Source organism: Carassius auratus, chromosome 2, assembly GCF_003368295.1.
Source record: "Carassius auratus strain Wakin chromosome 2, ASM336829v1, whole genome shotgun sequence".
NCBI classification, from domain to species: Eukaryota; Metazoa; Chordata; class Actinopteri; order Cypriniformes; family Cyprinidae; genus Carassius; species Carassius auratus.
The window spans coordinates 23,566,162-23,638,250 of record NC_039244.1 but is presented as its reverse complement, the minus strand read 5'-3'; the positions used below and the strand labels follow the sequence as shown (position 1 = coordinate 23,638,250).

The window sequence follows — 72,089 nt, the reverse complement described above, 5'->3', positions numbered from 1 at the left end:
CAGCTGATGGCAGATGGTTTTGAACGCTCATCCTCTCTCTGTGACAGCATGTTTTCAGAGTTCATTTCTAGAAAAGGCCCTGCAAGAGTACTGTAATGCACCCAAGAGCCACACACACTGCTGGCTTCTGCAGCTAGCAGGTGCTGTCACTGCTATAATGCAAATCATTTGTTTTGGTGAGTTTTTCTGCTCATCAGCATAAAAAACAGACATACTGAATGGAAGGATAAAACAGGTGCAGATAGGTGTTGTTGTGCCCCACTACAGCATAAATGCAGTTGGGGGAAAAACTAACAAGTTAGACTGGAGACTAAAATTATATTTTTGACAAGCTATCAATGCATAAGTCTCACTTGAGCTCTGCTGCTGTAAACAGCTGCAAACATTCAGCTGTTATGAAGCAGTTATGGAATATTACAGATCACTGACACTGGATGCAAAGCTGTTTTGGGCTAAATGTGAAGATGTTTTCATTGTTTATATGCAAAAATAATATTTAGATAAGCATCTTTATTTACCCAGTTCCCATAAATAAAAACATTCCATTGTGAATTGTGTTTTATTATGTTTTATTATTCACTCGTCATCTAATGCACTGCCATTTAAACGTATTTGGTATATATATATACCAAAATATGTCATCAAATAAATGTATGTGTGTGTGTATATATATATATATATATATATATATATATATATATATATATATATATATATATACACACATACATTTATTTGATTAAAAATGCCGTATATTTGCATAAACAGTACATTTCTGAACTTTTGTTAAAATGTAAAGTATTTTTTTATATTTTAATATATTAAAAAATATTTTATTCTTTAATAACTTATTACTGTGAGGCAAGCTGATTTTTCAGCATCCATTACCCCAGTCTTTGGTGTCACACGATACTTCAGAGATGATTATAAAATGCCACCTCTGAGCCGCATTGATGTCACTTCAGAAGTGCCTCTCTGCCACCTTTGCAATTTGAATTGGGCAAAAGGAAAAGTTTATTTTCAAAATGTCAAATAGTCATAAAATGCCACCCATAAATGCTCCATGAATGACAATAATTAGCAAATGAACAGTCGCTTTGATAAATTAGGAACAGGCATATATGTTTATGTGTGTGTGGAAGCATGAATAACATGTGTCAGTGTATAATTAGTATGCCAGAAGACTGTTTGCAGTTGATCAAATTTTGCAGTTCAGTGCACACTGCAGATAAATTCTGAGCTATCCGGATGAACTTTATCAACCTTCAGCTCTGCCTTTCAGATCAGCACTTTCTTCAGCCCAGATATTCTCTAATTATCATCCACTTACAGTATTTCAATAAATAATTAAAGCATAAGTCATCAATCAAGACTGAAACGTTGATAATAAGAAAGGACAAAAATCCAATACGCACCAAGCCTCGCAACTCAATTTCATAAATAAGTTTTGGCTCATAATATTCACATAAATCACGTCGCAAATATTACAGAAGGAGCTGCGAGTGATGAGAATTTTTGTTAATCATTGCGGATGCTGATAATTCGAAGTATAAAAATGACACCGTCACCCTCAAAAGCCTGTAAGGCCTCGTGTTCATTGCCTGTAGGAGCTGACTCGCATTTCACTGGCAGTAAAACTAAAGGAAATGCCCGGCTTTTGGAGAGATTGATAGTTATTGATTTAGCCAGAGGCGAACAAACTTGCTCTTGTGGTTCCTGCTCTATAGCAGCTGCATTAGCGTTGCACATTTTCGGCAAGTGCAGACTGCCTGCAGTGCTTGGCAGCCTGGCAGAGAAGCTTTATAAGACTGTGATCCTAAAATTCCACAGAGGAAGAACACAATGCAGCTGTTTTATGGATTATGGACACACACGTGCACACGTGCATAAAATATGCAACTTTTGTCCAGTGATGATTGTTGTTTTCTTCTGTCAGTACCTTGGGTGGGTCTTTCCAGATAAGAGCGATTGTTGGTAGCTACCGTTGCTGGCGGGATTTCGCAATGAGCAGATGCCCTGCTAGGCTCCATATACAGGAACATTCTGATAAGATGAGTGAAATTTAAGCCCTCAAGCCTCCGAAAACCAGCGCCTGTGGCCTGTGCAGAAAAAGTTCTGCAGAAATTACTTTTCCTCCCCGCTGGCTTTATGAGGTTTACCAAACTCATCTGTGCTCGAAACAGGAGGCTGAACGTGATGTCCTAGCCACATTCAAACGAGAGGTTTCACATTCGCTTTAACCACTTGACAGAGTAATTGAGGGCTACACTTTGATGCAAATGGGTCTATTACGGTGACATGATGACCTTGTCATGCACTTGCCATATTAATGAATGGAAACATGTGACGGCTGTCAAAGAAGAGCAAAGAAAATGTAATTTCACATCAACATTAACATGAATATACTTCTATTTAAAGGAATAGTTCAGGCAAAAAAAAGAGAGAAAGAAATCCATATGCTGTTAATTTTACAATCAAACACAAAATTGAGAATTTCTGAAGAATCTTCATTTGGGATTTCCATACAATGGCAGCATTAACAGAAAAATCTCTATAAAAGAATTGTAGAATTAGCCAGTCATAAAAAATTGCATTCTTTTGAAGCCATATAATAGGTTTGTGTGAGAAAGAAATAGTTTGGTTATCAAAATATCTATCTTTTGTGTTCTGCAGAAGAAAAGAAGGAAGAAATGCATACAGCTTTGGAACAATGGGAGCAAATGATAGAAATGTCTTCATTTATTAATTGATTAAGTCTTCATTGATTCAGTGATTACAGTAATGGCATAAATTTCAGTCATTTTCACATTCAAATCTGTCCCAAGGCTTTGGAAGACTAGAATTTAATGCACATTGCATAGACTACTTTTATTGTGTTTTAATAGTGTTTTTGGATTCCTTTTTGCAGCTTGATAGCTATGAAAGCTTTTTTTCCCCACCACAGGATAAAAATAAATAAAAATGAAAAGATAATTATGCATTTTAAATCTCACAATTTAGACATTTCTCAATAATTCTGAGTTTATATCTCACACTTATTTTTTTCTCACAGTTGTAAAAAAAAAAAAAGAAATCAGCATGAAGACCCTTAACAATTCTCCATTTATGTTTCACAGAAAACAGCATACGGGTTTGCACATGATGTTGGTGTGAACTGTTCCTTTAAATATTTTGGTCTTCCATACTGTGGAGCTTGTTTGTGGTTGTGGCTGGAAATGTTTGTAACTGCATAAATTTTGCTCTCCCAAGAATTCTAATGCATGCTCCCTAATCAGAGTTTGCCTTATATATTCGGGGCCTTGTCGTTTAGATGATCGCATTACAATGCCGCAACACTCACTATGTTTAACATGTAATCTGTGTTGCCACACTGGGCAAATCTCCCTGAACTTTCTTACTTACTGGAGGGTAAAAATGCATCAGCATTGCATTGGTAAATGTGTGATTTATGTGGTAACAATCAGAAAATGCAATCAGAAGAGTCCGGAGTCATCAGTCACAACTATGTTTTTCTCTTCTCAGGCTGTGTATGGAGACGGTGCCGCCTTCGCAGTGCATTGACATGCAAACCAGATCCCACCAGAGACATGGAGAGAAGTATCAAACCGAGGACTGACTGATGGATGACTAAGATTTGCTTAAAGGTTACCATCTCTTCTTTTCTTTCTTTCTATCGCTCTTTCTCTTTCCTGTCATTCTCATTCAATCCTCCTGATTAATCTCTTGATTATATGCCACAAAATTACTTGGCACATGACACACACATATAACTGAGCTTTACTGATGAAGTATGTCCGCTTACATCAGTCTAGCTCTCATTAACAGTGCTTAGAATTTAGTAGCCATTTTTAAAATTGACTAGTTTTATTATTGGTTCACTCACACTCTCAACCAATGCTAAAAACAGCTAATCTTGTCCATTGGAGGTGGCCAGTTAACATAAAACTATACAATCACTTTGTTCTGCTTTTAATGCTATATAACGAATCTCGATTGTAAGGATTGTCATGGGCCAGTGGGAAAGATTCTGTAATTCACTGTGCTTTGGTTTACTGTAACAAATCTGTCTATAAGAATCAGCATTGGCCACACATCTATTCATTCCATTTGACCTTTTTAGATGTTGTGACTGCTTATAGTTTCAATTCATCAGAGAAGTAACATTATTTAGCTGATTGACATTGCTAGACAGGGTTCTGTTGAAATGGAGACAGCTTTGAATTGTGAAGGCAAAGGAAAATGGTAAACATCAGTTTAAATGGGCTGAAAATGAGAAACAAATCAATACTGCTTTATACCAAAAGCTTTTGGTTTGCAGCAAAATTTGATAGGTTAGGAGCATTTTTCTCAACAATTGCCAGCAAATTGCTCATTTTGTCAGATTTTTTTGTGCAATTATGTTTAATTTGGCTTTACCATTATGGTATCCGAATTGAACAATTTAAGCCTTTGCTCATATCCACCTCTATAATTTCTATATGAATTCATAACTGTGTAATTTATGGCTTTTTACATTTGTATTGTTGTGCAAAATCCTTAATGCAACGTACATAAAGGATTTTTCAAGATATGAAAAGTTATTGTGGAGCTCTGTACACTGATAGATAAAAAATAAATAAAGCTAAAGTGCTTTTTTCAACTATTTTGGGTTCCCCAAAGAACCTTTCAGTGAGCAGTTCTAAAAAGAATGATTATTTTCTTAGTGTAAAGAACATTTTAATAATCTAACGACCATTTTTTCCACTATAAAGAATCTTTTGTGGATATGGATATTAAGTTCTTCATGGAACCATCAGCGCCAGTACACTCTTAAAAATAAATGTTCCGAAAGATGTTACGTATTTCATAGAAGAACTGATAATAAATGACATTTTTTGCACGAATGTTAAAGGTTCTTTATGGAACTATCAATGCTAGTAAAGAACCTGTATTTACACATCAATATTAAATAGTTTATAGTGAACCGAGAAAATCAAGCCTCTTTATGATAATTTTTGTCTCATGATCAAAAAGTGGCCCTTTCATACACTGCATTACAGTAAATAAACACTTTTCTATTTGTGATTACTGAAGTTTCATTCAAAAACTTTTCAAACAACAAGCTCTAAAACTCTTTATAAGGAGAGCAAACAACAGTGTGCTGCTCTTGTGAAGCTCACGACTATTAAACGAGTCAGACACTCTTAACGAAACACAAGCCGGCAGTTCACATCTCCATTCCCTTTGAAGCCATTCAAATATAGAATCAGGATGACAGTCCTAAAGATGGATGACATGGTTCATTGCGACTCCGAGAGTAAACCAACTTCATTATTTGAGAATATTCCGCACTCTCAGATCCTTTTCCTTTTCTACCCTGATGAAAATAAGAGAAGAAAGACGAAACAAAGATGGAAAGAAAAGTAATTGCAAGTCACTCAGAAAGGTCTCACCTAAGATTTTTGTTTTCCAAGTCCACATGGAGAAACTGAAGTGTTAGATTTCATCTTTAGAGGCATTTTTTTGTTGAATGTTTGCATTTTCATTCTGTTCTCTTGTTTTAACAGTACATATGAAGTGTGACCATCTTCAATAGCATTAACAGACTTTGAAATGTGATCATCTTTGGGATGTTTTAACAATGTTTCAGCATGGAGGCTAAATTCACTTCCTCCCATTGACATCTTATTACGGCGATCCATTTAAGCCCCAGTGACAAGGTCAAACCGAGACGCTCTCACTCATCACATACTAATTGAGAGTGGCGAGACGATGGATTTTTTAGATATTGACCACAACAACGACTTCAATATCCTCAAATGAGACAATCTATTATAAGATCTCTGACCCTTATTAAATTTCTGACCTCAAATATTTCCAGGCTTAAAGGCCAAAATTAAAAAAGCTGCGTGGTAATTTGGTGACCGTGTTATATTTCTTTTTCGAAAATGAACAAAGAGCAACTTATTTCAGTTGTCAAGAGATCATTTTCCTGCTTTACAGTCCTATTTCGAGTGACTTGTAAATTAATTTGAAGCTGAAATGAAGAGGCCTGGGGACGACCATAGAGAGAATGATATGTTAAACTCCTGCTGCTTATTTTGTTTGTGGTGAAGTTCTGTCAAAGCGGTTTGCATAGGCAATCTCACGGGTCAGTGCACGCTCTAAATTAAGTTACACATCCTAATTGCTGCCTGTAGAAATCAGAGCCGAAATATGGATGTAATGTAATTAATATATATCCTTTGTTTGACTGGCCTCACTCTGGAGGAATTTAGTTTGTGCGCTAACCTGCTGGTATTTTTAGAAGCCTTCGACATGTTGGTTTGCATTTGGATTCCCCATTGAGTTCAGGCTCAGACAAGTGAAATGTTTCAACTGTGCACAATGTATTGCTATTATTCTCGGGTTTATCTAAATACTGTTTATTTTGTGTCTTCCCTTTTCTGTAGTAGGTGCAAGCAAACCTCTTATTAACTCCTAAACACCGTAGCATTAAGTACAGAGCTGTCAGAGAGAACAGTGCGAGACTGGAACAGTTTGGAAGAGGAGAGAACCAGCTAAAGAAGGATAATTATAGAATCTCGTGGCCCAGTGCCAGAGAAAACATGTTTGTCTTGTGTGCCCCTTTGAGAGGAAGGGATCCTGAATGTTTGGAATAGGATGGAGAACTGTGGGTTTTTAAACGCTCCTGCCTTATCATGTCGGGAAAGATCAAAACCTCAGGACAGATGGACAGCCTTTTCCTCACCCCAACATTTCTCTGCATATCAAACACAGGAAGAGTTGAAGAAGAGAAAATGTCAAGGGGCCAGAGTCTCGTTTGAAACTTAACTTCTGTAATTATCAAGGCTAATTTAAGATGCTATTTTACAGCGCTTGCCAGAATGTAAAATCAGTGTTTAGTGAGGCAAGTGAAATGTTAAACTAAAACGATACATTCCCAAGAAATGGTCACAACAGAATTTTTTTTTTTATAAAGATTAATAAATACAAATAAACTAATTTTATGTTACGCCTGATTGCTGCCTCTTCTCCATTACTACTGCCACTAAAGGTTAATAACTGACGTAAGTGCCTCAAAACATTAGGCATTCTTATTACTTTATATATAAAGTTATATATATATATATATATACGAATAGTTCAGATGCAAAAGCCTCTAAATGCCATTTTAAAATTTAATCTAAAATTAGGATTTTTTTCAGGCTCCTATATTTTATGTTCAGTTATTTCACTTTAATAGCCTGGAAAAGGACCTGCACATTGCCATTAAGTAAAATGACTCAACCTAAGCATAGGAGCTTGATAAAAATCCTAATTTTAGGTGAAAATTTCAGATGGCACTTAGAGGCTTTTGCATCTGAACTCTTCATATATATATTATATATATATATATATATATATATATATATATAAAATGTATGTATATGTGCTAAATTAATTGCTTTAGTTAAGTGTGTGCCAAATACATACTAATGTAATAAAAATACGTTAAATGGTATTTTACATGGCTCTGTGTAATACTTGATTCTGATTGGTCAGTCGTGGCATTCTGCGTTGTGTAATCCCTCGATAACAGCCGGTAAAAGCAAATAACACAGGCTCATCCGGGTAACGGCAGTTGTACTCTTGCTTGAACAATTTTTTTTCTTGGTGGAAGCTTTGCGTTTGTTTAACTAATAAAATATTAAAACTTGATTCAAAATGTTGTACAATTATTTAATTATGTCATCCTGGTATCGTGGACTCACTCTCGTTTCATACAAAAGCAGCTGCTGCCATTTTGCTACGATTGTTTTGTACGCTGTAATAGATTATAAGATAACTAACAAACTGGTAAGATTTTAAAACATTTCCGTCTTAAATTTTATTGCCTTAATTATTTATGTGGTGAAATGTTGGTAATAAGTTGATTGACTGCACCATTTCCTTAAATGTATGTCTAGTTGAGCTTGCACAAGCGGGATATGTACCTCTAGCCGGTTGTTTAGATGTAAATGTATGCAGATTGTACATGTAAAACCTAAAAAAGTTTGGGACAGGTAGCAATAACAGGCCGGAAAAGTTAATGTACATATAAGGAACAGCGGGAGGACCAATTTGCAAATTATTAGGTCAATTGGCAACATGATTGGGTATAAAAAGAGCCTCTCAGAGTGGTAGTGTCTCTCAGAAGTCAAGATGGGCAGAGGATCACCAATTCCCCTAATGCTGCAGCGGAAAATAGGGGAGCAATATCAGAAAGAAGTTTCTTAGAGAAAAATTGCAAAGAGTTTGAAGTTATCATCATCTACAGTGCATAATATCATCCAAAGATTCAGAGAATCTGGAACAATCTCTGTTCGTAAGGGTCAAGGCCGGAAAATCATACTGGATGCCCGTAATCTTCGGGCCCTTAGACGGCACTGCATCACATATAGGAATGCTACTGTAAAGGAAATCACAACATGGGCTCAGGAATACTTCCAGAAAACATTTTCGGTGAACACAATCCACCATGCCATTCACTGTTGCCGGCCAAAACTCTATAGGTAAAAAAATAAGCCATATCTAAACATGATCCAGAAGCGCAGGTGTTTTCTCTGGGCCAAGGCTCATTTAAAATGGACTGTGCCAAGTGGAAAACTGTTTTTTCTGTTGTTCTTCAAAAAAGTTATTTTTGGAAAACTGGGAATGCCATGTCATTCCGGACTAAAGAGAACAAGGACAACCCAAGTTGTTCATCATCGTTCAGTTCAGAAGCCTGCATCTCTGATGGTATGGGGTTAGATGAGTGCGTTTGGCATGGGCAGCTTACACATCTGGAAAGGCACCATTAATGCGGAAAGGTATATCCAAGTTCTAGAACAACATATGCTCCCATCCAGACGTCGTCTCTTTCACGGTAGACCTTGCATTTTCCAACATGACAATGCCAGACCACATGCTGCATCAATTACAACATCATGGCTGCGTAGAAGAAGGATCCGGGGTACTGAAATGGCCAGCCTGCAGTCAAGATCTTTTACCCATAGAAAACATTTGGCGCATCATAAAGAGGAAGATGTGACAAAGAATACCTAAGACAGTTGAGCAACTAGAAGCCTGTATTAGACAAGATTGGGACAACATTCCTATTCCTAAACTTGAGCAACGTGTCTCCTCAGTCTCCAGACGTTTGCAGACTGTTATAAAAAGAAGAGGAGATGCCACACAGTGGTAAATATAGCCTTGTCCCAACTTTTTTGAGATGTGTTGATGCCATTAAATTTAAAATCAACTTATTTCTCCCTTAAAATGATACATTTTCTCAGTTTAAACATTTGATATGTCATCTATGTTGTATTCTGAATAAAACATTTACATTTGAAATTTCAACATCATTGCATTCTTTTTTATTCACAATTGTTTTACATTACGTGATGAAAATGACAACATGAATAATACTAAAAGTAGGTTAAGATTAATTTTAAAAGTAAAAGTGCCCACCCCCCAGTTACTGTGGTCTAGAACCACCACTGATCTGATTGCCTATTTATCAATATGAATCGAGATCAAGCCTGAATCAAATTGCAATGTGGATGTTGTGTAATATTTCTCAATTCCCAGCCTAACTTGAGATGCAGACCTGAGAAACACAGTCATGAGCAAAATAAGGCTGCATTTAAATTCACTTTTATCACTCTCTTGCTTCTTTATTAAAGAGTTTCTCTTTTAAGACTATTATAATTTTTTTTCCTGTGGGCTGCTTTCTTCCAGGGCCATTATACATATTTTGTTATATATATTTAAGGAAAACATTAATGGTCTCTAACTTTGTTAATTTGCTGACTCACTATCAAGTGAATATCTGTTTGGAGTCTGTGTGGATTTATGCCCTGAATCTGGGCAGGCGTGTTAGCTGTCTGTCCTTTTAGAAAGGCTGCAGCGACCAGAGACATTTAGGGAGGTGAAATACTGGTGCATTTCAAAGAGAACAGAATAATGCAAATAGAGTGTGTATATCTGTCAACGTACCTTGCTTAAAAAAAAAAAAAAAAGAAAATTGCTGAAATTTCAATGCTGGTCTGGTTTCTGTGATCTCATTTGTAATCAGGGGTATATGCCATAATATATATATATATATATATATATATATATCTACTCATATTCACAATATCAAAGTATGCATATCTTATAAAAACATAAAGTTATCCCAAAAACTATTTTAAGTCACACTTCATACACCTTTTATTTAGTTAAAGGGATAGTTCAACCAAAAATGAAAATGTTTATCTGTTTACCCCCAGGGCATCCAAGATGTAGGTGACTGTTTCTTCAGTAAAACAAAAACTGAGATTTTTAACTGAAACCGTTGCAGTTTCATAATGTAAGTGGATAGGAATCACTGCTAAAATATACAATAATAATAATAAAAAAAACATACACAAACAAAACCTAATTAAACCATGTGGCTTGTGACAATACAATGATGTGTACAGACACTAAACAATCAGTGTGTGCAAGAAACTGAACAGTATTTATATTGTTTTTTTTTTTTTTACTTCTGATTCATGCAATGTGCAAACTGTTCAAACTCTCCTAAGTGATTCCTCCTGAGCCATTCTCAAGCAGGCATGGGGAGGCTTCTTCTTCTTCTTCTACATCTTGAATGCCCTAGGGGTAAGCAGATACGCATTAAATTTTCGTTTTCAGGTGAACTATACCTTCTTTTCTTTTACTATAAACAAAGAAACACTATATTAAATCTGGGACATTTCATGTAGTTCAACATGAAAACAAGTCCACTGTTTAAATGTTTATATTTAAGAGATGACTTGATATTTGTCATGAATTTAATACATTTCTGAGTGGCTTAAGTGTTCAGATACTTCTATACAGAAAATCTGGGTCCAAAACACTTTTTTTTTCAATACATCTATATTTTTTTTTGCCTAAACTAAATTCAAAAGGAGATGAAATCTGATTAAGATAAATTGTTTGCTGATAATAAGTGTTTTTTATAATGTATTGTTCTTTTTAGATTTCTAAATTAGTTTAAACAAAGTCTCATTGCCTTTCTTTGTCTTGTTTGTGTGCGATTAGAAAACACTAAATCATCTTTCTTTCATTCTCTCTCACTCATCATTAATGCATGATTTGCATGACAGACTCTTTAATCTGTTGGCTTGTTGGGACGCAGTTTTGATTTCCCTCTCGCTGTGTTTTATGTCTATTATATTCACATGCTAGGATTGACTGAAATTGAGAAACAATTAGTTCCTAGTTAATTCCTGGGCATGAAGATGCTCCATCTCTGCCCCTTCCCTATGTTCCTGAAGACCATCTCAGATCAAGATAGGTCACGAACTAAGCGACGGCTGACTGATATTTCTTTTTGTGAAATTCATTTGCTCCTAACTCCATTCAGAAGTGGGATGAATTTTTGAAAACTGTGACATATACTTGCATTATACTGTACATGTTGAGTCTATATGTATGTACTCAGATGCATAGTGTTTCTTTACAAAGTATCATGGACAATACTGGTCTGGCATGCATAATACAGTGTTTTTAGTCAGTTTGCATATCCATGTAAACGGAGACAGTTTAAGCAACTTTGTCATCTGTACGCCAAACATACCTGTCAAGTTTTGAATTTGAAAATAAGGGAAATTTTCCGGCGCCCACCGCAAGCAGTCCCACCACCCCAACAAAGCTCCAGTATCCCTTACAAGGCTTATTTTCATATTTTCTGTTAATTTAACATTGCTCGTCGTTACATTTACATTTTATTTTCATTCCACACATTCTTTTCATTTCATATTGTTTTTCTTTTACAGTTTTTCTTTTTATTTCACATAAATTTTCTTTTACTCTTTTAGTGAGTTGTTGTACAAATTTGTTGCAGACTTTGCATTCTTTAAAAAAGTAAATTCGCTGTCCCATTTATCCTGGTATTTACACATGGGTTTTAGTTCTTTGGCAGGTGTGCCTTCACTCTCTATCGTAGCATCCATCATCCGTCTCGGTTTTTTCTTTTGTTGTTGTTGTTTTTCCCGCGTTATAACTCATGTCACCTGACCTCACACACCCCTCGCGACAGGCTACTACAGGTGGCAGTTATCGCGAGACTAGTGACAGAGCTCAGATTGGGAATGTTTTTATTATTATTATTTTATTAATAACGCAGGTTAAAATAAAAAAAATTAAATACGGGAGATTTACGGGAAAATACTAATACGGGAGGACGGCGGGAAAGAAGGGTAAAATACGTGACTTTCCCGGCCAAAACGGGATACTTGACAGGTATGACGCCAAACTGTTTTTAGTACATTGTTGTCATGTAAACATACACTTAAATGTCAGTGTACCATCAGAATGTTTCAGAGGTTGATATTTCAAAATAAAAAAACAATTCCAGTCTCTTCCGTATACACTAAGCTATCATATGGTTTCAGAAGACTTGCAATATAGTGCAGGAGTCATGTAAACCTCTTTTTTTTTTTTTTTTTTTTTTGCAACCCCTCATTCAGTTTTATTAGTTTAAAAAAAAAAAAAGTTGCCAGATTATTTTTCAAGAAAAAGAAACAAAAATATCAGACAGTATTTCAAAATGAGGGTGAGTAAATAATGTGAGAATTTTCATATACGGGTGAACTGTCTCTTTAAGAAAATAAATGATTTGTTAGTAATTGGAAACCAGCTGGTACTACCATCCGTTAATCAGGCTATGGTGCATGAGATAGCAATGGAAAAAGGTTTTCCTTCTGTCTCTGTTGTTTAGTTTTCTTACTGTTTAGCTGTGGAAACAAAGGATATTTTTCCATACAGAATCTCTTGACAGATTAGTTCCCTCATGCAGCCACCATGACTCTTAAAATACCTGCGTGCACAGCTCATCAGCCTTGTTTACTGTTCAATGTCTCACAATGCAATTAGTCAGCAGCTCCCAGTGCTGAGATCAGAAAGAACCGTGAGCAGAGATGATTCTGCATTGTATCCTGGGTGATCTTTCCTCAGAGCAGTCACCAGTGTGCCTCCCATCATGACAGAGTCACATTTTATATCTCTATGCTAATGTGATGGGCCTTTGCTCGGCCAGGCTCATTAATCTCACGGATGAGTCTGCATGCTCTGGGCCTGAGCCACAAGTTAGACCCCCACCCCAGAACCTGCTCCCTGAGGAGACATGACGGCACACTTCACTTATTTGCTCTTCCGTCAGTGCCATAAAGATGCAGGAAGAATGCAAAGGCTGCATGGTAATACAATCTTTTAGTACAAAAGTTTGGGTAAAATAACTTTTGCCATCTATAATCTTGATTTTTTTTTTCTTGGAAGGCAAGGATGTATTAAATTGATTAAAACAAAGGCATTTATAATGTTACAAACAAAATGTCTGTTTCAAATAAACTTGCTATCCTAAAACAGTATCACCGTGTCCACAAAAATATTAAGCAGAACAACTGATATCAATATTGATGATAATAAGAAATATTTTTTGAGCACCAAATCGGAACCTTTTTATTTTATTTTGATGCAACACTGAAATTCATAATCTAACATTTATTTTAAATTATAATAAGTATTTCACAATAAGACTGTTTTACTGTGTTTTTGGTCAAATAAATGAAGCTGTGGTGAGCATTAGAGACTTCTTTCAAAAATATATTTAAAAACATTTGATTGGTAGAGTATCTTAGTAACCTATATTCAGTTCAGAAAACTCAATTTCCGCTGTGAAATTAGTTAAAGTTGGGGTTAGTTAAATGTGACAGAATTTTAATTTCAGTGTAATTAAGAGAACACATGTCGTACTTTGTTCCTTTTTAGGACTGCTGGTACAAGTGTTTACATGAGAAGTTCACTGGGGTTCCTGAAGACGTTAAATCACTTGACTAGCACAACGTGACCTTTGAGCACAGAGGCACTTACAACCAAATGAAAACTATCAGCAGCTCATAATATGAAATCTCTACAATAAATGAGAACACCTGGGTGAGCTGCAACGACTGATTTTTCTTTCATTAGTTCAATACAGCCTGGTTTGGACAAAGATGCTGCATTATTATGTTTTCTCTTTTTCTCATTATCATGTTTTCTCTCTTTCTCATTATCATGTTTTTTTTTCTCTTTTTCATTATCATGTTTTCTCTCTTTCTTTCTCTCTTCTCCAGGTAGAGTGCATGAATAATTCATTTTATAATTCAGTCATTTAGCCAGCTTGATAACATTGCAAAATGAATGAATAAACCTTAGGGAACAAATACAGGCTTCTTTGTGTGTTTGACGAAGAAAGTTTTCTCACTTGAAGAGGTAAGTCGGGAAAAGCATCTTAAGAAAGAAGTTTAAAAGAAAAACAGGAAACTGTGATTCTATAGCCTTGAACAAGAACACCAGTAAGGGTGCCTTAAAATCTAACACTATAGGGCAGGTAAGTATTGACAGGCACTGATCATTTTGCTTTGTACTTTTTAATAGCAAATGCATCTCGTGAGAGTCCCGAGCTCCCCTGGTGATTGGGGAATTAAATTTTGTTTATGATAGATTTGATGCAGCACCATAGATGTGGTTCTTGGACTCATTAAAAGTCGCCTCGTCTGATTTAGGAGATAAATATGCACAGATCAAGTTTACAAGTGAAAACAGTCCAAAACACTGCTAAACAAATATGTCAGCAGACTTTGATGTGAGAAAACAACAGGGGGCTTTTTCACTGTTATTATGGATTATGGACTCAAATTTTGGCCAGAAGTGATGGTTAATCCACTTTATTGACTGATTTCCAAACACACAGCTTTGAACCACAAAAGATGTTCATTGTTAAAGTGGAGTCCTGTAGATTACTGTGATGTTTTTACCAGCTGTTTGAACTCTCATTCTGATGGTTCCCATTCACTTGTGATGGAGTGATGTAATGCTTAATTTCTCCAAATCCATTCCGACAAATTTACATCCAGGATGGCCTGTAGGTGAGCAAATTGTCAGCAAATGTTCATAGGTGAACTATACCTTGAAGATCTCTGAGGTTATTTTCATTACAAACAATGACTAAGGCAAAATTGAACTCCATTTTGAATGAAATAAGAGAGTGTGAGTCTGCGATGTGATTATGGGAAACATGAAAGTATTGTATAAAGTTGATATGCAGCATTGCTATGGAAGGTGCGAAACATTAAGTTCAACTGCTTGATGCCATAACTGAACAATCAGAATAAAATATTCCAAACATGGAATAAGGCAAAATAAATAAATGTAATAAAACAAAATAAATAAATCTCTTAAATTAAATAATCATATAATGGTGAATGTGTGCACATTCTGTTTTTCTTTTCTTATAAGTTTGCCATCTTCCTCACATAACACTTCCTCGAATGGGAGCCATATGAGATGATTCAGGGCTTACATCAGAATTTCTTACCATCTAAATTCACACAGGCCTCAGTTTCAGGCCGGTTCATGTGTCCAGTCTGACATTGCTCTCTTTTCTGCAGGGAATACAGCTCCGTACCCCAGTCATGTCCATCTGAGCTAAGCAATACTCACACAGTCTGCTGAAACACCCCCTTATCTGTAGGTCCATTAATGTTACATATTCAGCAACTTTGTTGACATAAAAAATAGCTCCGCACAGTAACTATGACCTTACACTCATTTTCTCTCTCACTCTTATAGATCTTAAAAATGGATCTTATATCTTGCTGTCACTGTCAAAACAAGGAATAAATAACTCTCACATGTAGCTGTTAAAATTGTGCACATCATTAATTTAGTCAAGGCAGTTGAATAAATCTAAATCCAGGAGGTAACAGGGTTTTAAAAAAAAAATACTTTGCCAGAACATCCAAATATGTATTTTTGGAGCTGAATAAAAGAAGTTAACCATTGGTCATCTCATGCATTAAAATGTGTAACTGTATGAGTGTGCGAGACACACACAAATGTGTAATATCTCTTAAGGTCAGAGATGCAATGTAGGATTAGGATTAATATTGTGTTCAGAGGAATTATAATCTTAGTCTAAATGTTCATGGTTGTTGTCAGCTAACTATCCATTGTGACCATACATTTTATTTTTTTAGTAATGAATTTGAGATTTAATGTTACCTAAATGCTCAATTCGAAGCTCTGCTTTGGAGAAAAATAACAATAACAACAACAACATTCCAATGCGCTGTAGTAGAAGAACACATTGATGCCAGAGGTCAGAGGTGCTCTAGTAAGCAAGTCTCAGGCCATAATCAAAAACAGCCCTGTGAGTATAAAAGAGGTAGAGATGTCTTTTCCCCTTCAGTTCAACTGTACACAAATTGAAAACAGTTGCAGGAATGTATGACAGTAAAAGCTGCTTTCTTTCATAACAGAAACAATTAATAACAGAGGAACAGAGAGAGTTGTGGCAAACCAATACTTCCATCAATATGACACACTGCAGCAGGGGTTGCCAATTTCAGGTGAAGGAAATCAGGTTTTGACTTCCTTTTAGGAAAGAACAGGGAAATCTCAATTTCTCTATACAACACATGCCAATTGAGGTTTAAAGGAAACTTCATCCAAAAATGAAAATGTTGTTGTCATTTGCTCAATGTCATGTTTGTTCTAAGTATATGCTAGCAACTACATAAAAAGAGTCACTGTTTGACTGTTAAGTGCTAAAGATGTCACATTTTGGCTTACTGACTTACAATTTTGTTATCTGTTTTAAAGAAACCATTTCATTCTAGGTTTTCACACACATATTTAGCCAACCAAGGTAAATTCTAAATTTCTAGTAAAAAAACATTATTCAAACATTGGTCATGTAATGTCATTTTATTCCTAAAACCCTTTAGTTGGATGCTCATCTAATGTTTTTAAATGTTACTACTTGTTTCCGAATGCTCAGAGAACATTCAAAAGTAATATTCCCATAATGTTTGCAAAATGGTCAAATTGTTCACCCTGCTAGGGTATGATCCTCAGTCATTTAATGAATGATTTCTAGTTTATCTCTGTAACCATTTACAAAGTTGGCAAGTGTGTGATGCCTAGTATCTTACAATGGTTTTACATGTGGTTAGTCATGGGACGATTGCATACTATACAGGACAACTGGCACCTCTAGTATACACTAACATTAGCTTCAACCAATGCATACATAAAATGCATCAATACTGTGCACTGAATCTACTAAAACAAAGGAGAAATACTCTAAAAGTGAAAAAGTTCTGCACAATGGAGCCCACCATGTGAAAACTAGAGCTGTTGTGTCTGCAGAAGAGAACCACAGGACACACTTTATAATTGATCTCAGTGAAGCTCCTCAGCCACAAATGATCAGCCACACACAAGCATTTGCTTCATTATGCAGTGGGTCTCCAGGCACAATAATCATGATATCAAATGACAGGCTTTCTTCAGGAGGCTGCTGTAGTTGTAAATAAAAGTATGTTAATTTGGCTTGCTGTATTTAGGCGAGCTAGTTGCAAACATCATATGTTTGAGTTAATTTGTACACGATCAGGCCGTTCTGAGGAGAGAGATATATGAGTTAATTAATTAACATTAATTTTATAGTTTTAGTAGAATGATGTTTTGAATGGGTGTCAGTGAGTTTACTTAGCCTTTCATTCACTTGTAGTTTGATGTGGAAGAGGCAAATATGATTAATGTCTGAGTAAATTGTGTATAATGCCAATATAGAATTTATAGAATTAATTAACTTATTTTTGCCTGCTTCTCTCAACATAGGCCTAAATGCAATTTTTCACAAAACAACAACAACATACTACTACTACTACTACTAATAAAAATCTATTACAAGAGGCATGCTACTCTTGCACATTCATGAGGCAAAATCAAAAGCAAATGGCAATGAACATTTTGAGATCTCTTTATACAATTCAGCAGAGCTCTCAATACCGCCCGCTAGCTGTGATGGGAGAGTGCAGGCTTGATACTACATAGCTCATCGATTCTCCTGTTGATTTTATGGTTCACTGTGACAAGTCAAAGAGCAGTCTCTCATTCTTTACAAACTCTTCTTTTAAAAATTAGTTATGATTTTTATGTTATCAGAGATGAACATACACATAAAAAATATTGTTTTATACTTGACTGCTCAATGACAAATTTCCATTTTATCTTTTAAGGCAAGTTTTTCTTTAACAGTGTTTATTATCATACAATTTAATCTGTTGCATAAATTCATTTTTTTTAATGATTTTTTTATTTATTTTGAGTGACTATAGCAATAGTCATTAAAGCATTTGAAAACTTTCATTTGTACCTTTGTTGTATTTTATATCATAAGTAGACACAAACTGTTTATTTTTCTTGCTTATTTACTTACCGTTGACTATAAATAAATTATATAATTTTATATATTTTGTTTGCTGTTTTTATTTAATATTTGTACTCATACTAACTGCTGTTTATTAAATAAAAGTCTCAAGTTTATGCACTGTTAATTTTTTTTCATTGCTTTAAAATAATAATAATAATAAAAAAAAATCCAGTTTCTTTTGAGTTAATTAGTTAACAAAAACAAATGCATAAATCATTACAAGATTCAATACATTTGGGAGTAGTGAGTATGGAAGTTGTTCACTTTGTAACTAGTTCATTGTGTTCAGGCAGATGCATGCACCTGTTACCGTTTTATTTTATTTTTAACCGTCGATTATATCAGATTAATTTATTTTATTTATTTATTCATTTTTAAGAAGGAACTTTGTAGCGACTCATAAACTGCCTGCTTTGCTTTCTGGGAAAACACACCGCTTTGAGAAATATACAATGCGATATGAGTTGCGGGCGTTCATTAGAAACTAAATATTGTGCCGTTTGTTTTTAAGAGCGTGGAGCGCGCGCGTGTTGGGAAAGTGGGTGTCGCTGTGCACGCTGCTGGAGGAGCTTCCCAGCGATGTGTCGCAGACTTTAAACACACTGTGACATACAGTGGTGGAAGGAGGGGAGATCGCGCCGTATTGGATCGTATACTGCAACACTTCTTATGCAATGAGTCCGGCCGTTTTCATTCTGATCTGTGTCTGACGATTCAGTTTCCGCGCGCGATGCTCTGACCGCCGTGTGTTTATATGGAGACAGACACCCTAAGAAACAGTCAACCGGGAAATGGTAACACATGAACCTCCTCACTGGAAGGAACATGGTTGAGAGGAGCAGTAAATTTCTGTTCATCGTTGTCGGATCGGTTCTGTTCATGCTGATTTTGTATCAGTACGTGGCTCCGGGGATGATGAACTTCGGCTCTCCGCACGGGTACATGCTGGAAGACGATGCGGATCTCTTCCCGACTCCTGATCCGCATTACGTGAAGAAATACTATTTCCCCATCAGGGATCTGGAGCGGACTGTGGATTTTGAAATCAAAGGGGATGATGTGATCGTGTTCCTCCACATCCAGAAGACCGGCGGCACCACGTTCGGGAGGCACCTGGTCCAGAATGTCAGGTTGGAGGTTCCGTGCGACTGTAGACCGGGACAGAAGAAGTGTACTTGTTACCGACCCAACAGGAAAGAAACGTGGCTCTTCTCTCGGTTCTCCACCGGTTGGAGTTGTGGTTTACACGCGGACTGGACCGAACTGACCAACTGCGTCCCGGGGGTTTTGAACAAAAAGGAGAGCAGGATGAAAAACCAAAGGTGATGCTTGCACAGAATTGTTTTATATGAAGTGTTAGTTGTGGCTTGAAACCCAATGAGCTCTACCAAAAATGTTTGGGGCATCCTAGCCGTGTGGAGCCACAAAATCTGTTCTAGATTTGAGACACAGCCAGTGTGTAGAAGAACTTTAGCGAGTAAGGAAACAACTTGCCCTCCCTCATCTGCGAAATTCAAGACTGTAACATTACTCTTTATATTGGCTCTTAATCATACACCTGGGTCAACCTCTTTCTAAACCCCAGGTAAAGGCCGGTTTTAACTCCGGGTTAATGTTAGCACTGCTTTTAACCCTAGGTTAACCCTGAAATGCAATGCCACAAAACACCGAGTGTTCGGCAACAGACAACCAATCATAAAATGTCCTAGTGTTTACCTTAAATGTTCACGCGCTTGCATATGCCGCGCAAACTTTAAAACGCTGTTTAAGCGTTTTAAGTAAAATTATTAAAATGCCAAACAGTGACACAAACATGTTAACTGGCAGGGTTATTGAGAAAGTAATGTGAAAGATTAAACAAGATAACCTAGGATTAAGTTTACTTGGGGTTAACAGTGACACAGGGTTAAGAACCTAATGATGTTGAGGTCAGTTAGATTTACGTGGTTATATGAAACTGGATGGCAACCTTTCAGAAATGAACATGGAAACCATAGTAGTTATATCATAGTATTTTACTAAATGTACAAATTCGGAAAAGAAACTGTTACTGTAGCAAACATTGTGCCTATCCTACTATTTTATGTAGAAACATAACTTGCTTTTTTTCTCAGTGATGGAGGTGGAAAATTACTGTGTCGTAAAACAGTCTATTGTAAACACTATAGTGAGCACTGGCTGCTAGGATAGTGGTTACAGGACTTACCACATCAGATCGCTCCATGGCAGTCATGTCAGGAATAACCTGCCACTGGTAGTTAGTGTCATCTGTGTATTCTGGGAACAAATTGTAAATTTTACTTAATTATCTTTCACCAATCACATGTAATGGTTTTACAAAAGCATTAAGACCCAAGTTGGCAATGGAGTAGGTTACTGTTTGCATTACGCTTAGTTTTGCAATGGTGTGAAATCCATCCCAGAGCCATGTCCATAGACTGTTTTAGTTTTTTAAAAGGATTTTGTAGATTAAATAATTTAAGCTCTGCAGAGTCAAATACATCAGATCAGATTTAGCAAATAATCACCAGCCGACTCGTCTTCCTGAAAGAACACCGTCTTGATCCAACATCCCCTCGAGTGTACAACATCGCTCGTATCACAGCGATGCCATTACTCTTGTTGCTTTTGGCGACTTTAGGAATGCAGCACTGATATGGATGCACAATCCTCTCCTTGATTAATCTCTCTTGTGATAAAGGCAGACATACCACACCAGTGCTATTCTCCCATAATTCATCACACATGTGTACATGTTCGTTTTGTCTGTGAAATTAGCACAGGGTCAGTGGTAAAAGAGGTGAGGGGAGTTTTGTCATCTTGTGCTTTTACTATCTGCATAATTCTGATAATTAGACTGAAAATACCGTGCATAGATACTTCTGATTTGATATGCTGCTTTGTTGCACAGATCGAAGCGCTCTTTTTACATTAGCTACAGTGATTTCAAAGGGCCAATGTAGGGTGAATTTAAACTTTGTTCATTGCTATTTCTTGAAGCTATAAATTTAATCAGTAAAAAATGCTCAGAACTTGTATTTGGATTCTTTAGGAAAATTAAAAGGCTGAATAAAAATAACACTTTTATGTTATTGATGGCAATTGAGTCATGATGGCAGTCACAAGACTGAGAAAAGCGGTGTGGTTTATTGTAGTCCCCACAATGGGAACTATTTTGTTTTATTCTCACATTCACATTCTAACAAGTGGCCTTCAAGCAAAAAGTTTCCTGATTCCATATTTGCTCATTGTAGATGTTTGTTAATAATACAATTTCTGTTCCAGTAATTGAAGATATCACAGGGATGTGCATTAATTTTAATGGTAATTAAAATAATTTTTTTTTTGGTAAATGTGTCATTGCTAAATGCTTTTACTGCCTTTAAATTAAATAGTGTGATTACGTATATATTTATATCTTTACGGCTTTATAACAATCACCAACCACTCTGCTCTCTACGATATCAGCATTGGCCACCAAAAATGTTATTTTAATTTTTTTTGTATAAAATATTCAGAGATGTGTACTCTTCATGTTTAAACACAAGTGTGTTTTCATTTTAAAACACATAGCCTTTGTCATGGTTAAGCCTGTTGTTCTCTGGTGTTTCAACCCTCGTCTTCCTCATTGCGAAAACTGAGACTTTTTAAAAACAATGGCGTGGCTGCCCACATTCACTCTGTGTGTGCATCCTTGATGACCGTGTAAACAATAACATCATGCTCAGTGTTGTACCTGCATGAATGGTCATGTGTCATGCGGTTGTGTAGTGTGGAAGGAGAACATTTCTTAAAACGCAGTGACAACGCAAGTGTAGGTGAGAATTGTTTTCATTTAAAATGCCGATTTAAAATGAATATGCACTGGTGTAAACTGGGCTTCAGTCTTAACTGCAAGAGATTACGAGCATGTTGGGCGACCAAAGCGCAGGGTTTAACACCTGTTGTCTGTACAGTGAGTTTTAATTCATGGAGGCCAAAGCCATTCCCACAAACATGCAGGAAGCCATCTGACAGCTGTGCCAATCTGTATGCCTGTTATGTGTAACGGGCTTGTTTACATTTAAATCTCTCTCGGCTCCTAGACTTTGGAAGTCTCGCTTGCTCTCCTCTTCGTTGCCATTAACGTGGCGAAGGACAAGCTTTTAATTACACACAGGTCTTATTTGGATTGTCGGGATTTCTAGAGTTACATTTTCCAAATCACATTCTCAACGTGCCACTCCCCCAGGGACCTGGTGGACGTGAGAGCAATGGGGGCATTTTAATTGCTTAACGAGATGTGCATCATCACATTCTCATTGAGGCACCGGTTTTAAACAGGAGGCCATCTGGTGAGTAGTTTGTGTTGCTCTCAGGCATGAAGCACAGGGGTTTCTGATAGACCAGTGAATGGTGACCAGAGGAGAGTGACGTCTTGTGTGGGTGTGAGGTATGAGAAAATGTTTCCCACAGCGAGTGTGTGTGCAATCAGCCACCAGTGGTTGTGTTTTACCCACCCACCCACTCCCAACGGTAGATTATCCGTCTTTGGCTCCACTGCTCTAAACAGTATGCAGTCTGTTTAATGAAGGGTCTGTGTCTATGATATGCTCAGCAAACTCAGCAGAAAGGAGGACGCTGTCTGTTTGTCACCCACAAAAGATAATGATACGCTTCTAATTATTTTTTATGTTATAACTGATCACTGATATTTACATTTTATAAAACGTTTTTAAATAAATCCACAATAAAACACTTAAGATCAGTTTAAATGTAACCAGTGAATTTAGGCAACATTATGATGTAGGGCTGCACGATATTGGGAAAAAATGACATTGCGATTATTTTATTTTTCTGCGATATATATTGTGATATGAAATCTCACAATATATATCAAATTTTTTCTTACAAACAAAAATGGGGTGAGCACACTTACATTCTCATTTTAAATGATTTAAACATCGACACCATTGTGTCAATTGATTAATATGCGCGAGGGAGAGAGAGCAAGACAGCGCTTGTGTTGTTTGAAGACGGTGAGCGTGCGGCCGGGGCTGGCTCGCTCGCCCGCTCTCTCTCTATCTCTCTCTCGCGCGCGCTCTCTCTCACGCTCACGCTCTCTCTCACGCTCGCACTCTCTCTCTCACGCTCGCGCTCTCTTTCTATCTCTCTCTCTCTCGCTGTCTCGCTCTCTCGCGCTCTCCGCGAATCACATTCGTCAAGGGCCGGGAGCAGATGGCCCGTACAGTTAATGAATAACGGATCAACTACGACAGCCTTCATAGCACATCCTGCAATGTGTCTATCGTGGATTCGTAAATCGCGATATCGATGCTTAAATGACACATTGTGCAGCCCTATTATGATGTACAGTATGAAAAATGGATTTTCATTTTGAGATTTGCTAAAAATTACATTTAACAACAGCATGATCAAATTAGAATAGAATAGAATATATCAAATAGAAAATTAAAAAAATTATTAAATAAAATAAATAATTGGCCAATATACTGTACATTCTCTCTTAAAACACATTGAACTCTTTTCAAAAAGAACTTTTCAAGTTTCTTCTTGAGATTTTCAAAACATCCATGTTGCCTTTTTTAAACAACAAAGGCTGTCAGACTCTAAAAAGAATCACAAAAGTTTTCCATGCGACTCTTGTGCTGCTTTTATATAGCCGTGCAAGTACTGTGCGAGGAAGTGACTGAAATGTAGCTATTCTGTCACTCTCATAGCAGAATTCTCATTTATGGTTGAATTGTCTCTTTAAGTAATGTATTTGCCATGATTTCTCATTTTAAACCAGATGAAGATAGAATCCCAGTTGGGGGGCAGCCTGGGAAGGAGGCCTGACGCAGTGATCAAGCAGACACCGTTTACTTGAAATGACAAGTTGCCGATGGGGTACGAGACCATGTTGCCATGTTCCTGTTAAACTCGACATTTATTGTGATTATTTTGGGGGAAAATGAAATTGTACTTTATAGTGGCATACAACTGTGAGCTGCAAAGAGTAATTTGCCAATTATCATAATAGGCCCCTGTGAGCTTGCATTCGAGATCATGGAGAGAGAAAGATGTGACATCTTTGTAATTATTAAAACAGACAAAATAGATAGAAACTAGTATGGAATGGGTTCCAAATGTCTTAGACCACACTGAAAATGTAATTTAGAAAAAAGTTAGTAAAAAAAAAAAAAGGTTTTAGCACAATTTAAAACAAACAAATGTTATGACATGAAAAAATGTACAAATATTAAATTAAAAAGTAATATAAATAAGTCATAATATATTTAATTGTATATATACATTTCAAATCTTTAATCTAGAGTTTTGAAAGTTGTAGAAACCAGACTAATTGTGGTTTTAAACTGCTCATTATGGTCATAACATGACAAACAATTCACGCTTTTGAATTCTATACACCTTTCCAGGCATTTTCCTTACAAAATAGATTTGTCTCAGCACAGTTTGCAGGCTGCAATATTAATATATAACATTCTTTTTGTCTAGAAATGCTCTCTTAGTCTAAATACTTATCACACAAATCATTCAAACATCTTTTATTTAGACAAAATACAGCAACCGTAATTATATTCCATTACTCCTTTAGTGCATTTAATTCATGTATACATTAATACTATAAGAAAATGAAATATGAATATCCCACATTTCTGCCACAATATCATGTTCGGTTAGTGTTACTACAGTAAATCCATGCTAAATGATGGCAATCTGTAGATTGAAAAGCCTTCTGACTGTACTGATTCTCACAGTGTTTCTCCTGTTTGTCAGCACTGTTTCTGGTTTTAAACTAGTTTAAATCAGCTAGTCATTTGTGTTCTTCAGTGAATTTAAGCGCTTCACACTGGATTTCACAATATGATCAGCTTTACATTTAATCTGTCAAGTTAGCAATAATGAAAGAAGGCAATTAAATCAGAAAAATGCTAAACAGAGGCATTTCCATTGGTGGTTTTAGACCTTTAGACCTCAATGTGTGTGTATCTATAAATATGTATTCTCCTGGGAAGTGCCCGTGTGTGTTTGCGTGCATGTATATATGTGTGTGTGAGTGATGAGAGAGGATTCTGGGCTGTGTGCACCTACTGTCACTTTTTTTCCACATGTCCTGTCTATTTAAAGATATTGCAGCAGATTTTGAGTCCCAGTCCAATAAACTGGCACAGAAAAATCCTGCAGTACTGCTGTCAGTCTTTTCTTTTAATTGTGTATATCTCTCCACTCTCGTTTCTTCAGCCTCTATCTCTCTCTCTCTTTTGCTCTCTCCCTCCATCTCTTCTTGTTCCTTCAGTGGTGTCAGTGTCTAATCAAACAGGCAAGATAATTTTCCACACTGTGGCATTATGGATATGGACCGCACCGTATACTCCAAGCGTGACTAGAACATTAGAGGGAATGTATTTGCATGGAAGATTTACTGTAAGTTCTAAAATGGCAGGCCATACTAATGAACAGCTGCCTTCTGTATAATGAATAGCAATATTTTGTGTACAGGACACCCTCACAGTCCCCGATCATGGTGTCATGGAGGAGTGAAATTACCTTTCTACTATGTTATTTAGACCTTTGCCTGGTCAACTGCTTTCCAAAGATTTTAGAGCTCCAGTTGCTTCTGTCAAATGATTCAGATTTTTGCTTATGATGACACTATGGGCCCTATTTTAACGATCTGAAACGCAAGTGTCAAAGCGCGAAGCGCAAGTAACTTTGTGGGCGGGTCTCGGCGCTGTTGCTATTTTCCCGGCGGGATAAATGGCTCTTGCGCCCGGCGCAAATCTAAAATGGGTTGGTCTGAAGTAGCTTCATTATTCATAGGTGTGGTTTGGGCGTAACGTGAAATAAACCAATCAGAGCGTCATCCAACATTCCCTTTAAAAGCAGGTGCGCAAGTTCCATTATGGATTGCTATTATTATGGCGTATTTACCAGGCGCACGCCAGGAGCGGTTCACAGCCGAGGAGACTGATGTTCTTGTAAGAGCAGTGAAAGACAGAGAAGTTGTGTTGTATGGGGATGGGAGAATAATTAGCCTGAATAATTTGTGAGCTAGTTTTATGCCTATTTTTTTTTCACATCTTCGTGGCACAACACAATGATTTCCGTCATCTCATGTGTTAATATTTTTTTAGTGTAACAATTTATGATTTGCAAAAATAACTGTTGCATCTGTGTAGATTACATGAGCAAAGTGTATGCGCGTTGTGCACGCTATACATTATGGCCAAGCATGCGCCCTTAAAATAGCATGATGAACAACGCGCAACGCGCCACTGACTTTAGACTAGGTTTTTTCCGGTCAGTGGCGCAATTGTTTAATGGAACAACAAAATAGCACCAGGGATCGTTTGCGCCGGAACACGCCTCCTTTTTTGCGCTGAACCGCCCAGGGAGCGCAAGTTCATTCACTAGTTTAGCGACGTGCTTCTGTGGAGGGAAAAGCGCGCTTTGCGCGGGTGCAAAATAGGAATGACACATGCGTCGGTGTACAAAGTCAATTGCGCTGGGTGCAAGATAGGGCCCCATAAGTGGATGGGGCCACGATCATGCTCCCTGTCTTTAGGTTGAAGATTGCACATGTAGGTGTGCAAGTGAACTATAATGCTACAGGCAAAAATTTTCATTCTATTGAAATGAGGGTGGTGAAAAAATGAAATAATCCGAGCAACAGGAAGAGCTTGAGCACGTAAATGTAAATTTACTATCCCTCAGGTCATCCAAGAATTAGATGCATTTGTTTCTTTATTCAAATATTTGGAGATATTAGCATTACATCAATGCTCAACAGTGGATCCTGTGCAGTGAATGGGTGCCGTCAGAATGAGAGGCCAAACAGCTGATACAAACATCACAAAAATCCACAATAAATCTAAACGGCTCGAGTCCATTAACTAATGTCTTGTCTGTAATCCATAATAACGGTGCATGATCCTAGGGCTGCTCGATTAGGACAAAAATCATACCCACGATTATTTTGGTCAATATTGTAATCATGATTATTTAACACGTTTATGAGGGGGCCATATGACCAAAACTTTATATGACTGATTTATTTAAAGATAGTGATACTTATCAAATACGATAAATTGTTCAAAATACAGAACTTGGCTCTAGTTCTGTATTTTAGTTTATATGAAAAGGTTAATTTAGCGGGGTACAGCCTACTACAGAAATGAATAATCAAACGTGAAATAAAACATAGCCTGTTGTCACTTTAAGAGCCGCATGGATCCAAATTATGGTTCCAAGTTTATTTATTACATGGCCGACGAAGGTAAACATGAACATGATCTGACCGTTTAGGTTCGGACCTTGAGCTAAAAGATGACTTAACATGTCTGTGTTCTGTTCAGTCTCGAATTGCATAAATCTTCCTGAGCAGTGCAATAATTGCAATTTCATAATCGTTGGAGGTAAAAAACGAAATTGAACCTTTTTTTTTTAAATTAATTTCATAGCACCTACATGATCCATAATAACACTTTCTCTAGTGAAAAGCAATTCACATAAAAATACACCAGCATATTTGGTCTTTGCAAATTTCTCTCCCGATTCAGGTGAGACAAGATTGTAAATGAATATGTGTGTCCGATTGATCAAGGTTCGTGTAAAACAAGAATCAGTGCTTGTAAATCATGTGAAGTTCAGTCAGCTCCGTATTTATTCAAGGTACTTCCAAGAGTTTGGAAGTCCTGGTTATTAATATGGAACAGTAGATGATCTTGTGAAACAAATCTGTGGAATACAAAGCTACAGTGAGGTAAAGAAATAAGCAATAGCTCTCAAGTAGTGCTTGATATTGGATGAAGATGTTCTTCAGAACAGTCAGTTCTTGAAGATGTTGTTCTCCATATTTGGCAGTGAGGACTATAGAGCCACACTGTGACTGTTATAGGTCTAGCCCTTTTCTTAAGAGTGTGTGTGTTGGCTTACTGGTCCACAAATGATAGTCTGATGTGGTTAGCGGTTGTGTGATCTTTGTGGTTTGGAGGTCAGTAGCCCAGAGTTTACAAAATCCTCCAGCTCTCTGTGTGAACCCGGATTCTGGCTCTGAGAGCGTGAGCCAGATGGCTTGGCGTGCTCCAGATCTGCTTGGAGCAGAAAGTGGAGGTTCTGACAGGCCAGTTTTTCCTGGGCCGGTAAGAAAAAGAGCTTGGAGGCAGGCCTGATAACAGCAGCCTGACCTCCATGTGTTAATCCCATCAGATCAGTGCGGATTAAATACAGGCTTCTCAAAGCCCGTTATGTGGTAATGTGGGATCTGTGCCCGCCCAACCCAAAATCCAGAGAGACCACTGCTTTTGAACGAATGGTTCTAATAACATTCCATTTCTATGTTTGTGCCTTTCTGCATTTTTACTTTCATTGTATTATGCATGATTCATTTTCATGCTTGTATTCATAATTAGATAATCTAAATCTATGTGATACCAAGTTGAGGTCTCTAATTTGATCGAGATAGTGTGAGGAAACATTAATACATACATGCCTCATGTAAATACCCACTTCTAAATGGCCGGTGAACTTGAAACCAGCCTAATTATACTAGGATTCCTTAAGATCAGTTTGTCTAGTCAGGCAACCCAACGACTGAAAACATGTAGCTTTGCACATCCCTTGTAAGGGCATCATAGCCAAGAATGCCTTTTCGCTTCATTTCTATTATAAGATGAAGAGGCTATTTTCATATCACTGGCACCGACTTCTGAAAAGCTTCTTGTTTACCTCTCTCTTTGCTGATTATCTTGGCCCATTTCTTCTTGTTGTCTGTGGAGATTTGGTAATTGCTCGACAGTGTTCAATAGTGTTTCTGTTAGATAAGCTGTTTTTTGTGTGTCTTTTTTCAAAGAACGTCTTGTGCTAAGAGGTGCTATCACTCACATTTCAGAGAGAGTTTTTTTTGTGTGTTTTTTTTTTTTGTCATCTCAACAGTGTGAAGACAAAGTGCTAACAGACATAGTGTGCGTATAAACTGATCTAGGGCAGTTCAAGGGAAGGTCGTGATAGGCTGCCGGTGTTTTAGGATCAGCATGCTAAATTAGCCGAGGATGCTGAGCTTTAGCAAACAAAGTGCTTATCTGGAGAAGCTCAAGATATTTGTGTACTTTATAAACATACTTACATGTAACACATTATTTAGTAATAGTAGAGTTAGTAATAAAACTAACTCTTGTTTTTAGTAATAAAACAAGAACAATTACACAAATTACAAGCATGGATGAATACAACATAACACAGTTACAAATAAAGTCAGTTACAGTAGTATTCAGGTGCAGAAATGTTATAAATTAGTGTAAAATAACACAATAGTGTCCACTGCACAAGTTAAGTACAGATTAGTCTTAAAGCTGTGGTGTTATTTGATTAGTGGACAGAAGCAGGTATTTATTGGCTGCTGTCACTTTAAGACTGTTTACTAGAATACTCACCGAAATGGGTGTTTTAACATAACTTTGCATGTGAAAGTCGAGGAATCATGCTGCGTCTGAATCACACCTCTCTCTGTGTGTTAAAATTGCACCCCTGCTGATTGGCCATAGGCCTCACTGATCTGTGAAAAAGATAGATAATTTTGGCAATGTTCAGTTGTGCATATGCTCAGATCAATGAAGTCCATATTATCAATCAGTTAAAAAAAAAAAAAAAGGAAAATTTTGAAAGAAATCAAGTTGATTTAAAAAGGAAATGCAATATATGGTATTAATAGAGCATAATGAGAGATTCATTAAGTATTTTTTTGTTGGCGGATAAAGTGACATTATGTTGGGGGGATAAAATGACATTAACATGGGGGGGGGGGGATTGTTATGTCCTTAATGAGCAAAGTCAGTGAGCTGAAGTACAGTGCAAGAATGAGATTAACTAGAATTGACCAGTTGGTCCCTTTTTATTTTTCTAAATCATGTCACCCCCACCCTCTTTGTTTCACCTCACAGCAAGTCCAGTTTCTGAACTTACTTGCAAGTGCCCAGCTGCTCTCTGATAATATGGATCTTGTGGCCTGTGAAGAGAAACGTGCCCTTGAGCTGGACCTAATGCCGGCACTGCATGAATGAGTGCTTCAGTGCCTCCTCTATCTCTAATGGCTTTTTAATAAACAAAGACTTGACCAGCCTTCTTCCTGCCCTTTGTGTTTAGCATAAATGAATACATGAAGATGAGCACAACTCCGCTCCTAATGCGAGAGTGAACATGTGCTTACTCCGGTCTTTTTTTTAATCTTACATCCTTGTTTACAAAACACTCTTGCTTAAAAAATATTGTTGCTGCTCATCTCTGCCTTTCAGTCTCATTAATGTTTTTCTCCCGTGTGATTTGGAATCTTGTTCTAATTTTCTTTACTTTGCAGTTTTGGCCCATGTGGCCCTTTCCGAAACATTGCTGGCATTATGATGGACGTTGCCTTTGAAGTTTTGTTGTGCACTTTACTGCCAGGTAAAGCCCTCGGCGATGGCACCAAATTGATTTCCATGTGGCGTGGACAAATTGCCATGCAATGACTAATTAACAAACATTTTTATAATTTATAATTAGGGCCTCCACTCTCCCAGTGTGAGTTGGCTCACTGCCTAAATTTTAATTTGCAAATGCACGAGTTCTGCCTCAGAATTATAAAGACTCTCACCCTCCCCCAGCTCACAGCTGAAGCAGGTGTCTTCCCTTTCTCTACAGACCATCTGATGTTAGAAGACTTTTAGCATTCGACTCTGTGTGAAAACTTTAGAAAATCCCAGGTTGCTTCAGAAACCGGTCCATGATGTGTCAAGACAGCGTCTGAGAAACCACAGTGGTGAAAGTTTTACAAGCGAAAACTGAGTTTACATGAACTAGGCCATAGTAAAAGTTTTTAATACTCATACTTGATTTTGCCTGTTCAACTGCTGCAAATTTTTCACACCAGCACTGTGTATCTGACTATAACAGCTAGGGCTGCACAATTACTCGAATTTCTTATCGCGATTAAAATTATGGATGCCACGATAACATAAACGTTCAAAGACGCGATTACAAAAATAAATAAATATAAAAAAATGCCCACTTGCATTATTCTGTGTGCTTCAGAGGTGTTTGCAGTGTGGGGTTTAACAAACTCAAACACACTGGATAAAAGGAATTTTGTCTAACTGATAGTCGTTGTCACTCTGTTGCGCACGATAGATATGTTAAATGCCAAACGTGTCAAAAGCAGAACAAAATAGCAGTACTCATTTGAACTGCACGCCACACGGACCTTTTAGCTACTCACCTCAAAAGAAAACAGCTCAGCGCGAGTTTAGAGTGCATGCATTTATTACAATGACCAGTCGCGATCACGCACTAAACAACACTGTGAAATCCAGGAAGAAGCACTCAAGTTCAGCGCAGAGTTCTCTAATACAAATTATGTCTCTAATTTAAAGTAGTTTAAAGCCAAATAAAATGTAGCTGTTATTTTCATCAACACTGATGCAGAAAGCAGCAGGAGCAGTGCAACAGCGATCCAGTTAGAAGACATTTTGATCCTCAAATCACCTACATTTACCATAGTGGTACTGTAGTAACGGTAACAGTGGTAGGGTGGCAGAAAAGTAGGATATTCATATTGAGTATTATTAAATTATTAATATAATAAATATGTTAAAGCAGTAATGGAATATAATTACATTATTTTGTTAATTATTCTTTCAATTGATGTCGAATTGTAATTGACTGTCTTTAGGCTACTGTTTTTCAATACAAACACCATAAAAACCATATAGTTCGGCTAATTTTTTACCATGGTAATGAGGTGCTGTACTTTTGCTTATGACCTACAAACGTATGAAAGATGAGGCTGTTACAATTTCATAATGGTAATGTTTTTGTTCATGAAAATAATGTACATCCCAACTCAAGTAGTGTAATAATAATAATATATATATATAAAAGGAGAAAATATATATATATATATATATATATATATATATATATATATATATATATATATATATAACAACCAGTCTCTTTATCGACTGTTAGAACTCAGAACATAAGTATGGTACAAGTTAACTATTCACTGTACTATTGTATGTATAATACTAGATCTGTAGCTAAATGACTAACTACAAAACAACAGAGGTTTCTTAATAATGCTTTTATGCTCACAAGTTTGTCTCATGGCTGTTATTTTATTGTATAAAAGCACAGGTTATTGATTTTCAGTACAAGTGCCTCCGACTTAACAAGCACTCCTTTTAATGAGTATTTGCATAAGCACACAATTTGCATAAGAAGCTCCTTATAAACAGATGTTTTTAAAACTTTATAAAAATGCTTGTACCCCTTTTAGGACTCCCAGTCGCCCCTTCCCAGTGTCCTGTTCTGCCCCACTCTAGAGATCACTGGAATGGGGAGGAAAGTTTATTTGTGAGGGCCATATTATGACACGTAATGTTCCCGTATTATACACTTTTCTGCTGATATGGCCGTGTTGTCGACAACTCCACTGAGCTGGCAGCTCCATGCGGTGTTATCTGCTAAAGTGAGAGGGAGAGAGAGTTTGCACAGGCTTGATTTATTGCCTCTGCAGAGGAGAGAGCGAGAGAGGAGGGGTGAAGAGTGAGAAAGAGAAGCGATATTCTTTCTTTGACTCGCTGGAGTTGAGTGAGACAGGTTGGAGTTTGAGCCTGAGTTAAGGAGGAATCCAAATTAATGAAGAGGTGCTGATTTTTCTCCCTCCTCATCTACAGGAGACTGTTCCCTAACTTCTCTGTTTCTCCACATCTTCTGTGGGCAACCAGTTCTTCTGTGCCCCTCTCCTGGGAACCTGTTATAGACCTCATCTGACCACTGCTCAACAAAAGCCTCTTGGAAATTACCCAGCATGCCTGAGAGTTTTACCTTGATGCTTTTCTGGTGGTGAAGGGAGAGATGCTCCCCCTCTGCTGAACCCCCCGCTGTGTTTTTAAGCCCTGTTTGAGTCCAAACTCAGCCATGAGAATTCCAACATAGCTTGTGTGCAGCTCTTCCCACTTTATTCCTGTGTGTCTGTTTACACACAGAAATTGCATAACACAATGTATAATTTGTAAGATCAGTTACACATTAGCAATGCCTGACTAGGAAAGTCTAAGCAAATAAACTTTAGGAAATCATTCACTGAATGTAATCCCAGCATCACATTTACAGAAACATGACATGGTGGGTTTTTTTTTTTTCTTTTTTATTTATCATGATAATAATGCAGTGATTTTAATTTTTCTTCCCTAATTCAGTTAAACTAAAGCTTGATTACAATAGAAATAATATACAGTTTAAGACAACTTTAGAACTCTGTGGCGTAAGACACTGAAGAGTTTTGCTTTCTCTGTCCAAAAATATGTGTGTGTATTATTATATTATATTATATTATATTATATTATATTATATTATATTATATTATATTATATTATATTATATTATATTATATTATATTATATTATATTATATTATATTATATTATATTATATTATATTATATTATATTATATTATATTATATTATATTATATTATCCAAGGGACCAAGTCAAAATTATTTCCATGATACTTGTTTGCATTTCATGGATCAACCTAATTAATTCCTTTAAAGGACTTTGGAGAACCAGACTGATCATGGTATGTATCAAAGTATGATGGTATTATTTACCAAATTAGTGCCACAGTACTTTTGAGAAGTCATTCACTCCATCTCCATTGTTTATTTAAATTTTAAATGGATTTGTTCACAAGAAGTGTCTGTTTCTTAAACATTAGACATGCCATACTTAGACATGTGACATTACAGATCTGTATTGACACAAAGCGCCTTTATGTTTGGGAATGTTTATTTAATGAACCATTCATATGAAGCACATAAATCTTTTCCCACTCTCAGCTGTTCCCAGTCGGACCGTCAGTCTTCCCGTGTCAGTGGCCTTAGGATTCAGCCCACAAAAGCCCCTCTCTCTTAGTCTCTCTGAGAGCAGCAGGAGGGAGATGGGATCTCTGCTGACGTGAGGCCTCTTAAAACAAGCTCCCGATCTCTTCTGTTTTCCAGATAAAGATTTACATTCTATTGCATGGAAAAGTGGGGTCATTGTTGGTTAATTCGACCTCATCCTGCGTCTGCAACAAGCTTTTTTTTTTTTTACATTTATACACGTTGTTGCATGTGCATTTTTCTTTTCAGTACGATGGCATTTTCTTCCAAATGAGTTTGTGAGTTTCAAAGAATTGATTCTTTAATATAGTATAATAATTGAATCTATAATAATCTTTAATATTCGGGTGACCTGTGTTAAACTGTGCTTATCTGTTAACTGTTAATTTGTGTGTACTGTATATATCATCATGTCATTCCTGACTCATGGGACTGACTTTCTTCTGTGAAAAGCTTAAGGAGATATTTTTTAGTATATGTGAGCTGCTGTTTTCCATACAACAACTAATTTTTGTTCTGTCAGGACCACTATTGTCAAAATAATAGACATTTGGCATAACTATACCACCAAACCAAACTTTCTGTTCTGGTCAAAAACTCCCTGCCCGTCCATGCAGCCTGTCATGGAGAGCAGCAATAATATCCCCCCTAGGGTAAACAGAACAGAACCAGGCAGATAGAATGAATGTACTTAATGATATTTAAGTGCATGCATCATTCAGGAAAAAGGAGTCTGATTCAGCAAGGAATATCAGAAAGCCAAGTCCTGACTGTGTGAAAGGAGGAGTTGGGGATGGAGGAGGCTAATTTGCTCTTGAGCAAGCGGAAAAGCTGCTGAATAATACTGACTAGAGCTTATATAGGAATGCCACGATAGGTGTCATATTCTTATAGGTCGATGTGAACAGCTGAGAATCAGCTGATGCAAGCTTGACTCACGTGACCTGCCAGAACTAACGCTAACGCTTAATTTCTGAGGCTTGAACTTCTTTCAGTTCTTTTTATATCAGCCATGGCAATATTTCTAATCTTCAGTTCACATTTTTAATCTAGTATTTATTTTTTATTTCAGCTTCAAGATTACATTAATGGAAACCATTTTAGTTTTTAGTTATAGTTAATAACAGCAATACTTGTTGGAGCCATGGTCTAGGTGGTTGTAGTGCACATGCTCTAGACACTTGTGAAATTTCCTGGTTTCATTCCTTCTCTCTTTCCCTTGTAATTTCCTTTCCCTGTCAACAAAAATGGTGAAAAGCTCAAAAAGAACCAAAAATGGAGTCCTTTGCGGTGAAAGCCCTCGTGATTCACTCTGTTGGGTTTAAAGTGACTCCAATGATAGACTGAGCACTGACTGCTCCTCAGCCTTTATTCGAAGGTTGACATTTTAGCAGACATTGATATAATCCATATCAGTGCTTAAATATGATGGATGACTCACAAGAGCTTTGTTGAATTGTTAGTAGCTCACACAGCAGCTTCTAGAAAAAGCAAGTCTGTGCAACGTCTGAAGATCACAGTCATGCAGTCTTTGGCCAGGCATGGAGGCTTGAATTTGCTCTTCAAAAATGAGATCAGAGCATTAACCACACATTTAACTGTCAAGTTCCAGACCATATTTCACACTTGTTGGGGTGTCTATCTGTCTGTCTGTCTGTCTATCTATTTTGTGTTTGAGTACAAACTCTGTTGTAAAATTGTTTAAGATTGTTTTATAAGGATTTAAAAAATATATTTTTTACAGAGCTGAACATGACACACACACACACACACACACACACACACACACACACATGTTTGTTTTTGTGAAAAGTGGGGACATCCCATAGGTGTAATGGTTTTTATACTGTAGAAACTGTATATTCTATCGCCATTCACCAACCCTACCCCTAACCCTAACCCTCACAGGAAACTTTGTGCATTTTTACTTTCTCAAAAAAACTCATTCTGTATGATTTATAAGCGTTTTGAAAAATGGGGACATGGCTCATGTCCTCATAAGTCACCCTCTCCTTGTAATACCTGTGTCATACCCATGTCATTATACAGAGTTGTGTCCTGATATGTCACAAAAACATGCCCACAAAACACACACACACACACACACACACAACTGTTGTCATAAAAGTCCTTGACTTTAAAAGGTTCCTTGCAATTTAATGGGGTTACTGAAATTAGATTTTTAAAATGAATGAATCCCCGTTGTTTAAAAGTTTGTAGCAGCACTAAGTAAACTTGTAAATGTTCATCAACTCTGATATTTTGTACCACAAAACATTCCATGCCAACAGCTTGTAATCATTTTCAGATTGGATTTTTTTTTAGATATCTCACATTTTACTCCAGGGACTGAAACTTACAAGTGAGCACTTAAACATAGATGATCCTGTGAGTTTAAGAAGGTTTATATGCTGACTTGCTCAGTTTGCATTGAGCACAGGAAGTGGTGCCTCTTCTATCACCTTTTATACAGTAAATGAATGAGTTAAAAAAGAGAAAGTAACTGAGAAAGAGAAAAACATGTACAGAGATGCAAATGTGAGGTAGAGCGGGTGGAAAAATTCCATCATAATCCAGCTGTTGTTGTGACATGAATCGGGTGACCTTTAGCTGTCAGCATCTCAGTCCATTACAGAACATGATTTGCAATCAGCAAGAGAAGAGAAATGCTTGAGTTTGCAGAGGAAGCTGGAAAAAAAATATATATCCACTGACAGAAAGCCATAATGTAAGAGTGGGAGATGGAGGGAGGAGAAAATGAAGAGTGAGTATATGAAAGAGTGAAGGAGCGCAAGTACTTGGCAGGAGCATGAGATGTCATTTTTTTCACTCTGTGTTTGTATGGTGATGTATTGAATGGATTTGTCTGCCTGCCATGAGTGGGAGTGACCCCTGCGGTTTGCTGTTGTCTGGATCACTTTTCATTTTTCACACACTCTTCAAGCCCCTCCTGATGTCCACCTCACCGAGACCGGGAAGCTTTCACCTGGTTCTATGAGATGTGCACAATCAGACTGAACATTGTGTGTTTGTTAGACATTGTTACAAGAATCAAACCACGTGATTTCACCCCTGTTGCTTGACAACATGTTAATTTAATTGTGGGAAAATGATTGGCATGCAGGGTAATGTTGGTTTCTTTCTCCACAAGTGATGTTCACGGTTGTTTAGATGTGATTTATCTACCTTGTTTTATATAATTCATGATCTACTAGGGTTACACGATTAAAAATAATCGTCACAATATCGGCCAGGCTCGTTATTTATCCTGAAACGTGTTTTTATTTTGGCATTTGTGTTGCATCGCTAACAAGTATTCACTAGCGTTCATGATTGTGGTTGCCAGATGTGAAGAGCTTTAATCCCCAAAATAGAGTTTTTCTCCTTCAAGGATACACTTTCTTCCCGGTGTTTTATTTAATTTGTGCAATCTGGCAACCCTGTGCACGCACACTGTTTATATTGTATTATATCTATTTTTTTTCCCCACCTCTAATTAAACAATTGAAAATCCTGTAATTGCAAGTTTGTTGCTTTATCTTGTCAGGCCTTGTTACGACATGACATCAGTCTAATGTGGTGTGAGTTTGAACTGACAGTGTGAAGTTCTCAACCGTAACTAAGATGGTCCTGGCGGTTAATAGTTAAATAGTTAATAGGCGGTTACGAGTTCTACACTACAAGCAGATGCTAGTGCAATAGAGAGAGGAAAAGGTGTCTGACAGAAGGAGACGACTACGGTGAAGTGTTTCTCAGTGAACCGCCGTGTCCGCCCTCGCAGTCACTTAGAGTTTTTGACAGAGCAACTCCAGCTTTTCAAGCTTTAAGACTCCAAAGTGCACTTAACAGCTTACTATAACAACGTGTCTTTAGCCGTGCACTCGAGGCCTGCTCCGAAGAGCACTTCCTCAGACTCGTAGGGCAGAAGATGATGTGCTTCTCTTTCTCTTTTACTCTCTCTCCACCGTGTTTATTTTCACGTCGTCATCAGTCACTTCACATCTGATTGACAAGCCTTCAACTGAAGGAAGTGATGCGTCAGGAAGTGAAAGGTTTGCTATCAGGAAGCGATCAGATCTCTGTCTGCGATAGGACAGAGATTGGGCTCGTATTATGTCATGTGATCTTCCTTTCCATCCTCAGAGGGATATTTCTTCATATACAGATGCCTTTGTTAGAGGTCACTGTGCTATCAGAGATCAGGGCTCCACCAACAGAGCTTTTCTTCTCTTGTGGGCCATTGTTTTGCACCCTTATTTTAATAATGCAAAACAGATGCAGACGTTTAGCTTGGGGTTATTTGTTCTTGTGCAGCTGAGTCTCTCTCTTTATTTAATTTATGTCCTCTTGTGTAGGAAAGAAAAATCACAAATGAGATCTCTTTAACATCTCAGTAGTTTCGCTTGCATAGCAATACATTTAAATGGGGAGCAAATGGACTTAAAATTGTTTGTGCTTCTCTGCTCATAATTTTTTCTAGAGCCTACCAAAGTGGGAAAGTTTTAATAGTCAAAGTTTGCACTTATCTCTACAGACACAACTCTATTTACAGTTATGTTTTAAGCATCATCTCAGATGCTCCCAAACTTTTTTTGCCAGCTGAACACTTTTGAAAGTTTCCAAAGAAACCCTGTAATAGAAAAGCTGAATTATCAGCAGCCATTGCTCTGGTCTTCAGTGTCACATGATCCTTCATTAATTATTCTAATATGCTGGTAAAGTGCTTAATGCATAATGCACTGAATATACGTATTAATTTCTAAGTATTTCAAAAAAACAAATCTTACCATCTCTTGCAACAGTGATGTGGATTTTTATAATTGTATTAATTAATTGTTTTTCATGCCCTCACAAACCCCCTGCAGTTCCTTCACGAACCCCATACTTTAGGAAAAATAAACAAGGTCATTTTTGATAGAGTAAATGTATGGTTTTATTAGTGTGTGTTCCATACAACTGGTCTTTGGTCTTGGGAGAATTGCAGTTTTGAAATCTCTGACACCAAAATCTGCAATCATAAGTCAAAAGATATTTTGTCAGCCCGAATCTTCCAGAACCAAACTATCTGAGAGCTACACTATCCACATTTTAACTTCTAGCTCTTTATTGTTACTATATGGCAAAAAGTCCTGTCTAAATGTATTTCTCCCAAAGAATTTCTGAACTTATTAGACAAAGTTTGAATGATATACTGAGAACTACATAAAGCGCCTGAGCTATGAAATTGCAACCTCTGAGCAATAAATTTTCCTCTTGGTTCTTCTGGACGAAACCCTGGCGATGGCATTGAGTGAAGCAACAAGCTAATAAAAAGAAGAGTATGATGATTGTGCTGGAGTCCTCTGCGCTCCAGGGCCGTTATCGTCTCATCCATCCGTCTTAACTCTGCTCCTCATGGTGCTCGGAATGGAATTCTCTCCCCCCTTTGCCCTTTTGGAGAGCTAGCATGTGTGAAAAATTGTTAAGCAGCTCTCTCCTCTGTTTTTCCCCTTCTTTCTCCCTCTCTCTGTCCTTTGTGCTCGAGCGGGCGTGTTCCAAACTCTTGACATCAAAAGAAGGCGTAACTCATCAGTCTCTCACCAGGGAAACTCTTTTCACTGGACAGCAGAAAGGGGAACATGAGCAAAACAGGATCTGTTCGGGGGCCATGTGGAGCCGTGGGGGCGATTTGTGGCGCTCTGTGTGTGTTTGAGGGGGGCGGAAGGGAGTTGTGGAAACTGAGTGTGCGGTAGCCAGTCTGCACTGGGCCGCTGGAAACATAAACACAGGCTCATAATCACAGCGCTGAATACACAAACACACATGGCCCTCATTCATCAGGTTTTGTTCTTTCGCATATGCACCCTTGCTTCTGTTTCTCCCTCCATTAACTCTTCTGTTACGGTCACCTCTGAACTTCTCCCCAAACACTCCACTTCTGCTTTTTATTCCTCATTTTTCTTCCTTGTGTAGTTTTTGTTTTATTTTGTTTTCTGGGAGTTCCTTCTAGGATTTTTTGTGGTCTCTTTCACATAACTAATATGCTGACTCATTTTTTTTGTTCACTTGTTTGTTCACTCAGCAAATTCACTTACTTTCACTCACCCGATTAGTCATTATTTTATTGATTTGATCCAGTCGTTCATTAGTTTGTGAGCTCTTTTGCGTGACTGTTTGATTGCTTGAGGATTGACATTGAGTTTTTGATGGAATTAATGTATACAACATTGGAGAGACTTTTTCAAAAAAAAAAAATTGATAAAATAAATTTACCACCCTTAAACTTTTGAATAGTTGTGTATAATTTTTATATCAAGGAACTATATCTTAAAGAAATAGTTAAACCCAAAAATTAAAATTCGAGAAATGTAGTATTAAAGCATTTGCTCATCAATGGATACTCTCCAGTGAATGGGTGTCGTCAGAATGAGAGTCCAAAAAGGTGATCAAAACTTCATATTAATCCAAACCATGACTCCCGTCTATAAATTAAGGTCGTGTGAAGTGAAAAATTGCATGGCTTGAGGGTGAGTACATTTTCAGCAAATGTTCATTTTTGGGTGAACTATTCTTTTAACGGTAGTTAAGTTCTTGTGTAAAAACAACAACAACAAAAAACGAATTGTCAGTTTTCCACTAAGGTAAACATTTGTGACACTCTCCCTCTAGTAGACCGTTTACTGTACATTGCCTTGGTTTAAATTTCTCACATCATTAAGCCAGAAAAAGACAAATGATAATTCTTACACTGTTATGCTTTACGATAATAGAAGGTAATCCAGTAAACTCGTGACATCAATGAAATCAAGGAAATTACACATGCAATCGTTAATTTCTGATATTCTGTGAGACTTTCAAGAGGTCTAATACAAAGCTAAAGATGTTAACACATTATCAAAAATCTGCACTTTTATAATAAAACCGGTGTCTTTTATTTGATTGCTGCAATGGCCTCAAACAACAAGCAATTCAACAAAAGCTAAAAATTCAATGCATAGTCCATATCAAGGCCATAGCCACAAATTGAATTCTAAAAGGGGAAAATGTACTATTTTAAAAAGCTGGCATTGAAAAACATGTATTATTGGCGGTTCATGTCCACTCTCGGTGTCTGTGCTAGTTACGACACAAGCTCTACATCCTGTACATTATAGAGTCGCTTACAGTATTGGAGAGTATAATTAAATCTAGTATTGTGCAGGACTTGAGTCAACATGTGGACTGGCAATCCACTGATAACTAGATAACATCCTACCACACACCGATAAGTAAATCATTATTTAATCTAAGAGCAAACAACAGAATGATATGATTGGTTCTATGGGGTTTATCTTGCATGGCATGCGAATGTACAATCCTTGTCTTTTTGGGGTCGGAGATAAACATCTGTAATGACAATAACAGACGTGAACTAGTCTAATCAGACAGAACAAAAAGTTGCCATATTGACATCTTTTACAGCTTGGATCAGAGCTGGGTGGTTGAATAGAGGCCTAGGCTAAAGGAGTGTGTGTGTGTATGTGGGGTTGGGGAGGGGGGGAGGGGGGGCTTTAATTATGTTAATGTAGCACTCAGGCTCAGTGAGAGAAGTGTTAGTCAGTGGGCAGGGCCAGAGAGTGAACGGAGAGCCATATGGAGCTCTTTGCCAAAGTTATGTTATACAGTCTGCTGCAGAAGAGCTATGCTAATTCTACTGACGGAACCATTTCACACTACGGGACGCCTGGCTGAGAGGCGAAGAGAGAAGTCTTTTTAAAGAGCGGAAAGAAACATGCTGAGTGCGAATGAAAGAGTGAGTGAAGAATATACAAGTGAGTAAATGTATAAAGGGATGAACAATTTGAGTGAGTCTCCATCATATTGGACTGCATTTTCATAGCAAACCCGTATAACCCCGTATATTGTGTTGTTTTCCTCTCTATCAGAAAACAAAACCAAAAACAAACCTTATACACATTATTTAACTTGCTATCATTTGACACTTTTATCTGACACTGACAATTATGGACTATTTATTGTGATAGTAGCAAAGTATATTAAAACTGTGAATGAACTACTGAGTGAACGAACTGCTCAAAAAAGAAAATCAGTTGTGCTGCTTAATATTTTTGTGGAAACTAATGAATTGACCGTTCCTATAGAATGCTTCGTTTGTGAATAAAAGTATTCATTTAAAATAAATCAATGGTAACACTTTACAGTACGGTTCCAGTGGTTAATGACAGACATGAACAAACAATGAACAATACATTTATTACACTATTTATTACTCTTTGTTAATGTTAATGAAAATACAGTCATTCATTGTTAGTTCATGTTAATTCACAGTGTGTTAATGTTTACCAATGTTAGGCCTGCATGTCACGATAACACATTTTTGTTGTGTGATGCATTGAACCCAGAAATAAATGCGATAAATTATATTATTGTCATTTTAAGACTATTTTATGCCACTAAATATATAATCATAATAATGCAAGAAGGCCTACACACTTTCAAATGACAACAAACTTTTAATTTCTAAGAATATTTAGATCATGGAAATTAAGTTAATATATCAGATATCTTAAAAAAAAAAAAAAAAAAAAACTTTTTCTAACAAAAAGTGCAAAGTAGAAAAAAAAGAATTATTCACAAGTAACTTTTGTGGAGATTTTTCCATCTACAGATTTTTTCCAGGACCTTCTTTTCTATGTAAATTAAGGGTGCACTTTATTGCTATTAAACACAATCCATACTTATCAGTCAGATATCCATATGCACAAAGACACAGATCCCTTTTGAAACTTTTGTTTGCAGAAGCATTTCTTTTTATTTGAACTAGTACCGACTACACCACATTATGTACGAGAAGCTGCAAAAGACACAGGCTCAAGTGGAATGCAAAAAAAATGGTGACATTAATTTTTATGTAAATATAATGGGCAATATATTGTGTCACCAACAATTATTAATGTCACATACATATATTGTGCAGTAATTCGATATATTGGTTATTGCAACAGGCCTAACTAATGTTAACAAGCACAACTTTTGATTTTAATAATGCATTAGGAAATGTTGAAATTAACATTAACATGTTCACTAACTAGACTTTGACCCCCCCCCCCCCCCCCCCATTCCCTTCTCTATTTATGCTGCTTTTCTTTTGCCCTGTTTACCCCAGGGAGACAAAAAGGCAAAAAGGGGCTGTTTCTTCACCTAATCCCCACCTGGAGGCTTTGTCGGAGACCATGTCTCAAACACACACACACACACACACACAACACACACACAATCTTTTCTCGTTTCATATGTTCCTGCTGCTCATGTATGTTTTGTCTTTTTTTGTGTCATTTGCAAGCATCTTGAATATGTCAAGAATGGGTTTTTTATACTGCAGTGAATCAGTTCAATACGGCTGGTTGTTGTGTGTTTAATAGACTGCTTGTTTTCCCACTGTGGCTGGAGTCCGTTTCCTCTCATATATTGAGAACGAAATAGGCCAAATGAAAGAGTTTAACCTTGGTTTAGATGGAAAGAGGATGATGCTTTCTAGACAGCCTCCCACTGATGATACTTTTCAATGGAGTCGAGTAGGTTGACATCTCCTCTGTTTGCTTTATTTAGATGGGGCATTGAGAGCTGGATTTTATATAACATGCTCTGCCTCTCATATGACAAATTACAGGATTTTTAAAAAAGTGTTTCATGAACAGGCTTATCTTTGCTGACAGGCCTGTAATCGACCAACGCTTTTTTTGGTTAGCTGGAAACAGGAGGTGGTGTATAGTAGTTGAAAAGCTATTGGTTGATGTTTGCAATGGGCAATAAACCATTGCCTGTTTCTATTGTTTAAACTCCAGTTGTAGCTCATCTGACTTGGAGAATAATGCCGTTCCTTTAGACTAAAGTTCTTTTATTATCAGGCACGCGACTTACCTTCAAACCTTTGAGAACAGGGCTCTCAAAGTCTGGTTAATCTAACACTCTGCTTAAATTGCGTTTCGGTGATGGCTCCACACTGACCCACGATGCTTAAATATTAATTCAAGCATTCTTCCTCCCCAGCGCTCCGTTATCATCTCTTGCCACTCACAGGAGCACGACAAGCTCACGGTATTGTCACACACTTTCTATTTCAATTAAAGTGAGCACACAGGGATAAGAAAAGTACCGACAAGAGGAGGGAATAAATACCTGTTAAAATGCAATGTGTGTTTGAATGCGTGCTGCGGACTGATAAAAGATTAAAAGCATTGAGAGTGATAGGGAGTTTGTCGCCACTTTTATCTGCTTTAACATGCTAGAAAAGATGGGACCCAGTCATGCTTCACATCCCTCTTCCCTTGTTTCCTTTTCTCTTTGCATTTTTCATTTTCTTCGATAAAATGATGGGGCTTTTTGGTGTCTTGGCAGGCACTTGCCTCTTCTTACAGAGAAAGATTTTCGGTAATAAATTGACAGCCCAAAGAAGCTTTCTTCACACAGTTTGGGTGTTTCTCATGGCATCTGTGATAAAAGATGGTTCATAAAATTTTTTTAAAAAAATTGAAAATATTATACACCCTCCTAGTATGATTTTTGTGATGATGAGTCAAGGGTGATGTTTTTTTATATCACCCTTTTGATTATTGTGCACTTGTAGTAGCTTTCAAAAAAACCTCCTCATTAAGTGTTTTAGTCTCAGCATTGAATTTTAGGAGATGCAGAAAGTAAATACGAACAAAAAAAGAAAGTGGATCTGAAATCTGTTTTGGCAAACCACTTTTTGGAGCTTGATTAGCTATAGCTAGCGGCTACGCTGAATTGATTTTTCTATGGATAGAATTGGGAAGCTGTTTATTTGTGTGTGTGTGTGTGTGTGTGTGTGTCATGTATTTGTATCGCTCTCTCTCTCTCCAGGTGTCTGATGCAGACTTTGTTCTTTTATCACGAACTCTCCGAAGAGTAACTGACAGGTTAATGCACATGAAATCATGAATGCTGACAGACATTGCGTGTTGCGTGTCCTTTATTTGCACCTGTACAGTTGCCGTCTGTGTCAACAGTATTATGAACTTCTTGCTGGCGGATCTGGATAAATCGACAACTCTAGTGTTTTATGACGCTTTTGTTTTTTTGTCAGGTACACATTGGCCTCTCTTTAGTCTCTTGCTTTTTCAGGTGTCCTTGCATATGTCTGGATTCTTAATTGCCACTTTATGTTTGACTGTTCTGGCAAATATAGCTTGATCTTCATCTCTACTCAAGACGACGTGTCTTCACAAAGAAAATAGCCTTTTCTCCTAACAAAATCAACTCCACATTAAAGACACCTCTTATCCTCTAGGAGAGGGAACGAAATGTGAGCTTTAAGATGAAAATAAAAAAGAAATACATCTCCCAGTGATTCAGGAAAACATTTGTTTAAATAGAAATCATCTTTCGAGGTTGTGACTCACTCGAAGGCGTCGTGTAAATCTCTTCTTGTCTTGAAGGTATCGATTGAGTCATAACATTACAAGCAGCTGGGTAATTTAACTTGTGGTGGGAGGCTTCTTTGACAATTTTTATTGGTTAAAAAGAAGCCGTATGCCAAAAAAAGATGAGTTCAGCTGATACATATGTTAGTTTAACTTGTGCAAGTTGTTAAAGGCGCAGACAAACTGCACGTCAGACCTTGTGGGTGAATGATTGTCTACTTCTTGAACTTCAAAAGATCTGCTTGTGGATTTACTGCACAGTTGCTGCGGTTTCGTTTCTTTTAGACTGGCTTCCCTGGTTCAGTGGAAAGGGTCAGACTGTATGGACTCTACAGGGAAGCGCCTTGAGGAAACTCAGGTGAACAAAGTCCTTATGAGCACCATTTATATACCTTGCAAGGGTTCCATGGCAGCCTTTCTGGCTCCTCATTAGTTGATTTTAACCTTTCACAGTGACCCATTATGGATCACTGTTGACCTCAGGATAAGGTGACTTATAACGGAACCAGGAAACTATGATTTAAAAGAAAACCAGAGGCCTCCGCACCAATTTAAGAACTCTCTTAAACTAGAGCCAATGAGCGTAACTTGGAGACGTAACTTTATAATGAGGAGCTATGCACTTGATTGATTACTTGTCTTTGTGACGGCCTGGCTGTGTTTATCTTCAAGGTAGTGCGGCAAAGCTTTCGTGTACCTGTAAGGTCAGATTGCATTATTGCGGTGAATGCTTCATTAGTGTTGGTCGCTGGTGACATTGTTTGTTCTGCATGAAGTCATTTGAAGTGCGGTTAAGTTACTGTAGTTTCTCGTTTATTTAGGCTCAGGGAGAGTCAAAGAGAACGTTCCGGAATCCCAACAGGGCGCTGTTTAATCTCCGCAGGTGTAGTCTTTTGTTTTACAAGCGCAACAATTAAATATTCTATAAAAAGAGGCATTTAATTAGATGATAATATAGAAGTCCTTCAAGTGCTGTTATGTAACTATAGTCATGGTTACCTTAGGCAGATAATGAGCTCCTCATGTTTCTTGATGGTCTGTTAAACCTTTATTAACATTTAACGTTTATTTACCATAACATTTATTTATTTATGCTGGATAACATTATTTATCAGATTTTGCCATGTTTGTAATGAATGTAATTTATTTCATTCATTCCAAATTGTGAAGTAATAGATTTAATGCATTTACTTGAGGGTAAGATTTTGTTAAACATATGTAATGCAATTAACACATCTGCCTCGTTTTCTGGAGGCTGGTCAGAATGAATCTCTCTTAATTAACATTAAATCATGGCTAAGTTATTTTTAAATAAAATGTATGTGTGACTTTTATTAAAAGTCAGTCATATTGTTTTCATGGTGGATTTTAATTTACTTTAATGCTTCACACATCTAAAACAGGCTATCACTTACGAGTAAAGGACATTATTGATTGTAATAAAGAATGTTGTTAAATCCATGAAAATTCTCCATATGCATTATGTATTTGTAGTGGCCCAGTTAAAGCTTGACCCCCCTGATCTGTCCCCACTGTCCCACCCATCCCACTAAAGGATTGTGAATTAGGCCGAAGGGAGTGTTTGTGAGTGTCATGAAGGTGAAGAGTTCATTGACACACAGGCCTTTTGAAGCTTTTCACTGCTCTTCACTCGGTCTACTAATTGATTGGAGAGCTGCTTGTCCAGCACTCAAGATCTCCTTTGACTCTCACAGAAAGAGGAGGAGGTGAAGGGGGTTTGCTTTAACTGAGTTAAGAGGGAGGGGTAAGGTTCCTCTATAAGGCTTTGTAAGATAGATGGACGGATGGATGAATGGATGTGATGGGTCTCATATTTGGATTGTACATATGGAAAAGTAACGTATATTGCGAAAAAAAGACTAGCCAAGCATTTGGAGGAAGTGACCTCACCATCTGCAACCTCCGGTATAAAATTTATGTGTTTGAGTACCTTCAGAAATAGCAAATTTCCCCCTGTCGGTTTCCAGCTGTTTATCTGTACATACTTAAAAGTCTTCACTTTTACTCTCAATATTGTCTAGTTCACTTCTTCGAATAGATTTGTTGCTATAACAACATGGGAAATTAAACTGAAAACAAAAATTGCTGCTTTAATTGTCTTTTTCTCAGTGAAATCTTGACTGAATACAGTGTTTAGTGTTTTATTTACCAGCATCCGTTTCTTGTCTTCTCTCTTCGTCAGTGCTAATATGTGGTGACTGGTGAGGAGGTGTCATATATTCATTATGCTGTGCTTTCAAAACAATACAAAAAAAAGAAAAAAAAAAAGAAACCGTAATTAATGAATAATCAGGCTGGTCAAGAGACAAAGAATGTTTTATTATACAAGACACAATTCAAATAATATAACTTGATACAGGAGTTTAACTGCTAGATTAGCATCCGATGGAGGATTTGGGCTGCTAAAATGCCTTTGCGGCGGCGTCTGAAGAAATCAGCAGCGTTGCTGGAGGCCAGGTCAGAGCCCTGAGGTCTCCTCCAGTCTGATCTCAGCTAAAATCCCCCCGCTGGGTGGGTCAGGTCCTGTGGCGATGCGGTGGGGGGAGATCAAGGAGCTCTCGATGATCAAGATGACTGGCAGTTTCTAGGTGGACATTGTTTACTGAGTTGTACTTCAATTTCCTCTAACAGGGCTGAGTCTCTAGTCAGGATTGTGTGTGATGGGTCCACCGGCCGAATTGCTGGATATACTGCTGAGTTTGCCTTACTGTATTGTGCCAGCTGGTGTGGGCACTCTGAAGATGCCCTCTGGTTATCACACACACACACACACACACAGATGGAGGAGAGATCGCTCTCTTACTGCTGATTCTTCAATTCCAGATTGTAATTATGATATCCACTTAACAAAGTCTCTCTCTCTCTCTCTCTCTCTCTCTCTCTCTCTCTCTCTCTCTCTCACTCTCAGATGTTATCTTCCGAGATTTGTTACATCTCATTTTTTCTCAGCTCATCGTTTCTCTTCTGATTTCACCTTGGCTTTTCCCATCTTGCTGCTTTTTGCTTCCTCTTGCCTCTTCTCATTTCTTCTCACCTCGTCTTTTCTGCCCTCATCTATTCTTGACTGTTCGGTCTTTCTTTTCCTTTCCCTCCGATGTTATGCAAAATTAGTTTTTCTTCTCATCTTGTCTTGTTTCTTCGCACCTCTACTCTTTTCTCCACTCATCTTTTCTCTGCTTATGTTTTTCACCTCATTTTACCTGTTCTCCTTTTGCCTCATCTCTTCTTTTCTCACAACGTTTCTTCTCATCTTGGATCATCTTTTCTCATCTTTTAATTTTTTTCTCATCTCATCTCCCTTTCTCATCTCTTATTTCTCCTTCTCATCTCCTCTCGTCTCGTCTCTTCTCATCTTGGCTCACTGCTTCTTCTTTTTGTGTTTCACTTCTTCTCACCTCTTCTCATCTGGTCTCTTCTGTTTTCACCTCTTCTCTTTCTCTGATGTTATCTAACATTTGTTTCTCTTCTCTACCAGCCTTTTCTTTTTTTCTCATGCAGTCTCTGCTTTTCGTTTGAAATGTTTGTGATAACTGCCCCATAACCACGAATGTCTTCGAGGTGAGAACGGAAGGTAAAACCGGTTTCATCTTGTTGGTGGTTATTCATCTTGTGTGAGATGCCTTGCTTGAACGAACTAGACAACACTATTGTTCTGCTTTTCTTCTCCCCCTCTTTTGATGCATTTTGCTCTCTTTTACTCACTTTTCATTTTCTGTGTCTGCCCTCTCCTGTACTTTGCTCCATCTGTATGCTTTTGTCCTATTCTTTCTGTCTCTCATCTCATCTCATATTTCTCTCTTTATCTTGCCTTTCGTCTGCTCTCTTTCCCTCCATCTGCCGTCTGAGAGCTGGCGAGCGTTCTGAAGGTTCTCCGCTGGGGGGAAGGCTTTCTGGAAAGCAACAAAAGGATTTAAAAATAAGTTTGGTCTTTTCCTTATTTTAATGAGCCCCTGAATATTTCCCAGCCAGACAGCCTGCTGCACTTTACATGTTAAGTTTGTAGATGTGTGCGTTGTTTTTCTGTACATGGATGTGGTCTGGACTCAGTTTGTTTACAAATAAACTTGAATTGAATTGAATTGAATAGAATAGAGCATAAATAATTCTTAATGTACATATTTTGTCAGTATTTTATGTGCTGGCATATGGATGTGAGATAAAAAAAAACTATCATAAATCAGGTAGCCTTCAAAGTACATGTAAATAATTACAGTTTTAGCTTTGTTTGATGGATTATTTTTAATTGGATGGATCAGAATGAAAGTATATGTTGTATTATTTTTTATTGTTCAGTCTGTATTCATCTGTAATTTATCTAAAATGTTGTGTTTTTTTGTTGTTGTTGCTCAGAAGAATCTAAAAATGCTCATATTTCTCTTGTATTGGTCATATTGTACTTATTTCCTCTTGCCTGATTATTTATCAAACAGCACAAGATAATTTTTGAGTGATTTCTGTTTGGATATCTCTGCTCTTTAACTTATATGGAAAGTTCTTGTCCTCTTGTTGATCCAAACACATCAAATTGGAAATACAATCCTGTCCCATCTGTTTGGACATTGAGCAAAAAGAGTGCTTAGATAATCTGAACCGCTCTTATTCTGCACCCTCTCAGCACCTGCCATGAGTTTGCGTAGCTCTCAGGTTTGTAGGCATCATTGTGACAACACAAATTAGCGAAAACGAACACAAAAAAAGCCCTTGCAAATGGCAAACAAGCAGCTGCAGAGAGTGCTGATTATCGCTAAGCACTAACAGAGACATAGTGTATTTACACATCCAGCAGTGTTTTTTTTTTTTTTTTTTTTTGCCTGTTATCTGGTTGTTTTTTCACTCCTGCGTAAACTGATGGTGTAATCTAGGGTTATTTCTGGTCAAACGTTAGATTAAAGATCGCAGTTAGTCTCCGCACCTTCATAATCTGTCCTCAATCCTGTTAACACTGCGTGAACTGTTACCCTGTGAAGGACGTCCAAATTACAGGTCACGGATTTCATACAGACACACACTCACTCATATCAAACAACTGTAATGTTTAACAGAATTTCAATAAATATTTCTTTAAGATATTTGATAAATTATTGTTTATTCTTATAGTGATTAATTATTGTCATAAATTGTTCTTATTGTAAGCTTGTACTTAAAGAAATTAAATAACTGCATTTTTCAGTATATTTTTATTTTTCTATTTATTTAAAAATACAAATATTATTTTATGTGTTCATTTTTGACACATTGAAGGGAAAGCAGCCAACAGTTTGTTTAACAACACACGGTGGTACCTTATGAATTTGGTGCTATCAGAGACACTTGAAGAAAGCTAAAATTATGTTTTTGATTTGTTTTATATTTTGGCTACTAATTCCTATGCTTCCATTTAGAATATTTCATAATTTTGATATCTTGTCTAAAATGTGGAAAATAGTATCAATAAAGAACTAATTGGTGTGCCCAAATTGTTCAAATCAAATAATTGTAGGATGTTTATCAGATATTTTGTATCACATTTAAAATTGAGTAAGATGCTTTCCCGTTTATTCACTTTTTCTTTTTACAGATGATTCTCCAATTTACCACTAGTTAAGAAAAAAGGTCAAGTTTAATTTAGGAAACTTGCCGAAACCTTTTTAAAGCAGGGCTTCTTGAGGCTCATCTTATCCAAAACATTGGATTCATATGAGGTACACACAAAAACAGGCTTCCAATCTCATTGCCATTGCACAATTTGCTCTCATTGTGTTGTTTAAAGCAAGCCAAGGCAGCAGGTATAGTGGTTGAATGCTTTTGCCTTGAGGCCAATAGTGGCATATGGGAAAATTTTTACTGTTCAGATCTCAGGTGCAGATCAGAAGACTGTGAAAGAGCTCTTTAAAGCACTTGACATTCTTTTGTCAGAATGTTTGTGCTTTATTATCAGGAATCCCTTTTCTTTAATGCGTTATAACATGAAAATCAGAGTTAAGGGACAAAAGGCAGGATGTGTAGAGAGGCCTGCTGCTTCTGACGGGTCACTGGGGTCATTTTCACCTCTTTGCGCTGTGTTGCTTGGAGCTCACATGCCAGGACATGCTTCGACTTGCACAGTACTGTTTGTTTTCTTAACTCCATGGGTTCTCTGTGGTTCCAAATGCTTCGTTTCTTTAAACACACATCCATTATTAATGGGTTTTACCTTTAAATAATAATTTCTGGCCAAAATGCCGGCCCATAATAACTCCTTCTCCAGAGGGAACTCCTTCTCCATCCCCTGTTGTGTTTGAATATTTTTATAAATCCACCAACATGTTTGTTTAGAAAAGTTTTGGACTGTTTTTGCTTGATCTGTGCATATTTCTTTCCTGATTCAGGAAAATACTGTTCCTAAGGCTCAGTGGTAGAGCATTGCGTTGGCAGCACAGGTTGTGGGTTCAATTCCAAGGGTACACACATACTGATTAAAGAATGTATAGCCTGAATGCACTTTAAATCGCCTTGGATAAAAGCATCTGCTAAATGTAGAAAATAATATTATTGACAGAGAATGCGTATATCAGTTAGAATTGTTTTAAGGATGGTTTTGTTTATTACCAACACACTGCTTGTATGTTGTGATGTTTTTATCAGCTGTTTAAACTTTCACTCTGATGGCAGCCATTCAATGCATATTTATTTAGATTTATTTAAAAATTTAAGAAATTTAGCTTTATATCACTTGTTCACCAATGGATCATAGGTGAACAAGTGATATAATGCTAAATTTCTTAAATTTCTACATTTCTTGGATGGCTTTAGAGTGAGCACATTTTAAACAAATGTAAATTTTTGGGTAAACTATTTATTGAAATTGTTAGTGTTTCTTAATGATTAAATTTAAGCGACCATTATATGATGGATAAGGTAAATGTACAGTACAGACTAAAAGTTTGGACACACCTTCTCATTCAAAGAGTTTTCTTTATTTTCATGACTATGAAAATTGTAGATTCACACTGAAGGCATCAAAACTATGAATTAACACATGTGGAATTATATATGGAATTATATACATAACAAAAAAGTGAAAAAAACTGAAAATATGTCTCATTCTAGGTTCTTCAAAGTAGCCACCTTTTGCTTTGATGACTGCTTTGCACACTCTTGGCATTCTCTTGATGAGCTTCAAGAGGTAGTCACATGAAATGGTCTTCCAACAGTCTTGAAGGAGTTCCCCGAGAAATGCTTAGCACTTGTTGGCCCTTTTGCCTTCTGTCTGCGGTCCAGCTCACCCCTAAACCATCTCGATTGGGTTCAGGTCCGGTGACTGTGGAGGCCAGGTCATCTGGCGCAGCACCCCATCACTCTTCTTCTTGGTCAAATAGCCCTTGATGCCTTCAGTGTGACTCTACAATTTTCATAGTCATGAAAATAAAGAAAACTCTTTGAATGAGAAGGTGTGTCCAAACTTTTGGTCTGTACTGTATGTAAAATCTAAATGTATGGTATGGCAATTTTGCCAGTGTGTATTCAGCTCTTGATAGCACATTTTCTCATGTGAAACACTAAAGTTTAGAGCCAGCCACCTTACCAGTTCATACCATGTGACTAATCATTTTGAATACACAGGAAAATGACGTTAACTGATGGCACCATGAGAAAAATAAAGCACAGTCCCGAGCCCTTCTCTAGAGACTATCCTGTCAGCACACAAGCTGTGACTTGAAAGGCGACAGACAGGGAAAAAGCCCATTTCACGCTCTCCAGGGCCATCCACAACATCAGGCAATGGCAAAACATCTATTATTACATAATCAAATAATTGCGATTCATATGTTGCTTGCAAAAAATGTAGTTTCGTCAGAATGCACAGCTATTATATGCTGATTGAAACTATCATGCGGACTGGTAATGGGCTATCACACACCAAGTGCTTCAGTCATTGTAACCTCTACTGTCAGCCCGGACGTCTTCTCCTCTGCTGTAATTGCATTTCTAACTGACTGCTTTTAGCTTGGAGGATCCTGCTCGTTTTTTCTCCATCTTGGGTTCCGTAACAGCTCTGTACAATTAGTTCTGGCCGGCGTTTAACGAGGAGCTACGGTTCGGCTGAAGCGTGAGTCCATGTAATTGCATTTGGCAGGAGGGGCAGCCCGACCAGCTTGATTTCACACTTTGCAGACGTAATTCCATTTACATGCAAACAGTTTCAAATTACAGCTGTGGGGAGCAGGCAGGGGGCCGTTCGGTCCACCTCGGACCCCTCGTGAGGCTGGTTTAGCAAAACCGAGTGTGAATGAATGCCACAGACATATCACCCTGCAGCCCAAGACTGGTTGCCCACTGAAGCTAAGCAGGGTTTGAGCCTGGTCAGTACCTGGATGGCAGACCTCCTGAGTTGAGTTGAGTTGCTGTTGGAAGAGGTGTTAGTTTGGCCAGCATGGGGTGCTCACCCTGTGGTCTGTGTGAGTCCTAACTTCTCGTAAAGAGTAGGGGTGTAACTCTGCCACCACTGGCCCATGTCAATCATGGCAGACTAATAATCCCCAACCACTTGATTGGCTCTATGACTCTTTCTCCTGACTCAATGAATGAAGGAAATCAGCCTAATCATTCCCACATTAATGGCGGGTTAGAGCCAAAGATACGGTAATTGGACCAAAAGCGTTCGCTTGCCATAGAAGAACTCTGATATTACTGCCACTTTCACTCGCTCGCTCAGATATCGCCAGGTAGCGCGGAGACAGGAAACAGCCATGTGGAAATGAAGTTGCTAAGTGATATCACCTTGGAGAAATCCTTCAAGTTTTTAACACGTTTCACAACAGGTGTGAAACATTATAAAAGATTTACTGTGAACAGATTGAGATAATGTCTTCGGATGAAATTATTACATTCAGAAACATTTACATATTTTTGCATGCTATTAATTGCAATGGTGGCAATAGGACAGTGGAATGTAACACTATGTAATGTAATATAATCACCTGAAATGCACTCTCTCAAGTCCGCATGAGCAGTACGAGTCCATATATTTAACTTTTTCTTTAAATTTTTCTGTTTGCTTTTTTCTTTAACTTTATTGGTTTGAGGACGTCGGCCACAAAAGCCAGTGTTTCATTCTAGAGTGTTAGTTACAGTTGGTGCCATATTCTTAAAAGTGCTCTCATCCGTCACTAAATCTTTTTTTGCATTGCTGTAAAGGATTTCAACAAGAAAATCATTAAAGTTCTGACATGGTGTGAATGTATAAAACAAATTGAGGTACACAAAATCTAAATGATTAGTTCTGACTGATATATATAATGATATATGTATCATTCACTTGATACATATATCATTATATTTAATAAATTATAGTGGCATTCATATAAACATCATTCCTTGTAAACAAAAGCCTATAGCCTAAACATATGTATACTTGAAGGAAAACTGAAACTATTGGTGTTTTGTTTGAAATATAAGTCGCAGGATGTTTCAGATTGTGTGATATATTACTGAAAATATTATATATATATATATATATATATATATATATATATATATATATATATATATATATATATACGTATTTTTATTATTATAAAATGTGAAAAAAATACAATTATTTAAAAAAAATCCATTGCATTGCACTGTAAACCTATTTTTAAATAAAACTAAAAACTATCAAAGCTATATATTGCTGCTGGCATTCTAGCATATCTTGGTGGTGTATTACCATAAACAGTGCAGGTTATGTTTACATATAAACTGAATGTAAACATCAGGTCAGGTCAGATCAGGTCTTAGTGTGTAAATGCATCCATATACATGCAGCACTTTGATTTTAACAAGGCGTCCCTCCGGCTATGGGAATTAGCATGCTATATAGATGGCAGATACATAGTGTAGCAAGCTGCTATGGGAGCCGTGTGACCTTTCCCAAAATAATTTTACTTTTTTTTTTCTGTTTTCTCTCTCCCTTACTCACTATGCACTTCAAAAGGAGTGATAAGGTCAAAGCCCAGCGGTAGCTGTTGTTAATATATCAGCCCCTGTGTTTTTGACTGTAATTATGCAGTAAACTCTTAGAGGTTTGGCTGAAGAATGCGTATATGGGGCTCTGGGCCAAACACAGAGTGGGAATGGAGGTATTTTCTCTCTTTTGGAGTCTGTTTCAGAATTATTGTAGCTCTGAGGCACTACTTATTGGGGTTCTGTTCTCTTTTGTGTGTGTGTGAAAATTAGTGCCACCCATATAAAGATGAGCTGTTTAGGGTTTTTCAATAGCTGTTTTGCTTGGTTTTGTGTGTAGATGACCTGCAGCCCTTTGTGAGATTTATGGAATGGAAATGGAGGATGAAGCATTGACCAGGTTTGGAAAGGAAACGCTGTTCTCTGGTGTCTATGAGAATACAATCCATCTTTGTTTGCTGCAAAAAAACAACAACAAAGGAATAACACAAACCTGCCCAAGAGGTTCATTGCCCACATGTGGAAGGCATAATATAGTTCCCAGTTCATGGACTGAGATTGACACCACAGTGACCCAGTCTGTATTCCCCACAAGTGACGGTGCATATTTAATAGGGATTCTGTTGATATGCTTAGAAAAAACTCATAGACATACATGAATTCCACACGTTCTGCTTTCAAACTGCTGTCTTTCACAAGGTTATGCATGGTCCTTGCTCCTAGATTATTTGTTTATTAAATATTTTACTTAATCTGCTTAATACTTTGCTCATATTTAAAGGGTCTTGGTTACTTGTTACTTGGTATACTTGGATAAAAAGCCAGCTGAAACATTTATTAAAATGTCTCTTTTTGGGTTGCAGAAGAAGGTTTAGTCATAAAGGTTTAGAATGATGTGAGGGTGAGTAAAAGATGAATTTGGGGTAAAACTAACCCTTTAACACATTACCACATTAAAAGTAAAGCATGTAATTTCTGTGCCAGTAGCAACAAATGGAATTGCACAAATGAGTTTCCCAAAACCAGATCAAACAAATAGTCCCATCCCAAACTCCCCAAAATGATACGTTTACATGTTTGACCACTCATAATAAAATATCACATACATGTTATATGCGACAAAATTAACCTAGTAATGTCTTGCATACTGTGCTCAATGCACATTAAATTGCAGTATTTAGAAAATAAACTATTATCTGCAACTCTTTTCCATCTATTCCATTGAATTCTGCAGATTCTATGCCCAAAATGTAAAACAATTTGCAGATTTCATTCAGACCGACTCTTAGCATCAGGTGTAGCTCTTCTTTGCGGTGACGGGCATCTCACTGTCCTGCTGCCTGTCATGAGAGAGGGCAGACAGCTGCGCTCTGCTGAGCTCAGAGAGTCGTGTATGAGAATTCACGCGCTGACAGAGACAGATGACAGATGCAAGAAAGCAGCCTGCTGGAAGAACACCTCCATATCTCACATTGCCTCGCCTAGACCACCCCTTTAGAAAACCCTCCACCGCTCACTTAAATGCTACATTTTAAAAAGTCTCATCCACTCTCATCCTACTTTTTCACCTTCCAGCAAAAGTCTTGCATTTTAATCTAATTTTCTTCATTACCTTTTCATTGCAATACAAACATGATACATCCTCCTTTCCCACGTGTGTGCTTCACGGGTGTGATTCTCTGTGCTTCATTTTTTTTAATCCACATGCCACAACTTAACTGTCTTGTCTTTTTCTTGCCTCTCCTTTATGTTCTGCTGTCCTGCCCACCTGTGGTCTCGACCCTCTGCTGACTCACAGGTAAGCTTCTCCATCCATGTTTCATTAAATGTCTCTCTGTCGTCTGATGTCTGAATTGAATGTCCTTGTCTCGTCTGAGCTTACTGATCTCACCCACACAAACAAGGACGACTTTCTGGAACTTATGAAATTGGCTGAAAAAGGATAACATTAGTGTTATTTGGGATGTGCTGAAAGAGGGACAGAAATTTAGGAAATAATGTAATGGTATGTGCTTTTATAAGCGTGAAGAGCTTTCACCCTGCCTTGGGCTGGGATTACATTGAGGTTTAGCTGGACCACAATACCAGTGTGAGGTCAGGGACAGCGGCTGGAACGCTCCTGCATTCATCTGTACATTAAGGGAAAGTTATAAGGCTGAAGAATGAAAAAGTTATGTAATGAAGGTTATGTAAGTGGAATTGTGTAATTGAATGTTTCTGAGAGAACCCAGCAGCACGTCTCATCCACGAGTTTGCTCAGCTTTAAAGCTGGGCGATATAGCTAAATAAATCATATTACTTTTCACCCCCACATATTATTTTTAGCAATATTTTTCAGCTTTTTAACACCATTGAATTACATAAAACACAATATGAAACTGTAGTAACTTAAAATGAAATTAGAGCAGATGTTTTTAAACCAGCAGCAGTTGTTGGTTCATGTAGGATCAAGTTTATATATATATATATATATATATATATATATATATATATATATATATATATTAGGGGTGCTCCGATCACGATCAGCCGATCGTTATGCGCATCTCGTCAGTAAAGCCGGCTCTCTAATCAGCGGTAAATTCCCTCAAGTTCGTGATTTCACATAGAGCAGCTGTTAATAGAGAAGATGCGCAAATCCACTTCATTTCCAGTGTTTTTCAGAGCATCTTCTCAGTTAACAACGGCTCTGTGTAGTAATAGCTGCTCTATGTGAAATCACACACCTGATGGAATTAACCGCTGATTAGAGAACCGGCTTTACTGACAACTGCTTTCTATTTTTATATATTATAAAATTGATTCCTGTGATGGCAAAGCTGACATTTCTGCAGCCATTATCTTTTCAGTGTCACGTGATGTTTTCTAATAAGCTCATATTTTGTTGAATACAGTTGTGCTGCTTGATATTTTTGTGGAAACCATGATAACTTTTTTTCAGGGCTCTTTAAAGGAAGTTCAAAAGAACTAATTTCTTTGAAAATAAATCTTTTGAAGCATTATAAATGTCTGTACTGTCACTTTTGAACAATTTAATGCATCCTTGCTGAATAAAAGCATTTCTTTTAAAAAGAAGAAACTTCCTGACCCTAATCTTTTGAGTGGTTTTGTGTGTATATACAGCATATCATTTTTTGAAAATATATTTTACATTTTAAAGCATGACAAATGAAACATTTAGTCAGTGCTTTAAACCAATTCACTTTAACTGACATTTTACAAGATATTGTAAGCATTCTGTAAGATATTCATATATATCGACCAGCTCTATTTAACTATTAGAACCTGGAATCGTGACAGATTTTTTTTAGATCGTTTTTTTTTTTTTTTTTTTACTGCTTTTCTGAGGGCTTTGCATTGCTTTTGTCTGGTTTTCTTATAGGCTCTTGAATTCTTATTTCAGTAAGCAGAGGTTTTTGTGGTCTGTTGTCTGTTCATTCAGTCACATAATTTCTACTTTGTACTATTAAAGCTGTGCAGTAGTTCTTTGTGTTTGCTACTGCTTTAGAGGGAGTGTGTGAAAGAGGGAATAGGGGTCATAACAACACCCTCAGCAGTGTCTCATTTCATACGTTAATCTGAGAAGTGTAACAGGACGTGGGAGAGGAGAGCTGAATGGAACAATCCGCCCGAGTAGTGTTAAAAATAAAATCTATATCAAATGAATTACAGGATAACAATTAATATAATTCATCTCATATACGAGTATCCAACCCATTTCAGTTTGGTCAGTAGGTGACAGCTTCAGAAAATCCTCTCCACAATGGCTGAGCTTCGAATAGTGGTATTATTTTGGGAAAAATTGCTTTAGATATAAAAATACATATATCATGAACAATTTTAACCCATTTTCCACCGATTTTCTCTTGCACCACTTTTGAGATAGGTTTTATCCACTTTTTGGTGCTTGCAACTAACTGAGGCTTTTTCATTGGCACTCACACAGCAAAAAGACAAGCTTTACAGGGTTGTTCCCACTCTAGATTATTTCTGCCCCTCTTATCGAAAATGATTTGTGTCCTTGAAACTTTGAAAGTAGTTGTTAAGTTTAGGTATTGGGTAGGATTAGCAATGTAGAATATGGTCAGAATACGGTGAGAATTGGTCCCTTTAATAAAGTGCTACAGATTTTATTTATTTATTTTAATTATATTGTGTAGTTTAATTGTGCTAAATTAGTGTAAACTGCTATTTTTTTTTTACATTCCAACTAAAAAAAGGAAATGTTTGATACTGACTTCTTCATTTGTTTTACTTTCATTGAAGCAAAATTGTGGAAAAAAAATCAATCAAATAATTCATACAAATTTTATATGATATAATACATTTCCCAAAATTTGTTTTATATCACAAATAAATAAATAAATAGTATTGTTCATTCTCAAAATTTTGGATTCACTTTTTTTTTTTTTCATGTTTACTTCCGGTCCATTACTGCATATCATGGTGCATCTGGTGAAACTGTGTACAGCATTTCTGTAAATTCAAACTTTGACAAACTCTGACCTACAATACAGCTTAGTTAAGAGTGATTCCGTTACGCTGTTTATCCTCTGTGTCATTAATGGACTGCAGACGGATATTCTGTGAGTGTGTGTAACCTCTCCCTTGGGTGGCACTTTGTGCTCAGTAGGGGTGAACTAGTCGAACAAGGGAATCCCACTGATGTTGGCTTAACTGTCAACCAGCTCCTCCCCTCACCATGCGTCCCACTGCTTTCGTATTCCCAGCCTGTGGCTGCTGGGAAGCACAGTGAAGACGCTGCTAATTCCCCAGAGTGATTCCCCTCTCAGCACAGTTAATTGCTGCAGTCCGTATATTCCCAGATGCTCCTGGCTTCCTGTTAGCAGATCGCATTTTTGTGGCAGTGCAGGTAGTCAGCTTCAGGATGTGTCCACCTCTCTCTGGTGCCTCTGCCACTACGCTTTTCTTTCACACTTTTTTGCTCTCTTTTTGTTTGTCTTCACTCCAGTTTACTGTGACATTGTAGGAAACTCTACAATGAGTACACTTCTAAATTGTATTCTTAATTGTAAATGAATTGTAAATAAATTATAGATCTTCCACATCCATAGGAAGGTCTATCTATGTAAAATCTATATCTGTCTGTTTGTCTATCATTCTTTCTATTGCCATTTATTCTATCTATCATTAATTCTGTTCATTGTTCTTTCTGGCTATTTATTGTTCTGTCTTTCTTTCTATCTGCTTATCGATCTATCTGTCCATTGTCTGCCTGTTTATCAGTCTGTATCTATAAATGATCATCATGTAATCATTGGTCTGTCTGTCTTTCTCTTTTACTGTTTATCTATCTATCTGTTTATTGTTCTGTCTATCATTCTGTCTGTTGTTACATTTGTCCATTTAACACTGTCATGTAAATGTATATGGTAATTCTTCTAATTATGAATAAATCACAATTACAGTATATAATAAGCCAACATTGTGCATGTGGACCACCGTGCACATAAACTAACCCCAAAGACATTCTTGACCTGGGAAAATCTTTTCTCCTCACACTTATCGTCTCTTCCTGTCTTCCCTCAGGAGGAGCTCAGCTCTCACTGCGGTGACAGTGTGATTTCATCAAAATTCATGCAGACCCTTTTAGAAGAGTATTTTATGTGAGTGGCGGTAGGTTTCTGAGTTGAGGAGAGTTTTAAGTGTTGAAACAAAGAAGATTCTTGTTTTTGTGTTTTAAGAAACATCATAAGCCATGAGGCGAAAGCTTGAAGACATTTCGCATAAGAACGACTGAATGACTAACTGTATTTGCACGATAATTCTCTCAGGTATACACACCGCCTGTTTGATCTTGCTTCCTTTCTGAGATCCTCCGGGAAACTGTTTAGTATTTGTACAGCGTGTGTACTTTGATGAAAACATGGATTTGGATTAGTTTGATGAGCAACTTTCATGGTAGGAGGGGGAAATGGCAAGATTTGTCCAAGCGTTTGATGTTTTGGCATTGAATACTCAAAAGGAAAGCCTCTATTGGTAAGGAAACATGGAGTGTTGATAGCTCATTATATTTGAGTGTATACGTGATCTAGAGAGAGGCATGTTGTGTCCGTTAGCTATCAGTATTTAGCAGTGTGTGAAAAGGAGCAAGTCGTTGCAGCAACAGCTGGTGTGCAAACAGATGAATGTTTAATTGAGATCCAGTAGAGAGGTAAGAAGAGATCGCCAACATCTACCCCACCCGAAAGGAGCAACACCCAGCCTGGAGCTGAACAGCTGTGGAGCTCATTACTGTATGTGTATGTGTTTGGGCTCAATCTTATTTGCAACTATAGCTGAAAGCACTTGTGTTTTTAATGTGTGTGTGCATGTGTGCGTGCTTGTGAACAGGTGTTAGCAGAGGTCATCTTTACCAGAGGATTTCAGTTTTTTTAAATAACTGCCCTGCTAGCTTCAGACAGCACAACCATAGACTATACATGAATTGTTTGATACATGTAGTACAGTAAATGGCAAGATTATAATCACCGATCTAATTGGTTGGCAGAAACGGTCAATATCCCAGTTTAAGTCCACATCTGTGATGAGACCAGAGCACAGAGCGCATCCTCAGGCGAGATGGACAGAATTTAATGGGAGAGAGGCTGCATTGATTGACAGTTGAGGGGAATGCATAAACATACATATACTGTACCATTCCAATAACACACACTGCTCATGCTTATTTTATTTACTACTACTGAATTTACATTAAACATACAGAAAGAGCATAGAGGGCTTTTATTTTATTGTATTGTATTTATTTTTTATTTGAGTAATTCAGATTTATTTTAAAATTAGGTTTTAAACTTACATGCACCATATTTGTTGTGATTTACTGGAAATTTTTAGTCATTGTTTTTTTTTATATTATTATTATTTCAGTCTGTTTCGCACTCATATGTTGAGTTTGTCTCACCTCAGAAAAATATGTTAACCACCCAGCCAAATGTGATTAAAGTGATAAAAAAAAAAACAATTAAGAAAAACAAGTTATCAAAAGCAGTATTCTCTGCTTTCAAACTTTGGGGGCGTGTCCACTGTCTGTGCTGAAACCACGCCCACTTGCAGGAAAGCTGCCGTCTCTCTCAATGGTCAAATATCTAGCTGTTTTGTAAATGATCACAACCAGGTAAGATGCATTTACCTGATGAAGGCATAGCTAACTAACAAACTGTAGGCTGTAGCAACTACACAGAAATGGCGAAAAACTGTTTAATTGTCTTAACTCCACAATTCAGCACTATATAGTTCACAGACTTTCTGCACTTCTAACATTTATAATGCGTTTAGAAATTATTCTCTGAATTGCTTTAACACAGACTTTAAGTCATTTGGAATACTTTTACAGTAATTTCATGAGGCTGCTAGTAATTTTAGAGCTTGATGGAAGAAAGTCAGGAATCCAGGGTTGGATCAATATACTATGACAGAATTTTTGGGTAAACTATACCTTTATTACTTATGTGAAGCCATTTGTTGATGATTGAGGGTAGTAAAAGAGACAATGGCTGCATTTCAGAACACAGTGAGCTGCCTAAAAAGCATTTTTAAACATTGTTTAGCTCTGTTTTACACCATTAATCTCTGACCTCTGACCTGATTCAGCAGGTCTCATAAACAGAAGGATCATTTAAATGATGAACAGTCTCCTCATTATTGGCTTTCCATGCATTCAGTCGATAGATGTGCGCATGCATGTTTAAACAAGTATGACAATGAGGATCATCCCTGAGGCGGCGTCATTAGCTCTGCTAAAGCCCCTCTCTCTCATCCATTCAGGTTAGCGTCAGTCGTGAAGCTTGTGACAGCTCCCCAGGCACTCATCTCGGGAAGGCTAGACTGCGTGTTCGAGGATGCAGCTTCAAATAAAAGCATCTTGCCTTTGAGCCTCAGCAGTGTGTTAATAGTTAATGTCCTGGCGGCCTTCACCCTGCTTGAAAAATTCAGTGGAATATGAAATAATCATGAACATTGATGGAATGAAACCTGCTAATTTGACTAACCCAAATTTTTTTGCACCGCAAACAGGAGGTTCATGATTATGGGTCGTATGTACAGAACAAATGCAGTATTGATGGGTCTCATTGTAAAAAGAATATTGTTCCAATATTAGAGAAAGTGGGAGCTTGTGTAAGACCAGACCAGACATCTTTGAGTTTTAATGAGCGGATCTCCAGACGAATGTATGCTATAGCATGTGTCTCGAGTGGAATTCTAGTAGAATTTTATGTGTGGGACAATTGTCCCATTTGGCAAAGTTACAGTAACCAAACAGCCCTTAAATGAGAGAATATCTGACTCAGAAAAGCTAAGATGATTTACAGTAGAGTGGTCAGATTTTTTGCCTCAATTGTTTTTATTTTTGTTTGTTTTTATATTCATTAAAGTTGCCATTTGACATAGAGTCATTTGTTTAGAAATTGGCCAACACTAGTTGTGCGGTAATGTGTTTTTGTTTTATAAAATTAATAATTCTAATTAAAATGTTAAAATAACAGTTTTTTACTCATCTGAACTGATTTTTTCTTTTTGTTTTGTCTCTGTCTCTGTCTTTTCTCTTTTTATTTTCCATATCATCTCATTTAGTGTGTTTATCTCAAGGATAGTAATATCAGTAATTTTGGACCTTATTGGGACATTTTTTTTTGGGAAATCTAAAAAAGTAAAAAAAAAAAAAATCCTGAGAGGTATGTTTAAGGGATAGAAAATTCAGTTTGTACAGTATAAAACCATTACGTCTATGAAATGTATCCATACAACATGGAAACCTGTGTGTGTGTGTGTGTGTGTGTGTGTGTGTATTCAGTGGTGCCCAGTGTTGACTGGATCCCAAAGTTCCTCAAAATCTCTCTTGTGTCTTGCAGAAATATGTCACACACATTTGGAATGATATGAGGCTGAATAAAGGTTGAGTTTTAATGAATAAACATTTTAACCCTCTTAGTCCCTCTCTGTCTCTATCTCTCTCTGCCGAGAAACATCTTCATGGCACATCAGCTATTGTCAGTTGTCCATTACTTTTTATTAGCGTCCACCGAGCATCTCAGAGCAACAGGCGCCTTCTTCTCATTCTGAATGTGTGTGAGACCACATGTAGAAAGAAATCTGTTTTGTACTTTTCCTTTAAAAAAAGGAAGAAAGGATGGGGATGAATGGATGAGAGGGAAGATATGAGGACTTGCTGACAGCTTAGTGGGGTCAATATCTAGACTAGACATTACTGCCCCTCAGAACCTGTGAGTCTCTCAGTTATCTCACAGAAACAAAAAATCTTCTGCCATTTTGGCTCATGAGATCATTTTATAAACCAGAAACCAAGATGAAGTGTACAATAAGTTGCTGTTAAAGGAAAAAAAAAACTGGATTTATAAATAGGATTTGAGCAGATTAAACAAGCTGCCCATTTACTGTATCAACTCAAAACAATTTGAGAGTGGTCAAAAAAGCATGGTTTCAGTGGATTTTTTTTAACTTTTTCACTGAATGAATGATTGACATCAGAGTACACAACAGTACATTAAACAACAATAAACAAACTCTATCCTGTTCCCTTTTTATTCTGTCCTTCACAGCCTCATTTTCATTTGTATCAAATTAACTATAGCATCTACCTTGACTATAATCCATTACATCATTGATTTCAATTCATCTGTGATTTATTTATTTTGAGTATATTTTCATATTTTGAGTTTGTTTGAACTATTCATCAAAAGAACTGGTTCATAAGAGTTATTTGTTTCAGAAATTGACCCACTTTGGTCATGCTTTATGTTTTTGATTGATGAAAAATAACTGGTTCATAAAAGTCATTTGTAAAAAAAAACAAAAAAAAAAAACTGGTCCACATTTGTAACACTGCATTTATTTATTTATTTTTTATTTTTTTACAGTTGGCCCAGCTGTTTGTGATTTATGTATTTGATTCACTACAAAGAATTGGTTCATAAGAGTCTCTATTTGTTTAGAAATATGCTCACACGGGTCACACTGCATCATTTTGATTGACTAAAAAAAAAACGGTTCATCTTGACTGAATCAATGCAGACCAGAACTGAATCTGCAAGTGAGCTTTTTTTATCACAGACTCTATCAATTGTCAGTACCTGCAATGGCTGGGATCAATAATCATAAAGTTAACAATCACAGGGCTCATTATTCATCTGTATAGCTGTTAACCTTTAGCTACTGTAGGAACTGAAGAATTCACTGCCTTCATAGTGCAAACACAAAGATTATTTGGTGGTGGTTGGCTTGTAAGAATCCATCTGAGAATTCCAGCAAGAGAAGAGAAGAAAGAATTAATAAAAATGTTATTTGATCATTGAATGAGGTCAGAATGAAACTTTCAGTCTCCACAAGAACCATTTTATTGGCTTCATGTCTGTGATCAACTTTCTGAATTGCATTGAATGTTGCGGACTGCATTGTGTTTTTGTTTTGTTCTTGTCTTTATGAACTTTGTTGCTCTCTTTTATGAACTTTCTTCCACCTCCCTTGTTGGTTATTGTTTTTATACTCTTTTCACATTCAAAAGAGACTTCAATTACCTGGAGCTCAGGGTATCTGTATCAGATAGACAGAGGCTGAATTAGAAGTGGTGTCAGCTCCTTCATTAAACATTAATCACTGCAGGTCCCTCAGCAGAGCTTCTGAAAGGGCAAAACTAATAAACAGTCTGTCATGGGAAAGACGAGCACTTATAGGGTTATCCCCTCATAGAGACATGATAGCTTCTCTTCTCTTCTCTTCTCTTCTCTTCTCTTCTCTTCTCTTCTCTTTTCTTTTCTTTTCTTTTCTTTTCTTTTCTTTTCTTTTCTTTTCTTTTCTTTTCTTTTCTTTTCTTTTCTTTTCTTCTCTTCTCTTCTCTTCTCTTCTCTTCTCTTCTCTTCACAAGATGGTTCAGTTTCAACTGCCTGCTTAAATATAATCTTTCTTTACTTTCTAATTTTCTGTTCTTCGTCTTGGTTGTAAATTTATCCTACTTTTATTTAGTTGGATTTTTTGTTTTGTTGTTTTCACGTTAATCTGCGGGTGTGAGAATGGCGTCGCTCCCAGGTGAGCGTGCACCTTCTATTTCACTCCACCATGGTGCTAGATGTGTGCCAAAACAGGGAGTTAAGGTGGAAAGTGTGCTATTAGCAGTGGGAGAACAAGTCAGTTGTGAAAATATATCTTCTGCATCTAGGATGAACAGAGCGGTAGTTGTCTTTCTTAAACCAGAGCAACTTATTGTAGGGGTGGGCGATATCTCGATATTTAAAATATATCAAGATATTTTTTAAACACGATATGGATTTTGACATATCGTATATATCGATATATTGTTTATATTTAATTCTGATTCCGCCACTTTGCTTGTTTGCCTTCTCTGTGCTGTGCTCGCCCCTGCTCGCTCGCCCCCACCTCCTTGCTTTTGTCCCCCCTCCCCTCGCGTGTACAGAACTTGTCTAAAAAAAAAAAAGAAAAGAAAAAAGGACAACTGGCTCCATTGTATGAAGAACAAGACGGCAGATATATACTGCATGGCCCAATGATTTCCACGATGCAAAAAACGTGGAGGGAATCGCAGAATCCAGTCATAAAAACGGAATTTACAGTTTAACGCGGAATGGCACGGAATTTGTCAAATTTTGATTGAATTATTCAAAAGTAGGTCAGTGCACTTACATCAAATCATGATATTGACTAATATCTGCAAATATTAAAGCTGCAGTAGGTAACTTTTGTAAAAATATACTTTTTACATATTTGTTAAACCTATCATCATGTCCTGACAGTAGAATATGAGACAGATAATCTGTGAAAAAAATCAAGCTCCTCTGGCTCCTCCCAGTGGTCCTATTGCCATTTGCAGGAATACATCGCTCCCGGTAAGAAACAACCAATCAGAGCTGCGGTCCGTAACTTTGTTTGTGTTCAAAATGTAGAAAAATTTATATAATAAGCGAGTACACCATGAATCCATTTTCCAAACCGTGTTTTTAGCTTGTCCTGAATCACTAGGGTACACCTATAATAAGTGTTTATATTTGGACTATTTTAGATTGCTTCGGGGATACCGCGGCGGAGTAACCCAGTACCTTTGTGATTCTTCATAGACATAAACAGAGAGAAGTAGTTCCGGGTACGATGTACTTCCGCAAGACGCAAGCAGTTCTGTTTATTAACCGCTAGAGCGTCAAAAGTTACCGACTGCAGCTTTAAGCCGTAAAGGTCTATTTAAATATGAATCCTGCGTGTCTGTGTTAATGAATGGCGCAGAAGCGCGCCTTCATTCATTAAACACCCGGAAGCGCGCATGACTTTCACGGTGATTTCAGCTTCTGTCATTTCACTAAATCAGGACGTAAACACATGAAGAACATCTCCAGAACTGCACTGAGAGTCACTTCATGAGCATCTGACCATTTGATTTGAGTAAAACTAGCGTCATATATCACATCATAGACTGTAGTATCACATAGACAGACTCTAACGGTTCGTCAAAATAAAAGTATTTGCCAGAAATCTATTACTATTGTTCATCAGAATGTACAAAGCCCACTACTACTACTATTAAAAAGAAACGAACATAATTTTTAAAGGAATAATCACACAACATTTCTTCCATGTTTTATTTTTAATAGTAAATCCCCTTTATTTACCCAAAAATAAAGTTTGCTTAATTTTAAATAATTATAAGATATCTTAAATGAATGTTTTATGTCTTCATTTGATAACCAGAAAAATTTAAATACACAGATTTTCTGAAGGGAAAAAACATTTCACATAAGGCTATTGTAAGAATTTGTGTAGAATTTTTAAGAACTAATGAAGTTATTTTTATGCATTTAAATAATTACACATGCTAAAACATAGAATTAGGTAACAATTAAACATATGGTGAAGAACAAATAAACCATTTCATAGGGCCCTTAACATGTAATATTTGGCATATTTGTTTTTGCAGTAGCTTTTGGGGGGTTATTTTTCCTGTAAAGATATCGAGATATATATCGTATATCGACATATAGCAAAATATATTGAGATATATTTTTTGTTCCATATCGCCCAGCTCTAACTTATTGGACAATTTATTGAGAGGGGTGTTGTAATAAATAAAAGTGTCTGTCTGTCCTTAGCTACATTAATGTACATATCTCAAATAAAATTATCTTTGAAGGAAAAACGCTATTTTTTGCTGGGACATTATAAGAACTTAAAAAAAGTAGAGATGGATCACGATTTTTTAATATTACATTTTCGAATAGTATTTTTGCTTGAAATGCCCATTCCTAATAGAAAAAGAAGATCTGAATGAAGCCACTGACGTTTTACCTCAGAAACTGTTCATTTCTTCAACTTGTGACACCAGTGTGTGGGAATGCCAACCTATAGAGAGTTTTGGGACATGGACAGTTGATGAAATGCCTAAAAAGGTGTTAAATAACCTATGAGTTAAAACTATTCACAGAGAGGCATTGAAGGAGCGGCAGCCATTGAAATGGACATGTACATGCTCAATGTGTTGTGTGATTTAGCAATTTAACAAAACATGACAGCATGTATAAGATTTGTTTATATAAATACTCATTGTACAAATAACCACAGGACTTATTCATACAGGTAAAACATTATTTGATAGAAGTTCATTCATACAGATTAACAGATGTACTTACCAGCAGTGATGCATAAGTTGCCAAACCTGTGCTATACAAACATTGAGTTATTTAAACTTGACCATTTGTGCCACCTGAACAGACTGGTTTTCCATTTTGTTGATGTCATTAGATGGGTCCATATAGTTGCAGTAAACAAATGTATATCTGGTTGGTTTTTTATGCTTATGTATTGTGTGTTTAAAACTGTATTGGTTTTTGGGTTATGCATGTACTATGCGTTTGTATGGCTAAAGGCTATACATTTCAACTGTGCCGTTAAAAAAAAAGTGTAGTTCATTTCCGAAGGTAGGGCTTAGAATGTAAAATGTCAACGAGAGATGTGCTTTGCTTTCAAGTGTCTTGCGTGCTCGTGCTCATGTCTTGGTTCACAATGGCAGGGAATTAACTTTTTACGATTGTATAGTTTTTTTTTTTTTTTTTTTCTTTTTTTGTATCATGTTTCCCTTTGTTCTGGGGACCTTTGTCACTGACTGCACAATAAATGCACCTGCAATGGGACTTTAGTTGACTGGTTACTTTTTACCCTGGCTGCAAAGGCTATTCCGGACAAGAATGTCAAAAAATACAATTTGGCCTCTTAAACTTTGTCAAAGTTACAGCAAAATTGACAATTTGGCTGACCAGAAAAATCAATTGCTATGTATAGGTGGAGTGAACCCAGTGAAAATGTTGAAGGGCTTAATTGCAAATAGATTGAATATTGAATTTTCTTACTTTGATTTGGTGGGAGATTTAATAACTTTCAGAGAAAAGTGGAGTGTTGGGGGAATTTCTTGTCTGTGTATTTTTGCTTGTAATCTAGTTTCATCTTTCGTTTTATTACTATTTTTACATTTTCATTTCATCTGTTCTCACCTTCTCGTCTCACCTTATCTTGTTTTATATCTTCCTTGTCTCACTTCATCTCTCCTCATCTCAACTATACTCATGTATTCTCTTCCACTCACATCTTGTGACTCCTCTTCTCCTCTTCTCTTCTCTCTTCTTCTTGGCCCATTCTCTTTTCTCCTAAAATAAAATTTTGTCTCATCTCTGTCTTAAATGTTTTTATGATAAAAGAACTTTATTTATATTGGTCCTGGTTTTGTTATGTAGACTTTTTTCTTTCCCTCCATAATTCCATGTGCATTTGAGAGTAGGTCACTGGATTACCTCATATCTGGCGTCATGTGTTATTTCACAAATTAATTAATTATTTACTCCGAAGACTGCGTGTAGTTTACCAGCTAGGGGTGTGCCATATCATACCGTCCACGATAATACCGGTATAAATTTTTAGATAATTAAAAAAAGTGTCATAACCTTACACTAACCCTAACGCAGTGCTAAAAGTTCAAAATAGTTGAATGTCTGCTAGAATTTTAAAAATATTTAGTGTTAAATAGTAAAGTAGTTTTAAATTATTGTTTTGTATTAGTGTACAATGTTTATAAATAATAATTTATTCCATATAGTATCCATTTAATTCATTTAACATTTAATATTAGAGGCATCCAAGTTATGAGACACATGAACTTTCTTTCTATTTTTATTTTATTTTTATTTTTTTTAAGTAACACAACAATTACTTTCTCTGGTAATTGGTTACTTTTATAATGATGTAACTCAGTTACTATTTGTGAAAAGTAACTATATCTAATTACTTTTTAAAAAAGTAACTTGCCCAACTCTGGTCACTACTATTGCACTATAATGCTGCTTCCTCCACCTTATGACAATAGATTTACACTTTGAATTAGGTAGTCTGTCATCAATGACAGTAGCTCATTTGAAAAAGTTAGAAAATGCCCTTTATTGCATTTGCACTAATAAATGCTGCTGCCTGCCAGCTGCAATCACAGATAAAATGTTATTATATATTTTTTTATATCATCATAAATACCATTATCGCAAATATTCATGAAATATCCTGATATAATTTTGATTAATTGCCAGCTGAGTTGAAATGCAGACCGGGTTTGTAAGAGTTAGAGTTGTGCCGGTCTGACAGGCTGACTGGTATTACGGGTCTGTTATTATTATGATTGAGACAGAAAGGGAAGAAGCCTCAACAGGGAGGGCGTTCCTTCCCCGGTCAGTTTACACATGCACATTCCAGCGCGGTGTGCTGGATGTATCCAGGAGAAAACCGAGGAGATGAATTTCCCAGTTCCAAAGCAGAGGTGTCAGACAGATGCATGCTGGGATAGATCTCACACTTATCATTCCCAGAACATTTCACCCAGAAATAAGACACACCTGGCTTCTAACTCTGTGTGTGTTAATGCATCTGTCTCTTTTTCAGACAGATGAGTGTGTCATGTGTATGTTAGTGTGCAAAGAACCAGAGCATATGTATCTTGTACACTGCTCCTCTGCTTTATGTCCCACAGAATAGGGCAGAAAGTCCCATCCACGTACTGTAATTGACAGGGATGTCAGGCAGAATGGTTTCCTGCACCGTTTGGACTTGAAACACAAAGCAGATGTTGCAGGATTTCACAGGACAGTTCTTCCAGAATGTATACATTCCATTGCTGCTCAGCCGGCTCAGGACATTCATCCAAAACCCATGCGAACAGGAAATGAAAAAGATACAGAGGGGATGGTGTTGTTTCTTCCGAGTGGAAAATCTCACGGAGTTGGGTTTGGATGCACGACGACACTTATAGCACACGCACTTAGCCTTGGACGTCTGTTCACTGCGTGCGGTTTCATTTGGACGATTGCTTTTTGTAGATGTGTAATCGTTAGCTAATCTGAAAAAGTGTTCCCTGTTGGATCTTATAATGACATTCAACAGATGTTTTTGTGACATTTATGATGTACTTTAAACACTATGTTTAAAGTAGAACGTAGTGCTTTCTAGATGATGCGCTCCTTCACAAATGTCTCGGCATAGT

General features: G+C 37.1%; 1 protein-coding gene across 1 annotated transcript; it reads left to right on the top strand.

Moving 5' to 3' along the window:
- The first annotated feature begins 18,776 nt into the window (after window positions 1-18,776).
- On the top strand, window positions 18,777-57,566 carry LOC113037685 (heparan-sulfate 6-O-sulfotransferase 1-A-like). Its single transcript, XM_026195002.1, has 2 exons — window positions 18,777-19,590; window positions 57,339-57,566. The coding sequence occupies exons 1-2, from the start codon at window positions 19,070-19,072 to the stop codon at window positions 57,340-57,342; spliced, it is 525 nt and encodes a 174-aa protein (XP_026050787.1). The 5' UTR covers window positions 18,777-19,069; the 3' UTR covers window positions 57,343-57,566.
- The last annotated feature ends 14,523 nt before the right edge of the window (window positions 57,567-72,089 follow it).

Bases quoted from the DNA above. Each gene is read 5' to 3' on its own strand.
- LOC113037685 (XM_026195002.1), top strand. From the start codon at position 19,070: ATGAACCTCCTCACTGGAAGGAACATGGTTGAGAGGAGCAGTAAATTT.